This window comes from Musca vetustissima, unplaced genomic scaffold (genome assembly GCF_032173495.1).
Source record: "Musca vetustissima isolate MV318-11 ecotype Yass unplaced genomic scaffold, APGP_CSIRO_Mvet_v1 utg117728, whole genome shotgun sequence".
NCBI lineage: Eukaryota > Metazoa > Arthropoda > Insecta > Diptera > Muscidae > Musca > Musca vetustissima.
This window is the reverse complement of record NW_026889622.1, coordinates 62,347-129,019: the sequence shown is the minus strand read 5'-3', so window position 1 is coordinate 129,019 and position 66,673 is coordinate 62,347. Positions and strand designations below refer to the sequence as shown.

Here is a 66,673-nt window from a genome sequence, read left to right as displayed (position 1 = left end):
GTAGCTATGAGTATAATTTCTTCCGTGTCATCTAATAATCTCTCAAGTTTCAGACTGCGATTCTTCAACATCGACTTAATTGTATTTGAATTGAATGACTTTTCGTGGTCACAGTAAATAGTCGTTGTATTAGAATACAAATTTGGTATCTGGAGGAGTAGAGGCTGTACGTCTACTATAGTTCTCCATCTTAGTGGCTGAACTACAGTAACTTTAGAGAATTTGTCAATGCATGTGAGAAAGTGTTTAAAATCCGTGTCAATGTGGAGGATTTCTCCACACTTTGTTGGAATGGGAGTTTGAGCTATCTGATATTTGGTAGGTTGTCGATTATATTTTGATTGCAAACAAATTCGCCAGTTTCTTACGAATTCTTTGGCTTTTGTACTCATTTTTGGAAAAAAAATAATCCTCTAAAATGTGTTTAATATTTTCTTGCGCGGCTCTGTTGTGTTCTGCCGCAATAATTTCCTTTTGATCATTCGGGTTCGTGATATCGGTGACAAATGATTTCGAATATCTGAATTTAACACCTGGGAAAAGCTCAATTAACTTATGTTGAATTCTTGCCAACGTTGGTAGATCGCAATGAATTGCGTTTACAACATCTGGCTTCACAACTTGTTGTAACATCTCAAATAAGTCTCTGTCACTTTGAAAAGTAATAAAATATCGAGTTTTCTTCCCAAACATGATATAATATTTCACACCTTTTACAGTCCCTTCCTCAATTATGATTTGATTCCGAAAACAATTTACAGGTTTGTCTATCGATAATATTGTGTTTGTAAATGAAGCTTCACTGTGAACTGTTGCTTAGGTTATAACAATGGAATTGTCGCTCAAGGTGTTAACTTGCTGCCTGGAAAGAGCGTCCGCTGCAACATTATCTTTGCCTGGCTTATAAAAGGCCTTGGCATTGCATTTATCCACGAAAGCCTTCAAATGCCTAATCCTATTGTTAGGATTTTTATTGGATAAAGGTTTGTGAATGTCTTCAACGCCATACAAGTAGTTCCCGAGAGTTTTTAAAGCTCAATCTATTGCAAGAAGTTCACGTTCGTAATCGATATCATTGTAACCGTTTTCTACCCTGGGATAAAACAGCTCCGATAGCGTGCGAAGAAGCGTCAGTTGTCAAGTTTAACATCTTCCGATATCAAAATATTTTTTAATGCATTAAACGCGTGGATTTGTTCATCGTTCAGAGTAATTTTTATTTCCTCTAGCTGAGACGCAGAGACATTGCCAAATTCTCCTCTTAGAATACTACTCAAAGGTCTTGCTATTTTTTTCAAAATCCTTAAAAAAACATCTGTAGTACCCTGCTAAACCTAAAAAAGATCGAACCCCACGTAACGTTGTGGAAAATTTTTCATAGCATTTACTTTATCAGCACAGGTTGTTATGCCATTTGTTGTTACCATAAATCCGATATATTCTGTTTCTTGTCTGAAAAATTTCAATTTTTTAGCTGAAACTTTCATATTTGCCTCTAAAAGACATTTTAGAACTGATTCCACATCCCGAATATGATTTTCCTCGGACGTCGAAAAGATAATTACATGATCAATCTATACGAAACAACCCTTCCCGATTTGTTCTCGTAGAACATCATCAATGGCACGCTGAAGAATACTAGGTGCCTTTTTTAAGCCAAATGGCAAACGACAAAACTCGTATTTTCTATTTCTTACGGAGAATGCTGTTTTTTCTCTCTCCCGTTCAGCTAGCTCTATTTGATAGGAACAGGATTTTAGGTCTAGGTTTGTAAAATACTTGGCCCCAACTAAATTACACAAAATCTCGGTTATGTCTGGTATAGGATATTTGTCGCTAATGGTTTTGTCATTTAGTTTACGAAAGTCAATAACGAGACGTTTGTTTGGGCAACCAAATTCGTTTATTCCTTTTTTATCAACCACCCATATTGGGTTGTTGTAAGGGGATCGTGACGGTCTCATAATACCGTTGGCTAATAAATTCTCAACTTCGTTTTTGACGAAATCTCTTACACACAATGGGTAGGGATAAAACCTCGAGTAAACCGGCTCTTCGTCAGCAGTTCTAATATTAGCAATTACATTAGTATTATAAGCAAGTGCTTCGTCAGGATCCACAAATGCTTTGATATTTCTTTGAATCATATCATCAAATTTTCCTCTAATACCCAATGGAACTGCTAAAAAATTTAATTCTAAATAATTAACATCTTTACATGTATCATAGTAAAGTGGCTCGACATTATTTGCATAAAAAATTTTCGATTTACACAGGTCTATTGATGCGTTCAAACTTTTAAAAATGTCGAGTCCGATTATCCCATCAAAAGTCTCCAAACTAGACTAAGAACAAAAAAATCTGTAAATATTCCAAATATGTTTGTTCGGACTTTCTCCTTAATTCTGTTTGTATTATGAATTGATTTTACCCAAAAATGGTCGATTAACTGATGTCACTCCCCGGAGTCCGTTGAATGACTTAATTAAGCTCTTCGATGTCTTCGACAGCCTCACATGCCACCACCTTATAAGTGTCCTCGTCTAGTTGCCTATTCTCATCTGCGAAAACTTCATTATTTCTATCGCAAGTTTCATTATTGCAACGAGTTTCCTCAATATGGATCAATCTCTGCCATTTTTGAACATTGTCATTAGAAAATCTACCAGAGTCTAGATAACGGTTTTCAGCGTTTGGTGTTAAGTAATTAACGTTTCTTGACTCATGACCTCCTTGTTAGAACTTGTTAGAACTAACAGGTTTCGGTGTCACATAAAGGGCTTGAGAGTTTGAACGTTGGCTGTATCTAAATTTTGATGAAGATGGATCTATATCCATGGGTTCTGATTTTTGCTGATTATTCATCGTACCTTGAATTTTCGAAGAAAGTCTATACGGTTGAGTCTTACTATCCTTCATCTCATTTCTTTTGGCGAAGCTATTTGCAAAGACATATCGTTGATGATTTGCCTCAACATACTGTGCGAGGGCCAATGCTGTGGCCATGTCCTCGGGACGAGACGAAAACAGAATGTCACAAAGTGTTTTTTTAATCCCGAAATAAAAACGCGCAGACCATCTTGTCTGTATTTTGTATTAAGGTTAATAGTCAGTTGCGTATTGTCCCCGTATGTCATTGTAGTTTTATTCACTAACATAGCCACTCTTTTTTCTACTTCACTATAAAATTCTGAAATTGACAATTCCCCCTGTCTTAAAGTGGAAAGTTCTTGTTCGATTAAATATATGGGTCTTTTATCAGCGTAAGTAAAATCAAGACTTGCAATTATTGCTTTAAAATTTAAAACTGTGTTGAATGATGCTAAGACGTCATTAGCATTGCCAACCATTTTATTTCTTATTATTAGAACAGCCTGATAATACCTTGCCGTACACACGGTATTTTCATGAATCTTACGTGCAGCTTTTGCTGCGGCCCGCCATGATACGTACTTTTCCCTTGTTCCATCAAACTCAGGAAGAGATTTCACAGCATCGAGGTTTTCCGAACCGATTGAGCTGGTGATTTTAATTTCTTCGTACATCTCTACGGATGACGACGGAGTTTGCATAGAACATATTTTGCTCGTCAGTTCACTAATTTGATCTTTTATTATTTTCTATGTTTTTGAGGAATGTGATGCTGCTACTCAGGTTCAGCTTTACTTGTTGGTGCTGCTACTCAGGTTCAGCTTTTGTTATGTTGTTGAATGTTTGAGTTTCGATTGAAGACTGAAGAGTTTATGTCTTGTCTTTCATTATGTTGGTGGTGAATTTTCAAAACATGTCAACGATGCACTTCCAATCATTTATTGTGGGAAAATTGTAACTAAGCATTTCTCAGCGACAAATGTTTATTTCGGTAACTTATACAAGTAAGATATATGATCAAAATAAAATCATTATATTAATTGGGCGACAAAACCCTGCTCCATCGCTTTCATCAGCATCATTATCCACAGAGTGGTCGACATCATCCGCCTCTTCATGCTCTTTCTTTCTTTTGGACAAAATTGAATTAATCTCTTATTATAATAGGCTTTGATTTGTCACGTTTCTTGGTGAAATTCTACTTCTTTGTACATAAACGAATTTAAAACCCGCGAACTTAAGCGATTTGGCATAACGCAATACTCTAGATTGTCCTTGGTAAGCAAATCGCTTATGTAAACGCCCTTCACGTTATCAACGTATTCAATCTTCTTTTTCCATACTTCAATGCAGACATGGATTTTTTATTTAAAAATTTAACAACACGTCATGCTTTGTTTTTATATTGCGACGAGAGAAATGGCATCATCTATATCCGACTCATGAAATACGCAACCAGTTGTTTCCGCAACATTTAAAACCATTTCATGAGGTTTAGAATTGTCATTAATGACAAAATCATGCCTCACCCTTTCTCCATTCAAAAACGTAACTGTCCATTATAAACGTTCAACGTCTTCAAGCAATGTTTTATTTTTTTCAATATTTGGGTGCTGGATAGACGGAAGGCATTCATCCAGTGTGTAAGACGTTCGGTCGACCACTACCTCGTTGCAACCAAGGTTCGCATCTCGTCTTAATGTAGCAGCAAAGGTTCGATCAAACACAGCACGGAAACTCAACGTCGAAAAGCTGCATAAAAAGGAGACAAGACAATATGTGCCAACTATAAAGGAATTAGTGTTCTTCCCATCGCATATAATGTACTATCCAGCGTGTTGTGTGAACGATTGCAGCCAATGGTAAATTACATTATTGGCAAAATTCATACCTGGCACATCTACTATTGACCAGATTTTCACTCTGCGCATAATCCTGGAAAAGACCCACGAGAAACACATCGACACATTCCACCTATTCGTCGACTATAAACCGCATTCGTCAGCCCTATCCGTTCAGAGGTATTTAAAGCCATGTCTGTGTTCGGCATTCCTGCAAAATTAATACGACTATGCAGGATAACTTTAAGTGACACAAGGTCAGCGACAAAGTCGGAAAGGACCTATCGGAGCCTAAGAGGCAGCTCTTGGGTTATTAACCGTTTTTCCCCTATCTTTTTCTGCGAGTTCAATTTGATGAAACCCCGATTTCAGATCTAAAGTGGTAAAGTACTTTGCTTTACCTAAATTTGATGATATCATTGTCACGTTCTATAACAAGTCGTTTGTTTCGGTAGCCTAGATTGTCGACTACCCATACTGACCTCGAAGGTCGAATTATAGCATCTGCCAACAATTTTTTTTTATTTCTGAGTTTTCGAATTTAGATACCCCCATCGGGTATGGATATAGCTTAGAGTACATAGGTTCTTCGTTCTCCATGTTAATGGTAGCAACGATATTTGTGTTGCAAGGTAGTGCTTCTTTAGGATCAGCAACAAACCTTAATTCGTTTTTTAACATTTTCTGAAAATCCGCCTTAACTATGAAACGCACATCAATTCAATTAGTTCAGAGCCAGAATTATGTAGGATGACTCTTTTATTTAAATCAATGTTTGCATTGATTTGTTTCAATAGGTCTAAGCCCACAATAAATGCTGTTAAAATTGGCAAAGTAAAGAATGCCGAATAAATTTAGGAAACACTTTTGTTTAATGGGTGTTTGTCCATTGAAAGAGTGAACCGAGAAAGGAGTACTTACGGGAATTATGTGTTTCAGTTCATGGAGAGGTTTTATATAAGTTTTTGTTGTTGGTTATTGTTATAACTATTATCAAACGGGTTTCTTAACTGAAATTTTTTTGAAGTTTCAGACCTACTCTTTTTTAGCTACCATCATATTTTTCAAAAGCATTATGCGCGTTATGTGCCGCTTGTCTCCGCGACACATACTTTTCTATTTTCCCATCAAATTAATAACATCTAGCGACTCATCGCATGTTATCGTTGACATCTGTTTTGTGTGTCAGAATTGCTGGACGTACAGGGAATTCTATCAATTTCGTCAGCGTTCATATTCTCCTTTTTATGGAAAAGTTGGCACGAGTATAACATGATCTTATAGCCTAGACAGACGACAGCCTTAATTTGCATTAACAGCCTTAATTCAAATTAAGTTGTACATTATCCTCATTTTTATGTGTTGTTAATGCACAAAATCAAACTGAATTTATACTGAATTTAGCAATTTCAATATGGCAATGCTATAGAAAATAAATTGATTGTTGTCAAATTTGTTTACGTTTACGAAAATAAAAATTAGAAATAAAGACAAAATTCAACATTTCTTCAAATTTGGAGCTGTTTTATCTTCATTATAGCTGTTAGTTTTCCTTCCTGCCATGTATCAATTTCAAAAAGATGTAATCCTAAAAAATATTGTAAACAAATGTCAATATTTTCTTCCTACACACAGACAAACAATAGTTTTGAAACAAAAAACTGGTTCATAAATGCAGAAACTCTCGTCTGTCAGGGGTAAATTTTAATTCAAATTAAGAACTTCTTAATGCAAATTAAGGCTGTCGTCTGTCTATGGTATTAATCACTGCGTTTTTTTGCACAAAATTTTAAATGTTTCAAATGCGCACTAGACTATGTAAAAATCTCTTAATATGTTCACCATTTTTGGACATAATTTGTTAATTTCAATAAGTAATACACTTACATGACTTTGTTTTATGTTATATTATATTAGTAGAGCTTCTTCTTAGAATAACAGATCCTTGAGTCGTCTTTTTCCAGAGTGTAGGGCTTATCCCGATTGAGTGAGTTGGATAACTTCTCAAGAAATAGATCCTTCTTAATTTACTTCGTTGGGCAATATTCGTGTTTGTTTTTATCTTTGTGCTGGGTTAGAAGATAACTTTTTACAAAGTAAATCCCTTAAATTAACTCGACCAGTTAACGATAAAAGACTTGACAAAGGTATTTGAAAACGTTTCATATAAGAAAATACTTAAGATTTTTGGCCGCACTGAATATATTTAAATATTGTTAGTCAAACTATGAACTGATTTTAATTTTATTATACTTGTTTATTTAAATTTTTATTTTTTAATATACTGAATTTTTTCTCGCCAAACTATAATTTAATTTCGTAACTTTGTATTTTTATATACTGAATTGTATTATTAATAAAATATTGTTCTTTAAAACATGCTTTTCATTTAAAGGTTTTATTAAAAAAAAAGATTCGTATAAGAAATAGATTTCTTATATCCGATAATTCCATATAATAAAAACGCATATAAGAATGAAATCTCTGACTTTTTTGAATTTCTTATATCCGATATCTACGTATACATATCGACTTGAATAAACATGCAATTTAATTTGTTATTAGTGTTATTTGAGGAATGAGCGTCAACATTTAAATCAAAATATTTTTTTTAACTAAGAATTTAAAACGATCTGTATATGGGAAATTACAAAAATCTTTTAAATTCCTTGAAAATGAGGTTTGCAAGCTCATAACTCGCGAAATATGAACATATTGCATATAAATTAAATTCATTTCTATAAAATGAAGCGTTCTTGTCAGAATCTTAATATATTGGTAATAAATAATAAGTTGGGTGGAAGCTGTGATGGTAATAATGTAGAAAAATGGGTGAAAAAGGGTTGAACCCAACGAGTTTTTTGTTTGTTCGTTCCTGAGTTGTGGCTAAACTATACAAGGCACGCATATGTGATCAGTGACTAAGTTTCAGAATACCCCATGGACAATATGGTTCTAATGTATGAATTTTCGATATAATTACTGCATCCACCCAAAACAGATGCTGACATTTTGAAGACGGATTTTCGATGTTTTTTGATTATAAGATGGTAGAACTCGTGATTTTGCTTCGTTTAGTGTATATCTCATGAATCGTAGCTTCTTTGCAATTGGATTCCAAAGACGAAAATTTGGTGCGTAATTTTTTATAAAAAAACCTTCATTTTGAGTCTAAATTTAAGAAGGTCCACTTAAATGTCGTTGAACCCCGCGTGATTTTAGTTTTTTTACTTGTCGAATCTAATGAGCCCAGCCATGTTCAATTCCACCCCATAAAACGGCGAATATATTTACCTAGAATTTAGGAAAAACTGCAAAAACTTATTTTGACTAATTCGCGTATATAATCGCGTTTTTCTTCGAATTGATTTTACATACATTCATGTTTGTATTATCATATTCGCGAATCTGTGTGAAAATAGGTCAAAAATATATCGATACGCGAATAATATGCCTATTTTATCCAAAATTGATTGTGGTGGCACATCCGCGGTTTTTAACAAATCCTTTTAAAATTAGTGTATTTTTGTGTATTTTCATTGGAGATTACTGAATCCTGATGCGCATAAAAATCTTATGCACACTGCGTCATTTTAGCCATTTTTATGGTTTTTGCATAGTGAAGTGCATCGAGCGGCACACTTTGGCCGCTAAATGAAACATCGAAAAATTCATAATTATTGTGTTGATAAATTTTATGTGTTGAAAGTGCAATATATTTAGTCATTTTAACGTGGAAACTCTTTTTATATGAATCTACCGATATTTAACAATCACCTAAAGGAATTTGAAGAAGAAAGCTTCCCATATTTTAGAAGATTAAGGCAAAACCGTATTCCCTTAACCACAAAAAAAATCGAAAATTCAAAAACGTTTCGTTTTAATTAACAAAATTATTTATTTTCAGATATGTTCATGCTTCTATTTGTTTTTCGCGACTATTAAACCGTATTTCAAAGTGATTTGACAAGTATTCAAAGAAAACAAATGTGTTTATCCATTTGTGAAAAAAATCGCGGATTTTAACAAATAAGAATTCATTTAACTTATATTTGAAATACAAGATTTAAAACCGCTATAACTTTTGTGCGCAGCATCCGAATTTGTGAACGCGAACAGATTTTGAATCAGCATATTTTTCTTAACCTATGTACCAAAAATCATGAATGTGCTCGCCAAAAATTTTTTCAAATTTTTTTTAATGCAATTTTAAAAACGTCATCAATTTGTACATCCAAAAATATAAAATAACGATAAGTTTTGAGTAGAAAACCATGTTTCTTGTACGGTACCTATATCTGATTGAAGATTTTACTTATTTCGCCTTTAAAACGACTAAACTTATTCCAATATTCCAAGAAATAGTCACGTCATGCTTTGTTTTTATATTGCGACGAGAGAAATGGCATCATCTATATCCGACTCATGAAATACGCAACCAGTTGTTTCCGCAACATTTAAAACCATTTCATGAGGTTTAGAATTGTCATTAATGACAAAATCATGCCTCACCCTTTCTCCATTCAAAAACGTAACTGTCCATTATAAACGTTCAACGTCTTCAAGCAATGTTTTATTTTTTTCAATATTTGGGTGCTGGATAGACGGAAGGCATTCATCCAGTGTGTAAGACGTTCGGTCGACCACTACCTCGTTGCAACCAAGGTTCGCATCTCGTCTTAATGTAGCAGCAAAGGTTCGATCAAACACAGCACGGAAACTCAACGTCGAAAAGCTGCATAAAAAGGAGACAAGACAATATGTGCCAACTATAAAGGAATTAGTGTTCTTCCCATCGCATATAATGTACTATCCAGCGTGTTGTGTGAACGATTGCAGCCAATGGTAAATTACATTATTGGCAAAATTCATACCTGGCACATCTACTATTGACCAGATTTTCACTCTGCGCATAATCCTGGAAAAGACCCACGAGAAACACATCGACACATTCCACCTATTCGTCGACTATAAACCGCATTCGTCAGCCCTATCCGTTCAGAGGTATTTAAAGCCATGTCTGTGTTCGGCATTCCTGCAAAATTAATACGACTATGCAGGATAACTTTAAGTGACACAAGGTCAGCGACAAAGTCGGAAAGGACCTATCGGAGCCTAAGAGGCAGCTCTTGGGTTATTTGCCGTTTTTCCCCTATCTTTTTCTGCGAGTTCAATTTGATGAAACCCCGATTTCAGATCTAAAGTGGTAAAGTACTTTGCTTTACCTAAATTTGATGATATCATTGTCACGTTCTATAACAAGTCGTTTGTTTCGGTTGCCTAGATTGTCGACTACCCATACTGACCTCGAAGGTCGAATTATAGCATCTGCCAACAATTTTTTTTATTTCTGAGTTTTCGAATTTAGATACCCCCATCGGGTATGGATATAGCTTAGAGTACATAGGTTCTTCGTTCTCCATGTTAATGGTAGCAACGATATTTGTGTTGCAAGGTAGTGCTTCTTTAGGATCAGCAACAAACCTTAATTCGTTTTTTAACATTTTCTGAAAATCCGCCTTAACTATGAAACGCACATCAATTCAATTAGTTCAGAGCCAGAATTATGTAGGATGACTCTTTTATTTAAATCAATGTTTGCATTGATTTGTTTCAATAGGTCTAAGCCCACAATAAATGCTGTTAAAATTGGCAAAGTAAAGAATGCCGAATAAATTTAGGAAACACTTTTGTTTAATGGGTGTTTGTCCATTGAAAGAGTGAACCGAGAAAGGAGTACTTACGGGAATTAGGTGTTTCAGTTCATGGAGAGGTTTTATATAATTTTTTGTTGTTGGTTATTGTTATAACTATTATCAAACGGGTTTCTTAACTGAAATTTTTTTGAAGTTTCAGACCTACTCTTTTTTAGCTACCATCATATTTTTCAAAAGCATTATGCGCGTTATGTGCCGCTTGTCTCCGCGACACATACTTTTCTATTTTCCCATCAAATTAATAACATCTAGCGACTCATCGCATGTTATCGTTGACTTCTGTTTTGTGTGTCAGAATTGCTGGACGTACAGGGAATTCTATCAATTTCGTCAGCGTTCATATTCTCCTTTTTATGGAAAAGTTGGCACGAGTATAACATGATCTTAATCACTGCGTTTTTTTGCACAAAATTTTAAATGTTTCAAATGCGCACTAGACTATGTAAAAATCTCTTAATATGTTCACCATTTCTGGACATAATTTGTTAATTTCAATAAGTAATACGCTTACATGACTTTGTTTTATGTTATATTATATTAGTAGAGCTTCTTCTTAGAATAACAGATCCTTGAGTCGTCTTTTTCCAGAGTGTAGGGCTTATCCCGATTGAGTGAGTTGGATAACTTCTCAAGAAATAGATCCTTTTTAATTTACTTCGTTGGGCAATATTCGTGTTTGTTTTTATCTTTGTGCTGGGTTAGAAGATAACTTTTTACAAAGTAAATCCCTTAAATTAACTCGACCAGTTAACGATAAAAGACTTGACAAAGGTATTTGAAAACGTTTCATATAAGAAAATACTTAAGATTTTTGGCCGCACTGAATATATTTAAATATTGTTAGTCAAACTATGAACTGATTTTAATTTTATTATTCTTGTTTATTTAAATTTTTATTTTTTAATATACTGAATTTTTTCTCGCCAAACTATAATTTAATTTCGTAACTTTGTATTTTTATATACTGAATTGTATTATTAATAAAATATTGTTCTTTAAAACATGCTTTTCATTTAAAGGTTTTATTAAAAAAAAAAAGATTCGTATAAGAAATAGATTTCTTATTCCATATAATAAAAACGCATAAAAGAATGAAATCTCTGACTTTTTTGAATTTCTTATATCCGATATCTACGTATACATATCGACTTGATTAAACATGTAATTTAATTTGTTATTAGTGTTATTTGAGGAATGAGCGTCAACATTTAAATCAAAATATTTTTTTTAACTAAGAATTTAAAACGATCTGTATATGGGAAATTACAAAAATCTTTTAAATTCCTTGAAAATGAGGTTTGCAAGCTCATAACTCGCGAAATATGAACATATTGCATATAAATTAAATTCATTTCTATAAAATGAAGCGTTCTTGTCAGAATCTTAATATATTGGTAATAAATAATAAGTTGGGTGGAAGCTGTGATGGTAATAATGTAGAAAAATGGGTGAAAAAGGGTTGAACCCAACGAGTTTTTTGTTTGTTCGTTCCTGAGTTGTGGCTAAACTATACAAGGCACGCATATGTGATCAGTGACTAAGTTGCAGAATACCCCATGGACAATATGGTTCTAATGTATGAATTTTCGATATAATTACTGCATCCACCCAAAACAGATGCTGACATTTTGAAGACGGATTTTCGGTGTTTTTTGATTATAAGATGGTAGAACTCGTGATTTTGCTTCGTTTAGTGTATATCTCATGAATCGTAGCTTCTTTGCAATTGGATTCCAAAGACGAAAATTTGGTGCGTAATTTTTTATAAAAAAACCTTCATTTTGAGTCTAAATTTAAGAAGGTCCACTTAAATGTCGTTGAACCCCGCGTGATTTTAGTTTTTTTACTTGTCGAATCTAATGAGCCCAGCCATGTTCAATTCCACCCCATAAAACGGCGAATATATTTACCTAGAATTTAGGAAAAACTGCAAAAACTTATTTTGACTAATTCGCGTATATAATCGCGTTTTTCTTCGAATTGATTTTACATACATTCATGTTTGTATTATCATATTCGCGAATCTGTGTGAAAATAGGTCAAAAATATATCGATACGCGAATAATATGCCTATTTTATCCAAAATTGATTGTGGTGGCACATCCGCGGTTTTTAACAAATCCTTTTAAAATTAGTGTATTTTTGTGTATTTTCATTGGAGATTACTGAATCCTGATGCGCATAAAAATCTTATGCACACTGCGTCATTTTAGCCATTTTTATGGTTTTTGCATAGTGAAGTGCATCGAGCGGCACACTTTGGCCGCTAAATGAAACATCGAAAAATTCATAATTATTGTGTTGATAAATTTTATGTGTTGAAAGTGCAATATATTTAGTCATTTTAACGTGGAAACTCTTTTTATATGAATCTACCGATATTTAACAATCACCTAAAGGAATTTGAAGAAGAAAGCTTCCCATATTTTAGAAGATTAAGGCAAAACCGTATTCCCTTAACCACAAAAAAAATCGAAAATTCAAAAACGTTTCGTTTTAATTAACAAAATTATTTATTTTCAGATATGTTCATGCTTCTATTTGTTTTTCGCGACTATTAAACCGTATTTCAAAGTGATTTGACAAGTATTCAAAGAAAACAAATGTGTTTATCCATTTGTGAAAAAAATCGCGGATTTTAACAAATAAGAATTCATTTAACTTATATTTGAAATACAAGATTTAAAACCGCTATAACTTTTGTGCGCAGCATCCGAATTTGTGAACGCGAACAGATTTTGAATCAGCATATTTTTCTTAACCTATGTACCAAAAATCATGAATGTGCTCGCCAAAAATTTTTTCAAATTTTTTTTAATGCAATTTTAAAAACGTCATCAATTTGTACATCCAAAAATATAAAATAACGATAAGTTTTGAGTAGAAAACCATGTTTCTTGTACGGTACCTATATCTGATTGAAGATTTTACTTATTTCGCCTTTAAAACGACTAAACTTATTCCAAGAAATAGTCACGTCATGCTTTGTTTTTATATTGCGACGAGAGAAATGGCATCATCTATATCCGACTCATGAAATACGCAACCAGTTGTTTCCGCAACATTTAAAACCATTTCATGAGGTTTAGAATTGTCATTAATGACAAAATCATGCCTCACCCTTTCTCCATTCAAAAACGTAACTGTCCATTATAAACGTTCAACGTCTTCAAGCAATGTTTTATTTTTTTCAATATTTGGGTGCTGGATAGACGGAAGGCATTCATCCAGTGTGTAAGACGTTCGGTCGACCACTACCTCGTTGCAACCAAGGTTCGCATCTCGTCTTAATGTAGCAGCAAAGGTTCGATCAAACACAGCACGGAAACTCAACGTCGAAAAGCTGCATAAAAAGGAGACAAGACAATATGTGCCAACTATAAAGGAATTAGTGTTCTTCCCATCGCATATAATGTACTATCCAGCGTGTTGTGTGAACGATTGCAGCCAATGGTAAATTACATTATTGGCAGAATTCATACCTGGCACATCTACTATTGACCAGATTTTCACTCTGCGCATAATCCTGGAAAAGACCCACGAGAAACACATCGACACATTCCACCTATTCGTCGACTATAAACCGCATTCGTCAGCCCTATCCGTTCAGAGGTATTTAAAGCCATGTCTGTGTTCGGCATTCCTGCAAAATTAATACGACTATGCAGGATAACTTTAAGTGACACAAGGTCAGCGACAAAGTCGGAAAGGACCTATCGGAGCCTAAGAGGCAGCTCTTGGGTTATTTGCCGTTTTTTCCCTATCTTTTTCTGCGAGTTCAATTTGATGAGTTTCTATAACAAGTCGTTTGTTTCGGTTGCCTAGATTGTCGACTACCCATACTGAGTTTATAGCATCTGCCAACAATTTCTTTTATTTCAGATACCCCCATCGGGTATGGATATATCTTAGAGTACATAGGTTCTTCGTTCTCCATGTTAATGGTAGCAACGATATTTGTGTTGCAAGGTAGTGCTTCTTTAGGATCAGCAACAAACCTTCATTCGTTTTTTAACATTTTCTGAAAATCCGCCTTAACTATGAAACGCACATCAATTCAATTAGTTCAGAGCCAGAATTATGTAGGATGACTCTTTTATTTAAATCAATGCTTGCATTGATTTGTTTTAATAGGTCTAAGCCCACAGTAAATGCTGTTAAAATTGGCAAAGTAAAGAATGCCGAATAAATTTAGGAAACACTTTTGTTTAATGGGTGTTTGTCCATTGAAAGAGTGAACCGAGAAAGGAGTACTTACGGGAATTATGTGTTTCAGTTCATGGAGAGGTTTTATATAAGTTTTTGTTGTTGGTTATTGTTATAACTATTATCAAACGGGTTTCTTAACTGAAATTTTTTTGAAGTTTCAGACCTACTCTTTTTTAGCTACCATCATATTTTTCAAAAGCATTATGCGCGTTATGTGCCGCTTGTCTCCGCGACACATACTTTTCTATTTTCCCATCAAATTAATAACATCTAGCGACTCATCGCATGTTATCGTTGACTTCTGTTTTGTGTGTCAGAATTGCTGGACGTACAGGGAATTCTATCAATTTCGTCAGCGTTCATATTCTCCTTTTTATGGAAAAGTTGGCACGAGTATAACATGATCTTAATCACTGCGTTTTTTTGCACAAAATTTTAAATGTTTCAAATGCTCACTAGACTATGTAAAAATCTCTTAATATGTTCACCAGTTTTGGACATAATTTGTTAATTTCAATAAGTAATACACTTACATGACTTTGTTTTATGTTATATTATATTAGTAGAGCTTCTTCTTAGAATAACAGATCCTTGAGTCGTCTTTTTCCAGAGTGTAGGGCTTATCCCGATTGAGTGAGTTGGATAACTTCTCAAGAAATGGATCCTTTTTAATTTACTTCGTTGGGCAATATTCGTGTTTGTTTTTATCTTTGTGCTGGGTTAGAAGATAACTTTTTACAAAGTAAATCCCTTAAATTAACTCGACCAGTTAACGATAAAAGACTTGTTTGACTATTGGTGAGTTTGAATGAACTGCCTTCTTTATTAAAATTAAAAACTTATTCTACTTAACGTACTTAAATCATATAAAGTCAAAATTGCTGACACTATGCTTCCCATGATCACGCCACCAGACGTAACATTACTCCAAGCTAAGCACACAACAGTCAATATCAATACAGCCAAGCAAAGCTCACAACAGGCAACATTGTTGCCGAGCCCTTTTACATCTTTTCACTGTAAAAATTGCTTCATATAAGAAAAACGCGAATAAGAAAAACACTTATATAAGAAATGTTTGTCAAACGCCAAAGTTGACAAAGGTATTTGAAAACGTTTCATATAAGAAAATACTTAAGATTTTTGGCCGCACTGACTATATTTAAATATTGTTAGTCAAACTATGAACTGATTTTAATTTTATTATTCTTGTTTATTTAAATTTTTATTTTTTAATATACTGAATTTTTTTTCGCTAAACTATAATTTAATTTCGTAACTTTGTATTTTTATATACTGAATTGTATTATTAATAAAATATTGTTCTTTACAACATGCTTTTCATTTAAAGGTTTTATTAAAAAAAAAATAGATTCGTATAAGAAATAGATTTCTTAAATGCGTATGTACTCTTATAAGAAACAAATTTCTTATATCTGATAATTCCATATAATAAAAAACGCATATAAGATTGAAATCTCTGACTTTTTTGGGGTTTTTATATCCGATATCTACTGTATACATATCAACTTAATTAAACAGGCAAATTAATTTGTTATTAGTGTTATTTGAGGAAATGGAGTCAACATTTAAATCGCCAACTAGTAATTTGGCGACTGGTGTCATATCATTCAAAATATTTTCCATTTTGTTAACTAGGGATTTAAAACGATCTGTATATATAGGTAATTAGGAGATTAATGCAATCAATTTGTATATCCAAAAATATAATATAACGATAAGTTTTGAGTAGAAAACCATGTTTCTTGCACGGTACTTATATCGGCTTGAAGAATTTACTTATTTCACCTTTAAAACGACTAAACTTATTCCAATATTACCTGATGAAATATTAAAAAAAGTTTGAATAGATACTGTTTGTGTGGGGGGTTTAATGCAAAACAAAAATAATGGAAAATAAATGAGAACACAAGGTGATTAGTTTTGTATTAAAAAATAATTGGGAGGTTTATTGAATATATTTCTTTTCAAATTACAACAACAAATAATTTACCTTAGTAAATTGGAGTGGCGTCAGAGGCCTTGGTGTTTTCGCTTTCAAATCTAAACGACAAGTGAACGCTGGGGCTCAGTGCAATCGCAGAGGATCGCGGTGATCGCTGAGGATCGTTGTCGTATATTACTACACTACTTCCAATGAGAGCAAGAATCTCTCATGTACCAAGGTGAGAAAAACCAACAACAACCACCGCCCGGTGGCATCTGAACTCTGCGGTCTCCGCTGAGGGAACTTGCTGAGTAGATGCCCGTTGTGTCAACCAGCAAACGTGATTGACTGAGTTCGGGAAGTTGAAGGTCAACATATCTAACTTATACATTGTCTCTCACCTTGATACATCTATATGTATCAACAAATATATATTATAGAATGTATGGATAAAAAAGAATACTTAATAAATAAGGAAAATAGGGACGCAAGTTCAGTTTTTGTGAGCATTTAATTCATTTCAAATTCATTGCCAATTCAATTATATTCTACAATAGAGTTACAAAAACGGGTTGTTTAAAGTGGTACTGGACCCGAAATTATCCAACCGAACGTTGTATATTGGGCCGTAGGAAGACCCGGCTGGGATATTACGCGTGGGGAAATGATCTTGGCGTAAATTTCTGGTCCTAAAACCTTTGCAATAGGTCCAGCTCTGTCAAAATTAGGATCGGCAAGTTCTAACCCTACAAACGATTCGCGCACGGAAGGTGGAGCCGACATGGAAGGGGTTACACCCCGGGTGATATTGGCTAGACTGGCCGTAACAAATTGTCTCTGTGCCGAATCAAATCGCGAGACTATCAAAAAATCGGCGAATTCTGATTGGTTAATCTTAGTGGTTGGCCATCGAAGTTGTCGGACTAGAGAAGCGCAAACTTGGCTTACTTGACAACATGGGTCAAGCAACGCACGGACCGGTACGGTAGAACGTGGCAGGCAAATTCGTATCAACAAAGTGGGGGACAAAGACAAAGATCGCGTAATGGGCAGTACGGTAGTCGGCAAAACATGAGGGGGTGGCACAGGGAAAATACCTCGAGGCACAACTGGGGTAGACGTTCTTTGCACGGCGCGAACTGAATTTTTAGACCTACGTTCCTTGTGCAATAACGTGTGGTGACTATCGTTGCAATGCCTACACGACTGACGGACAGGACAATTTTTAGAAATGTGGTCAGGGGTTAAGCAGTTGAAACAATACCGATAATAAGCTACTGCCCGTACACGTTTTTCCAGTGTCATCCTTTTAAACGTATGACATTTATATAAATGATGTTGGTGGGTGCATATTCTGCAAGTTACCGGGGACCTTTTTGCCGCATTCGAGACAGGAACTACCGCCAAGGAACTGGTAGCCTGCGGATTCGGCATTGAGTGGTCGTCTTCCTTCTTAACTTTGGATCTTCGGGGTTCGCTTGGATTCCCGGACTGGTAGCCAACATTTCCGCTTCCAATTCCCGATCCGACATCATCACCTCGTCGTAATCGGACAAAATGACCTCTGGGGATAATTCTTGTTGAGAGGACATTCTAACACACCAAAAAATGACAACACGAAAGAGAAAGAGAGTAAAAGAAAACGGCTTAGTTATGCAAGACGACTAATTTAACGACTGGTCGCCTAACTGTTCCCTGAGCAGTTTTGACGTCAACAACTCGAACTTTCCCGTCAATACCTGGATAAGTCTGGACAACACGCCCTAACTTCCATGAAGTAGGTGGCAGATTTTCGTGGCGAATCACAACTAAATCATCTATTTCAAAATTTCTCTGGGGGTATTTCCACTTATATCGCTTATGGAGACTGACTAAATATTCTTCTTTCCACCGAAGACAAAATTGATGTGTTAAGGCTTTCAACTTTCGATATCGATTAATCAAGCTCAATGCTAATTCTTCTACAAGGGGTTCGGGTGGAGAAAGGAGGGGAGCACCTATAAGAAAGTGTCCAGGAGTAAGTGCAACTAAATCATTTGTATCATCTGTCATCGGGCACAAGGGTCTAGAATTCAGACAAGCCTCTATTCGAGTCAAAATGGTAGAGAATTCTTCAAAGTTGTAAGATAAGGGCTTTGCATGTCGATAAAAATGTTTCTTAAAGCTTTTTACCGCTCCCTCCCATAAACCACCCATGTGGGGAGCACCAGCTGGTATAAACTGCCAAGTAAGTTCCTGAAATCCTAAGGCGGAGCAAACTTTATCACGACTTTCATGAATAAATATCCTAAACTCATTTTCAAGTTCTCGAGAAGCACCAACAAAGTTGGTACCATTGTCTGAAAATATTGTTTTTGGACAGCCACGACGACCTATAAAACGATGGAATGTGGCAAGAAACGTGGCGGAGGACAAATCAGATGCTGCATCTAGATGAACAGCTTTGGTAGCGAAGCAGACGAACACGCAGACATATCCTTTCGTTATACGACAGGCTCGACCAGTGAATGACTTAATGTCAAAAGGACCTGCAAAGTCGACTCCCGTGTTCGTGAAGGCTCTAGTAACCGAAGTTCTTTCGGGGGGGAGAGCACCCATTATTTGATTACATGGTCGATGCATCTCTAATAAACAGACTTTACAGCGGCTAATTGCGGTGCGGATCAGAACTTTCACCCGAGGTATCCAATACTCCATACGAATAAGACGCAACATTAGTTGGTTTCCGCCATGAACGGACTTTGCATGTACATATTCAACAAGGAGACGAGTGAAACGACACGAATACGGCAAAATTATGGGGTATTTTTCGGCAAGAGTTAAAGTGTCAGATTTGACCAAACGACCATTCAATCTCATGACACCGAATTCATCCAACACTGGGTTAAGCGACAGAAGGGAGCTACTAGAGGACACAGGGCGTTTATCGATAAGGGTCTTATATTCTGAGGGGTAATAAACTTTTTGTGCTATGATGGCAAGGCGACGTTTAACTTTTCCAATTTCCTCTGAAGTTATAACCGTACTGGTAAAAGAATTTTGTGAACGATAACGTGGATGAGTTTGATGTATAAATCGGAACATATAAGATAAAACTCGCAACGCTCTATCCAAGGATGAAAAATTATCTAAAATATCTTCATAATGGGTAAAAAACGAAAAATGTGATTTCACGCTTCGAACCTCTAAATTGGTTTCAAGAAGACTTAATTCATTCGTATTCCAATGTGAACTATCAAGACTTGAGGGACCGTTCCACCAAAGTGTGGACTTAGCAAGTTCTGCAGGTGAAAGACCACGACTTCCCAAGTCAGCTGGGTTGTCCTCAGATCTAACGTGAAACCAATTGGCACTTCCTACGTTTTGTTGAATTCGACAAACCCGATTTGCTACAAATGTCGTCCAAGTAGTAGGCGTTTTTCGCAACCATGCTAACACAATTGTTGAATCCGACCAACAGTATAACTTTTGAATAGGAATGTCTATTTCATTCAAAATGGGTTTTAAAAGCTCCGACGCTAAAACGGCCCCACACAACTCTAAGCGAGGAAGAGAAACGGACTTTATGGGTGCAACTCTCGTCTTGGATGATAACAAATTTACCTTAATATTACCAGAAGAGTCCTTTATACGAATATATATTACCCCCGCATATGCTTTCTCTGAAGCATCAGAAAACACGTGCAATTCCGCTACGGAGCTTGGCTCGTATTGAACCCAACGCGGAATCTTAATTAAATTGACCTGGGGATAATTCTCAACAAATTCTTGCCAGGAGGTTTGAGTTGAAGAAAGAAGTGACTCGTCCCATCCAATATTATCTAACCACACTTTTTGCATTATAATCTTTGCAACGACAATAACGGGAGCTAACCAACCTACAGGATCAAATAATTTGGCTATATGTGAAAGGACTTCCCGCTTTGAGTAATTAGATTTTTTAGGAATTGGATTTACAGCAAAATAGAAGGAGTCTAGACTGGCATTCCATCTTATGCCCAAAGGTTTGGAACTGCTCGCTTCTACGAATGATAGAACTTGAGCATCGACTAAGTGACTAGGGGGTAAACGTTCAAGAATAGATTTTTCGTTTGAGGTCCATTTTCGTAACTCAAATCTAGCTGTGGACAAGGAAGTGATAAGTTGGTCACGCGCAAGTAATGTGGAATTTATATCGTGACCACCAGCAAGAACGTCATCGACATACATACTTTTACGTAATATTTTAGCAGCCAAAGGATATTCTGATTCACAATCATCAGCAAGTTGAAATAAAGTGCGTATAGCAAGATAAGGGGCACAGTTTACGCCAAATGTGACCGTTTGCAATTCGTAGTCTTTAATGGGGTCACTAGGGGAGTCTCTAAATAAAATCCTTTGGAAAGGCGTATGTTTTGGGTGGACTCGAATCTGACGATACATTTGGGTGATATCACAATTAAAAACAAATCGATATAAGCGCCATCTCAGAATTAATAGGACTAAGTCAGCTTGGAGTGTTGGTCCCACGTGCAGAATATCGTTAAGACTTGTACCAGTGGAAGTCTTATTCGATGCATTGAAAACTACTCGCAATTTTGAGGTCTGTTTTTCTAAATTGACAACGGGGTGATGGGGTAAATAACAAAAATCTGGCGCTTGAGAAGGAGAGACAAGTTTCATATGATCTAAATCAAGGTATTCGCGAACAACTGCATCGTACATATCTTTAAGGGAGGGTTTGCATAAAAGGGACTTTTCATTTCGAAGATATTGACTCAAGACATTCTGACGTGACTCACCAAGTTTCAAATATTGTGGGAACTCAGCTCGCAAAGGGAGGGTGACAACATATCGACCATCTGAATTCCTCGTGGTGGTGGACCTATAATTCTCCTCGCAAAACTTGTCAGATGGCGAGAGCAATTTGCGCTTGGGAGCCTCCTCAAGTTCCCAAAAACGCAGAAGACTTTTATTTAGACTGTCTTCTTCACCAAATTCTAATGTGGTCGTAAAGACACGAACTGGTGAACATGAAATTGGACCAGAAATAATCCAACCGAAGACAGAATTTTGCGCCAAAAGAGAACCTAAAATGTTTTGTTGTACCCCAGGCAACAGAATTTGAGGATATAAATCAGCACCCAATAACATATCGACAGGACGACAATCAAAGAGATGTGGGTCAGCTAAACGAATTTGAGGCAAGGCACACGATACAGCAGGATCGATAGAAAAGGAGGGTAGATTGCCAGAAATTTTGGGCAGAACAAAGGCATCGGTTTCTAATGAAATTGAAGAATCTAAACGAGAGCTTATCCTTATGCGACAATTTTTCCTTGAAGTGACCGAAAGGGAACCATTTACACCAGAAATGTTTGCAAGGGTGGATTGAGAAGACAATTTAATTCTATTTTGCAAGTGCTCAGTTATAAAGGTAGCCTCAGACGCAGGGTCAATGAGGGCTCGCACTGGATATGAAGCACCTTGGTGCACAAGGGTGACAATAGCTGTTCCGAGAAGAACTTTAGAATTGTGAGAAGTGTGATAAACTTGTCGATTAACTATGGTAGGGTTCGCCCCAGAAGACGTAGAAGCGACATTAGCTAAATTAGAATCCGATTGGGCAGTGGAGGGAACGGGCGTTGCATTTGATGAAATATTATTATTGTGTGCCACTCTATTAGGTTTGTGCAAAAGGGTATGATGACGTCCTTGACATATATTGCAATTATGGGGACTTGGACATTTACTGACCGAATGACCTTTAGAAAGACAATTGAAACACAACTCTTGTTTTTTGACAGAAGACAGTTTTTGATCAAAAGTTAACTTTTTGAATCGAGGGCAGGAATACAAAGTGTGGCTTTCGTTGGAGCAAAAGAAGCAACGAGGTTTGGAGTGGAATTTTACTTGTTCAGAAGTTTTCACCAAATGTGCCTTAACGTTGCGTGAATTTGAATTAGACGAATCAATACCTTTTATATCACGCAAACAAGCCAGCGTCTGAATTCTCTCAGTAAGGAAAGAATCGAGCTCAGACCATAACGGTAAGGAAGACTTATCTTTGAGACTCTGTTCCCAGAGTGTCACTGTAAGTTTTGGTAGACGCTGAATGCAAATAAAAACCAGAATAGGATCCCAATGATCCGTTTTAATGTCGTAAACTGACATTGCAGACAGACAACCGTTGATGCCCCGTTGTAAAGTTTTTAGCCCCGAACTATTTTCATTGTTAAGCGAAGGAAGATCAAACAGAATTTTTAAATGACTATTAACAAGAATGCGCTTATTGTCATAAGTATCGTACAAAGATTTCCAAGCAAGAGTGAAACTTTTATGTGTTAGTGGAAATTTAGAAACTATGTCCCTAGCTTCACCTTTAGTTTTTTGCACCAAGTGACATAATCTCTCGATGTCACTTAACCGAGAATTATTTATATACATGGCAGAAAAGAGATCTCTAAAAGTAGGCCACGACAAAAAGTCTCCATGGAAATCATCAATATCACACGGAGGTAAATTGAGACTATGCATATTGATATTTGCAACATTCGGTGGCAAACTCCAATTGGAAATTGAAATATCCGCTGGATTCTGAATATCTGGGTGAACAGTATTAGATAGAGATGGCAAACGTATACTATGAATCGACACATTTCCATCGTTAGAATGTCCTGGTTGAACAACAGTAGACGGATTAGGCACATTAACAATTTGTTGAGGACGAGGGGAATTGTGCGGGGTACTAACATTAATGACGCTAGGCGTTATAGGAGAAGTTTTTTCCGCTTTAAAACTGTTCAAATGCTCTTTTATTTCGGACAAGCAATCTATGTAACTTTGACGTGATGACTGGTATTTTGAGTCGGTAGAAGAAATTTGATCCGACGTCGTACCTTCTAATGTCATTAAATAGTCAATACACCTATCATAAGTGTCTTTGACTTTGCCCCATAAATCTTGAAGTTCCGTACATTGAATTTCAAGATTGAAGACCGTATAGCTTTCAGGCTTTAGTAAGTGAAAAGCGGCAACAAATTTAAATACATTATCGGAAGCTCGAATGAACTGGGTTAATGGAGTAACGGACATTTTGACGAAATAATAGAAAAATGCAAATTTGTACTCAAAAACCTTGTTGTAAAATGCAACGATAAAAATATTTAAGGATGAAAAAGCTCGAAATATGTCAGGAGTCACAAAAATCGCAAAATATGCAAAAGAATTTAAGAAAAATCTAAATTTCAATGAAAATTCCTAAATTGGTGGAAAGAAGAATCGACAATTCTATCAACTGTAATAAAAATATTTGATATTGCTAAATATACAGCAGCGCTAACCCAAGAAGAAAATAAATTCTGGAGAAAATCTGGTAACCAAACCAATCTTCTGTAAAATGTATTTTTTTTTTTTTTTTTTTTTTTTTTGAAAAATCTCGCACAAATACCACTAAAAATTTATAAAATTGGTGAATAGTGTCATAAAATTCGAAAAAGATTTAATTCTTTTAAAGAAATTGACCAAAACTATTAATAGATATACGTATTTTCGCAAAAATTCGAAAAAGAAATATTAAAATCAAGAATATTTCGGTATGTACCGACGGTAGGGTGAAGGACTTATTGGCCAAATTCTCGAAAATGTTTAAAAAATCAATTCCAAAATTCAAAAATTGAATCAAATTTCAAAAGAATTTAAAAATATATAAATATTTATAAAGATTATTACCAAATATTAATATGGCGAATATTTCGGTATGTACCGACTGTAGGGTGCAAATTAGAAATATACCCTAGATTGGTATGCGAGTGTATAGGCGGATTATATATTTTTTATTTCCAAAAAATAGCCCAAAATCAAATGACAACTTGTCAAAAAATTATTAATTGACTCGAAAAATACTAGTGAAAACTGCTCATTAATTGCCGAAAGTAGGGTGAATTTTTATAAAAGTCCAAAAAACTACTACGCAGCAACGAAAATAATCAATTTATTTTTATAAAAATATTCAAAAAAAATATTATTGAAAAATCACAATTTTTTCCACACGGTCCCACTGTGCGTTGCTGAATACCGAATACCGCACAAAAGGGAATAAAACACAAGCAGCGTTGGGTGAGCGACTATCACAATACAAACAAACCAACACTAACGAACCAACAGTGATAGGTGGAGAGAATAATAAATTGTTGGTAGGTTTGTTGTTAGTCGAATGACGCTAGAAAAAGGCGCGTGGAATATGAGAATATTAGTTGTTTTAGTTGTTGATGATCACAACACAAACGAATCAACGAAACAGTGAGAGTTAGGGAGATAGAATAATTTGTTGGTGTGATTACCCACAAGCAAACCAACGACAACGAACCAACAGTGATAGGTGGGGAGAAAAGAAATAAATTGTTGGTATGCTTGCTGGTTAGTAAACCGGTTTTGAGTTCTATTGTGTTGTTATTGTTGAGAATTATGACAAATATAAAAAGAAAAATATCTCTCAACAAGGCAGAAGAAGAGGTGAACAATTTAAAAAAGCCAACACAATAGATGTACGCTACAATGGCAGATTATTTCGATGAACACTAACACTTGGTTGGTAAATATTATTTAAACAACCGCATATATTAGGAAAAAATTTATATTTTTTTTCACATTAATTTAATATTAGGGGACGGAAATAAAATGCCAATAAATTATTTACACTTTCTCGTTAGTATTTAAATTGAGTGGACTGTAAAAGGCTCAATATCAATAAATAGGGTGTAACACAGGCGACCAGTACCGCGAAATATTTAAACAAAAACACTTTTTCACTGCGGTATTTATTTATTTTTTTTTATGCTCACAATAAAAACACTGAACTTACGTACCTTGTTTTTGTTGAGTATGGATGAGTAGGTGATGGTGATAAATTCAGTTGATGAAGGTATGAGGGGGGATGCGTTTTGTTGGTGATTCCTTCGTAAAAAGAGAAAAAACTTCAATTAGTTCTCGGTAATTTTCCAAATCCGGCTCGATGCGACCAAATGTTTGTATGGGGGTGTGATGCAAACAATGGAAAATAAATGAGAACACAAGGTGATTAGTTTTGTATTAAAAAATAATTGGGAGGTTTATTGAATATATTCTTTTCAAAATTACAACAAATAATTTACCTTAGTAAATTGGTGTGGCGTCAGAGGCCTTGGTGTTTTCGCTTTCAAATCTAAACGACAAGTGAACGCTGGGGCTCAGTGCAATCGCAGAGGATCGCGGTGATCGCTGAGGATCGTTGTCGTATATTACTACTACTACACTACTTCCAATGAGAGCAAGAATCTCTCATGTACCAAGGTGAGAAAAACCAACAACAACCACCGCCCGGTGGCATCTGAACTCTGCGGTCTCCGCTGAGGGAACTTGCTGAGTAGATGCCCGTTGTGTCAACCAGCAAACGTGATTGACTGAGCTCGGGAAGTTGAAGGTCAACATATCTAACTTATACACCATAATTGGTACCTGTAAAAACAAAATAAAATATAAACATACTGAAAATTAGACATTGATTTCATGACTTACATATGAAGTGAAGTTCTCTCCAATTTGTTTGTCTATATTTTAAAGATCAGATTCGTTTTAAATAGGATTTTTTAACCTTGGGAAAGAAGGAAGTCCAGTTTTGTTTCGATTCTAAGTAGAATGTTTGAGAATGTGTCAACTTTATCTGCAAAAAAGAAAATATGATTATTTCTGAACTAAAAAATATTTAATTTAAAATAAATACGTATATGTTTTTTTGCATATTATTGTATCGGAAAAAACGTACTATTTATAATCGTTATTTCCTTCTTTAAATCGTTGTATGGACGAGTTTCTGTAATAAAAGAAATACATTACTTTTGTAATTTGCCATAATTATATCAATAATTTTACTTTGAATTGCGTTCTCCTGCACTTCTTAGGAATTTAATTTCTGTTTATGAAGAGTTTAAAAAACGAACTTGTTTTAATAAGGAGACGCATTAATTTATTAGAAATATCTTCACATTTAAAAGTTTCTAATGTTGTGCAAGTGGATCCGTCACTTAAAACTATACCCGTATCAATGGATTGCATAGGTTTTTCAAAAGTTTGTGCAGTTCAAAATGCCCTTCCCTACTATATAGCACATATTATTTCTTAGAGAACTGTTTTACTGTGATTTTACATAACAAAATTTGTCTGCTTTTTTAGGCTTTAATACAAATCTGGAAGATTAAGTGATAAAATAGACCCATTTCTATTATATTTTACTGTATTTACATCTATGTGATCGTCTCCAAATATTATGATATATGCTTCAACATAGTACTGATTTTTCTCTGACATTAAAAGCCTATAGGCGCAATGTAATAAACTAAAATGATAATCGAAATCTTCATCCAATACGTCAGCTAAACTGCCGGAATTCTGTCGCTTTCGAACGATAGAGCTCTTCAATTCCTCTCTGCTTTCTGCAAAACTCGTTTGTAATATATGGGGTAATGGATAACAATCATGAAGAGGTTTCTTCTTTTTGGATTTGATTCAACTTTTTTTTTTGTTTTCTCATTTAGGAGTAACATCAAAGTTTTTTTTGTGACACCCAAATCACTGGCTTATCATGCCAACTGTTTATCAACATCCAATGATTTTTTGTGGAAATTTACACTTTTTCTTTCATTAAAATCTTCATCTGTGCGCAAAACTCCACACGATGTGCTGAAAGCCATTCTATTAACACGATGTGTTAAAACCATTCTATTATTTAAACGGCGTCCTTACTGCGTACATTTACTACATCCCTCGAATGCATTATGGCCAAATGTTTGGCAAATAAAAGCACGCGCAGGTGTTTCACAAACAAAACTTCTTATCTTTATGGTTATAGTCATATCCCCAAGTTGAAGTTCAATTTTCATGTACAGTATTTTTCGGTTAATTGACGGTTAATTGGTTTCCCCGCTTAATTGAACCACATGATTGGACAAACAAATATTGCATACGAAAACACATGTACATTTCCTCGGATAAATGAAACCTGTTAACTGATTTTCCCGTTTAATTCATTCAAAATTCATGTCATCAAAAATAAATTTCCTCTTATTTTTCACCGGTTATTGCATTATTATTGAAAAATAATTGTCATTTTCATAGATCTATGGTTGCTTTTGAGAATTTGCAAAGTATCACTTTCTGAGTCTGTTCATAAAAATATGAACATAATTTACAATGTAGATCATAAAATACTTAAGAGCCTATCATAAAAATATATTTAGATTGATAAGTGCGTGTAAGTGACAATGCTTGTGTGCGATGCTGGGGTGCATGAATAATAAGGGCAATGCCCAATTGATAATGCACTCAGCAAGGGACAAACAAGCATTTCTAGTGATAAGTACACATAATAAGATAGCCTAAGATTTCTATGATGGGCTAGCTCTTAAGTGAATTTATATTTTAAATAAAATCAGAAGCGAATTAACATCTAAACTCAACACTTCTCAAACAGTGGTCCTTCGAGAGAAAAGAAGCAGCGACCGTAAACATCAAAAAAAAGAAAATATAAAATAATAATATTAAAAACAAAAAAAATATTATAAATCCTAAAGGAAGCCTAAAAGGCTCATAAAAAATAAAAGAAGCCAAAAAGGCTCAATAAAATAAAAAGCCAAAGAAAAAATAAGGAAAAAGCCAAAAAAGGCACATCAAAAATCCAAAAAAAGGCACAAAAACAAGCAAAAAACCCAAAAAAGCCAATATAGGCAAAATATTAAAAAAGTAAAAAAAAACAAAGTAAGGCAAAAACAATCCAAAAAAAAAAAAAACAAAAAAAAATGTCGGCAGATAGACATAATTTGTACAAGGTACAAAATCAGATTCTCAAAGAAATGATTGAGATTAAGTCCCCCGCAGTCAAATAGTGGAAGGAAAAATGCAGTGCTGTCACAATTTCGCAGAAGGATTATAAAGCTCTCCGATGCCATGGAAGTAGATGTTACTGGATTCTCTAGATATGATCTGGAGAATGCCAAGTCTACGTGGGAGAAACAATTCGAAGACATCAAGCGACTACATTTGGAATTGACTACAGACCATGGCATGGAAGAAGCCGATGAAGAATTGGAGGAGATTGAAGAAAGGATGAATACGAAAATCCAAGCAATGATTGGGAAATTATGTGGCGCAAAAGAAGAAGCGCATGCGGTGGAATTGAAAAGCATAGAGATTCCAAGTTTTAATGGAAATGTGGAGGAATGGAGTTCCTTTCACGATCTATTTAAAAAAATGATAGATGGTAATATGCAACTATCGGACGTGGAAAAGTTGTATTACCTGACAACGAACTTGAAAGGAGAAGCTTTACGATTAGTGCAGCATCTGCAAATAACTGACGCAAACTATAAGGCAGCATGGGAGTTGCTGGAAAAGCGATACAGGAGAATTTTATTCACGAGGCTAGTGGATAAGATTTTGGATCACCCCAATATAAATAGTCAATCGGCATTCAGCTTAAGGAAATTACTTGATAGCGTGAATGAGAGTGTTCACGCATTGAAGGCGATGGTAATACCGTTAGACCTTGCTGATACGATTTTAGACAGGATTATTATAAGGAAACTGGACAAAGAGGGACTTATTCAGTACGAGCAAAATGTGAAAAAGTCTAAGGACATTCAAAAACTTGCAGACTTGCTGGACTTCCTGGAACAGCAATATCAAGCATTGGAAGCAGCAGCAGACAGAAGACAATACGTTCCAGGAGTGTTCAACCAGCAAGACAGATCCGAAAATGCGGAGAAGAGGTTATGCAGATTTTGCAAGCTGGTTGGTCATGACATTGTGGCGTGTAGGAAATTTGCGGCTCAATCATCGAACGAGCGATATAGTTGGGTAAAGTCAGCCCAGTTATGCCTAAAGTGCCTGAAGCACGGAAAAGAGAAGAGGTGTCTGGGCGATGGTAAATGTCGGAAATGTGGATTGAGTCATAACACACTGATCCATTTGGATAAAGTAAGCAACTCTAAGCCAATGACAACCAACACAGCAGCAAATGTTCTCCTGGCAACAGCCCAAGTCCGAGTAAGGTCTTTACATGGCGAGTACATAACATTAAGGGCTTTAATGGACCAAGTATCACAAATAACGTCGGTATCAGAGGATGCAGCGCAGCTACTGCAACTACCAAAGAGGAAGGCCGATATGAAGCTAGGAGGTCTCGGAGAGACTATTGTGGGAGTGGCAAAATCAAAAGTATTGCTCGAAATAAGACCGTGATTTTTCAGCAGTACTAAAATCAATGTCGAAGCCCTAGTTCTGCCGAAATTAGCATCAGCTCATCCTGATAGCAGCTTCCAGTACAACATTCAACGATGGAGAAACGTAAATCTGGCCGATCCAAATTTCAACAAGTCAGAAAGGATCGAGCTGGTGATTGGGGCTGACATATTCCCGCAAATATTGGAAGAAGGAGTTCGGGATGATGCAGCGATCGTGGGCCAGAACACGAAATTGGGCTGGATTCTTTCGGGAACTATACGAACGAAGCCTTTGAAGAACAACATAAGGTCCGTTGCGACAACAACTATTGAGAGGTTTTGAGAAATGGAGGAGATAGAAAACGACGAAGTTATCCCGGAAGACGAGTATTGTTTAAAACTCTACGAGGAGACAACGCGAGTAGACGACTCGGGAAGATTTGTGGTCAGATTGCCGTTTATTGACGATAAGGAGTTGGGAGAATCACATAAACGAGCAATGGCGAGATTTTTATGTTTGGAGAAAAGACTGGAACAATGTGTACAGAGTTGAGAGCGGAATATGAGAAAACAATACATGAGCTAATATCAATGGGACATATTGTAAAAGCCGATCAGAAAAAACAGGGGAAGTATTATATGCCACATCAAGCGGTTGTACGCGAAACACGCCGTACCACAAAAGTTAGAGTCGTGTTCGATGCATCATCGAAAACATCGAATGGAAGGCCGTTAAACGATATACTTCATACGGGTCCAAAGCTACAGAAAGACATATTCGACATAATCACCAAATGGAGATTGTGGAAGTTTGTTATATCAGCCGATGTGGAAAAGATGTTCCGACAGATTAGAGTTGAAGAGGAAGACCAGGACTACCAATATGTACTCTGGAGAGATGGAAAGTCCGAGCCCGTACAACAATATAAACTCACCACAGTCACATATGACACAGCGCACCTTTTTTGGCAATAAGGACGCTCATTGAAATTGGAAAGAGAAGTACGAATGGGGACATTGGCAAAAGAATAATCGAAGATTTCTACATGGACGATCTTCTGACTGGAGCACACTCAAAGAAAGAATGTCAGAATATCCAAAAACAAATAGCGAAAGAGCTGGAGACTTATGGATTTCATCTAAGGAAGTGGATCGCAAATACCCCAGATGTTTTGTGTGCGATAAATAGAAGAGAGGAAAATGAAGTTCTGCAGATACAAGAAGATGAGTGTCTGAAAACATTAGGGCTACAATGGAACCCAACCATGGATTGCTTCACATTCAACATTAAAATAGGTGATGAAGACAAAATAACAAAGAGGTTGGCATTGTCAAGCCTGGCAAAGATTTTTGATCCGTTGGGTTGGCTAACCCCAGTCACAGTAACAGCCAAGTTATTCATTCAACATTTATGGACACAACATATTGAATGGGACTCACCATTAGATGAAGATTTGAGTATGGAATGGAGTAAATTTCAACAAAGTCTCCACAACTTGCAGAATTTGCAGATACCAAGATGGTTTCAAGTAACACCTTCCAGTGGATTACAACTGCATGGATTTGCAGATGCATCAGAAAAGGCTTACGCAGCAGTAGTGTACCTGAAGGTGGGGTCCAAGGTAACAATAGTGGCCGCTAAAAGCAAGGTCAATCCAATAAAAAATGCCAAAACTCTCCCAAAGTTGGAATTAAGTGCTGCACACCTGCTGGCAAAGCTGCTCCAAAAAATTAGAAAAAACTTTAACTTCAACGGCAAAGATATACGCATGGAGCGATTCAATGATCACGCTAGCATGGATAAGCAACTCAAAAAATAAAGACAAATTTATTAGAAATAGAGTGGTGGATATTTTGGAAAGAATACCAGATGCAAACTGGGGATATATTTTAAATCTAAGGAAAATCCAGCAGATATAGGATCAAGAGGCGTTCCCCCCGAGATTTTAGTTACCAATGAGATATGGTGGAATGGACCTGCATGGCTAATAAAGGATGAACGCGATTGGCCCAAAACGGACGCAAAGACAGCAGTGGTAGCCACAACGAGGATTGCTACGATATAAAATAGTGTGTATGAAAAACTTATGAAATTTTCATCATACAAAAAGCAAGAGAGAGTTATGGTGTACATATTGCGGTTTATTAAAGCATCAAGAGGAATTAAAGCAGAAAAGGAGTATTTAACAGCGATGGAACTAGAAGAAGCTGAAATTGAAGAGCTAGAATGGCCAGCTGAAATGAAACAACTAAAATCATCAGGAGTCGTGGACCATCGGAGTAAATTAGCTTCATTACACCCGCAGTTGGACACATTTGGAGTGATGAGAGTTGGAGGAAGACTTCAGTATTCATCGTTGCCGTATAGCCAGAAGCATCCAATAATTATTCAAAAATCAAAATTAGCGGAAAACATCATTCAACAGGCCCATTCAGAAACATTGCATGGAGGAGTTCGAGTGATGGAAAACATGATCCGAAGGAAGTACTGGATTATCGGAGCAAAAAGCAGAATAAAGTTATGTTTAAGACGCTGCCCAAAACTCAACACTTCTCAAACAGAGTCGATTTATGCATGTCCGTCCGTCTGTTGAAGATAAATTGTAAACAACGTGCAGGTCGCATTTATAATCCGATTTAGATGCAATTTGGTACACATAATTTATTCGGCCCAAGGGCGAACTCTATTGAAATTGAGAAAAATCGGTTCAAATTAGATATAGCTCCCATATATATTTTCGTCCGATTTTATCTAAATGGTGCACCGAAGTCCATATACATTTTTTTAAATGGTGCAGAAAAGCCACTATATATTTTTCGTCTGTTAGGATACATATGTAGAATACATCAAAGTGGGGAAGGGTATCATATAGTCGGCCCAGTCCGACTTTATTATATTGCGGTTTATTAAAGCATCAAGAGGAATTAAAGCAGAAAAGGAGTATTTTACAGCGATGGAACTAGAAGAAGCTGAAATTAGAATTATTAACCTTCATCAAGAGCTAGAATGGCCAGCTGAAATGAAACAACTAAAATCATCAGGAGTCGTGGACCATCGGAGTAAATTAGCTTCATTACACCCGCAGTTGGACACATTTGGGGTGATGAGAGTTGGAGGAAGACTTCAGTATTCATCGTTGCCGTATAGCCAGAAGCATCCAATAATTATTCAAAAATCAAAATTAGCGGAAAACATCATTCAACAGGCCCATTCAGAAACATTGCATGGAGGAGTTCGAGTGATGGAAAACATGATCCGAAGGAAGTACTGGATTATCGGAGCAAAAAGCAGAATAAAGTTATGTTTAAGACGCTGCCCAAAATGTATCCGATATCGAGCCGAAGTAAGGAATCAGCTGAAGGGTGATCTTCCGGCATGTAGAGTGAATATAAACAATCCCTTTCAGCATTGTGGAGTTGATTATGCAGGACCGATTCAAATGAAATGCTCCAGAACTAGGGGAACAAAAACCATGAAAGGCAGTTCATTTAGAGGCAGTGAGTGAGCTGACGACGGATGCATTCCTGGCAGCGCTGAGAAGATTATTTGCAAGAAGAGGCAAGGCAAGCGATATCTATTCGGATAACGGGACGAACTTGGTAGGGGCTTCAAAGCAGTTGGACAAAGATTATGCCGATGCTATCAGAAATAATACCAAATTAGCACCTATTTTGGAAAATGAACAAATAAAGGGGCACTTTATTCCCCCGGCAGCTCCTCACTTTGGAGGAATATGGGAGGCAGCTGTGAAGTCAATGAAACATCACCTTAAAAGAATTATTGGGGAAACGAAGTTGACGTATGAAGAAATTAGCACAGTGCTATCACAAATTGAAGCAGTCCTAAATTCTAGACCGTTACATGAACTCGGTGGCAGTATAGAAGAGATCGATACGATAACACCAGGACATTTTTAATAGGGCGACCATTATTAGAGGCTCCAGCGAAAATTGATGAAGGGAACTTGGGATGCGTTAACAGGGGGAAACTACTGCAAAAAATAAAAAACATTTTTGGAAAAAGTGGAAAGAAGAATATTTGACATCACTGCAAGCTAGAATGAAATGGAGAAGAAAAGATCGGAATCTGGAGGTGGGGCAAGTGGCGATAGTGCGAAACGAAGAAACGCACCCAGCTCGCTGGCCATTAGCAAAGGTCAACGATATACATAAGGGCAAAGATGGAGTGGTAAGAGTGGTGACAGTTAAGACAGAGAACGGAGAATTGAAGAGACCTGTCCACAAATTATGTCCGTTAGAGCACGTAGAGGAATCCCCATCATCCCTGGATGATGATGACTATGGTGATGAACATGTGCATGCTGATGTCGACTAAAGCAGCAATCGTACAAGAATTGAATAGTACCTCAGCAATGTATTTGGATCCTATATCCCAAATTCATATGGCCTCATCTTCATGGAACATGGTAATTCATTTCGAAATGAAACCCTACTTGGATACGTTAGAGCTTGCAGCAAGATTGTTAAGCACGTCAAAAGAGATATGCCCAAAAGAGATATGTACAAAATACGTAAAATCAAGGCAAATAACCGTTTATTTGTGAGAGAAGATAGACGTCAAAGAAGAGGAGCTCCATTGAAGTTTGTAGGCGCTTTTCAGCATTGGACTTTCGGAGTAATGGACGACGAAGATCGATTGGCGATGGAGAATAATATGAAGAACCTATTGGCCAACCAACATGACTTAAAAGAATTAGCAACAAAGCAGACATCAGTAGTTGATTCTACGATCAATCTGCTAAAAATGACAACGGATGAAGTCAATTCACACTTTACGGAAATAAAGTGCAAAATTGAAAATATCAGCGCAACAATGAACGGGAAACATTTTGTTTATAGGGAATCCATTCGGTTCTTTATAATCACAAAGGAGATACGCGAGCGCATAGCTGAATGTGACGAAGTGCAGAAAGAGGTCATTGACGTACTGCTGGACGTTAATAGTGGTCAAGTACACCCCGTACTCCTTAGCCCCAGTCAACTGTATTCAGAAATAATGCAGATTCGCAATTCGCTGCCCGAAAAGTATGTTTTACCCGGTAAAAGTACAGGAACAGAACTGAAGGAGGTTCTGCACTTAATGAGAGGCCATGGAATGTTCGTGGACACTCAGTTAGTAGTCAACCTGAAAATACCACTCTTTAATCGACGGTCGTCTCAATTGTATAAGGTAATTCCGATCCCGTTTGAACAAAATTACACGACTATGATAGCGAGAATTAAGGCGCCATATATAGTGTACAATTTCGAGTTAGACTCATTCCACTACTTGACGCAGGCCAGGTTGAACGAGTGTAAAAGTACCTTAAGCGAGGAAATTGTGTGCGAGGAGAATCATCCATGGAGAGATGCTTCCACAAATAATTTCGAGCAAGCACCTCTGAGGCCACACATCGAGCTAAAGTGTACCTATGATGAAGTGAAGAACAGCCCATATTTTATACAGCTAAGACGCAAAGAAAACTGGTTGTTCAAGATATTCGCTAACACAACGGTTCATCTGCAATGTTCGGACAGGCAGCAAACACTATTGGAGCTGCTACAGCAAGGCATTTTACAGCTAGAGCCAGACTGCACGGCGAGGATAGATATGACAACATTGGTGGCGGGGCATAAACAAAGGAAGGAATTAGTGTCTCAATTTCACTCGGTTCTTTTGAAAGATGTGAGCCCAACGGAAAAGGAGAGCATAAAACCACTGGGAAGTACATTTCCCAGTGCAGAAATCAAGCAACTGAAGAAGGTCGTGGATAGCCTAAAAGAGGAAAACATAAAATTAAGAGGCTTGGGGTTCCATTATTGGTCTGGCCACTTAGCATTTATATTAGTTTTAATATTGTCATTAATTCTTGTAATAATAGTTTTAAGAAAAATTATAAAGAAAAACCGAATCGCAGCGATTCCGTTCCCAATGGTGCCGAATGTATAAGCAGTCTATTTGCCGGCCGGGAGAATGTTCATAAAAATATGAACATAATTTACAATGTAGATCATAAAATACTTAAGTGCCTATCATAAAAATATATTTAGATTGATAAGTGCGTGTAAGTGATAATGCTTGTGTGCGACGCTGGTGTACATGAATAATAAAGGCAATGCCCAACTGATAATGCACTTAGCAAGGGACAAACAAGCATTTCTAGTGATAAGTACACATAATAAGATATCCTAAGATTTCTATGACGGGCTAGCTCTTAAGTGAATTTATATTTTAAATAAAATCAGAAGCGAATTAACATCTAAACTCAACACTTCTCAAACAGAGTCGATTTATGCATGTCCGTCCGTCTGTTGAAGATAAATTGTAAACAACGTGCAGGTCGCATTTATAATCCGATTTAGATGCAATTTGGTACACATAATTTATTCGGCCCAAGGGCGAACTCTATTGAAATTGAGAAAAATCGGTTCAAATTAGATATAGCTCCCATATATATTTTCGTCCGATTTTATCTAAATGATGCACCGAAGTCCACTATATATTTTTCGTCTGTTAGGATACATATGTAGAATACATCAAAGTGGGGAAGGGTATCATATAGTCGGCCCAGTCCGACTTTATTACCTTCCTTTTACATACATATGTGACATCATTTATGAAAAACATTTGGGAACATCTCTACTAATTGAAAACATATGTTTATTGCTACGGAAAAATCACGAGAAATCGTAAGTTTTTAATTTGTATTTGATAATAACACTGGAAATTAATTTCACCCAATTATGAATGATTTCTGTAAATGAACCAACAGTTCAATTAAGCGGGTATCGGATAATTGGTTTCTGGGTTAATTGAACAACAAATTGTGCAAATTTTGATGTGTAATTAACCGAAAAATACTGTATATGTTTGAACTCGTTTATGAAATCGTGTAAATAGCAATTTACACTAAATGGTTTATTATTTCCTACATAAATTCCTATAGGAAAAACTTTTGCATTGCCAATTATTTTTACCAAAATTGGCCACAATATCGTACTGGAGGATTTATACAGAGGTAGACCATCTACATTTATATCTAAATATAAAATTTCGCAATATTTTATTATACTTTGTAGTTTTAAAAGTTGATTTTTACTCCTACATGGAGGTATGAACCTGTTGATACAGTTCTAATTGTACAAGAATGTATTTTTTAGTGTCTTACATGGTACTGGAAAACTAATATTTTCAGAAGAAATAACGTCAAAACTCTGCCTAGAAATATTATGTTTAATTGCCCAATGTTTTAGTTTACTATCTAAATTTGATTGGGTTTGCACCAAGTATTCTTTATGAAAACTAAGATCTGCACTAAGATTATTATTTTGTCCAATTGCACAAAGGTTTTTTCTTTTGCTAATATTCTTCTCCAATGTCTTTTAGAATACACTCTAGAAACGTATGTCTTTACTGATCCCAGACACAAACAAAACTTAAAAATGTATGCTGCCACACGAGGGCGTCGGCAGATAACGGGACTTGAAAAATAAAAATCAAGAAAAAAGTGAAACATTCCATTACTTTACCGCATCAATTGGGAAACGAGTAGGTAACTAGTATGATTTTTGTCAATTGAAATTACCCTCTCGTTACCTAGGGATATATTATATAATGTATCTTCTATAATGTATTTAATGATATAACTTTTTGTTCAATTATATTATTTTTCTGTATTCTTACGGGTACATTATATAATGTAATTATTATAATGCATTACTAAATCGATTCTCAATGTAATACGTTCTCACTGGGGTGGTAAGGCAGAAAAGTGTGGAAGAATTTTAGAAGACTTCTTCTAAACATACTGAGCCACCACACGTGTTATTTAGAATATTGTGATGAATTGAAAATGATATATTTTTCTAGAACTGAACTTTACATTCATGTACAATATTTAGAGAGTTCTACCCACATTTTCTCCCAATTGACCGAAGTTTACCATTTTGGATTATTGATGGATAGAACATTTTGTCGCACAAAACATAAATATTTGTTTTCAAACAGGTATAAAAAAATAATTGAAAAGTTCAGACATTTTACAAAGAAAACCTTGGTACAGATTTTACCAAGTTTTCCTTGTAAAATGCCGGTCATATAGAGGTCATACCATAATTTCACAAAACGATCCCGGATATAAGCACATCTCATATAAGAAAAAATCGCCAAAAAGAAAGATGATCAAAAACGCCAAACCTCTTTACATCTCCTCAGAGTAAGAATTGCTTCATTTAAGAAAAACGATATAAAAATGTTTGTCAAACACCAAAGCTGACAAAGGTATTTGAAAACGTTTCATATAAGCAAAGATGTAAGATAATTGACCAATTTATTATTTCGTTTGTTTAATAAAATGTTTCTCTTTAAAACACGCTTTTCATTTAAACATTATACGTTAAGAGAATATACTCATAAGAAAGATTTCTTATATGCGTATGCACGCTTATATGAAACAACTTTCTTATATCCGTTAATTCCATATAAGAAAAAACGCATATATCCGATATTTACTTTGTCTAACGTGTCCTTAGAGTAAATTAGATTAATATTAGGTCCATCCGTTGATTCATATTAGGTAAATCTGTTGACAAATTCAATGGATGCGGATTGTAGTGAACATTTTATATCCCCGCCTCACTATCTTTATTCACACAATATCAGTTTTCCCCCGGAGAGAATAAAAGGTGCATATTTAGCTGGTCCGATAGAGATTCAATCAAACACTGATAGGTACTGTAAGATAACTTAGAGTTGTGTAAGAGATTATCCCACGAGAAGAAAAGTCGTTTTGTGGTTTCACAACACTTGAATTTAACGCTATCTTTTGTATGTTCTACTATTTCTGTTTTATATTGGGAATAATTTTATGACAAAATATGTACGAGTGTTCGTACATACATTATAAACAAGTGCGATTACACAGCAGCGATCGTTCATTGCGTTGATGATTGAAATGCTCGCGAAGACACAAAACAACAAACGTTCGAGAATGCAATAGTAGTTGGACATGTGTGGAATAATAATTTGCACACTCATTCATTCGAGGTGTGTTTACTTTTTTGTTTATTGTTGTTTTTATAGACGCTCGCGTCTGTTCTCGAACATTAGATTTTTATCGACGACGTTTGCAGTTTTTGCAGATCGCAAGTCATTCTAAATGCTTGTGCACCCTTTGTAACTTTATCATTCACAATAAATTAAAAACAATCTAAATTTCGCCGTGAGCGTATCAATCACCCTGAAATCAATCAAAAGTAGAAAATTGTTCCGCCTGATAATTGAAAATCTTAACATAATTAAATATTTTTTTAATGGAAAATACGCGCAAAAATTATGCAAATTGAGATTGAAACTAAGAACTAACGATACAACAACCACATGAAAATTTGTTGTTGTAAGTTATACTAGTGTCAACGTCATTTGACAGAAAAATGCAAACAAACAAACAAATTATATTTATTTTGAAAATGAAATATTTTCAAACTTCCCCAGCAGGCAGATTGAGTAAATTGAGTTCCTTTCCTCCAACTCTATTAAAACATAATTTTTCAAATTCATATTGACACTAGTATTACGTTGGAATCATTAGGCCTTGTGGTAGAAGTATGACGCTTATATCAATTAATAATATATGAAAAAAATCCATGCGAAATTAATGTTATAGGTGGTAGAGCAATGTCTTGTAAAAATGAATAACATTCTGTAACGTTATATTGGGTTTAATTTAGTTATTGGGGCAGGAATTAGATGGGTATTTACCTTCAAATGGTTCCAATAAAGGGTTCAAATCTAATCTCAAAATTAAAGCTTTTATTTCTCGTGGCACACAATTCTATTGACTACAATCCACGTGTTCTTGACCTTGTTTTTATTTAATCAGCTTACAGAGTTAGCATTACAAGATTCGACAGTTTTTCAAAAATATTATACTGCAGCTTCTGGTATTAAATTGCTGGTGGCTGTTTTTATATTAATATATATTTTATTTCTTTGGAAATTGGTCCCACATCAGAAATTTACTCCTCTTTATAATCACAATTCAACAAATTGCTAGTACGTTGTTCCAACTGTACTCTTAGAAGTCTTTTCCTGCGAAATTCCGTCTGAACACAATTTCACCTTCAGAAAACTTGGTAGGTCTACTTAGATTGTAATTATTTTTACTAATTTGATAGGCATGTTCTAAATTTTGGATTACCTGTTTCTTTATTAATCTAACATTATCGATACTGTCGGAACCTTCCTATAGTAAATCCAATTTCTTCAACAGTTCATAGTTTTTACCATGCGCTACCATCTACTGACCAAAGGTAGTAAGTTGAAAATCTTATGCAACGAGAAATCTTATGGTACGAACTCATCAAAAGCAACACCAATCTCAATTATGGTACATTTTCAATTTCATTGATCGTTGTTAGCTTGAGGTGAGTATATGGCGGTGAGTGTATGATTTATTCCATACTTCGTTAGAAATTCTGCAAAATGGATCGATCGAGATTCAGGTCAATTGTCAGTTAAAGTGGTCTATGGTACAAAATAAATGGAAAACACTATTTGCATATTTTTTTTTTTAATAATGAAGATATCGAAATTCTGATTGGACACAAATTCGTTTCAAAGGATTTAGAATTATTTGAAGGGTTCATATTTTTTAATTTTTTGCATATTTGCATATTTTGCATATGCACGAGATATGCAAAAAATATGCAAAATATGCAAAAAATATGCAAAATATGCAAAAAATATGCAAAATATGCAAAATATATGCAAAATATGCAAAAAATATGCAAAATATGCAAAATATATGCAAAATATGCAAAAAATATGCAAAATATGCTAGGTCGATATGCAATAAATATGCAAAATATATGCATAAAATATGCAAAATATATGCTAAAATATGCAATAATATGCACGGTATGCTAGGTCGATATGCTATAAATATGCAAAAATATGCAAAATATGCAAAAATATGCAGAATATGCAAAATATGGAAAAACATGCAAATATATGCAAAATATGGAAAATATGCAAAAATATGCAAAAATATGCAAAATATGCAAAAATATGCAGAATATGCAAAACTATGCAAAATATGGAAAAACATGCAAATATATGCAAAATATGGAAAAATATGCAAAATATGCAAAAATATGCAAAATATATGCAAAAAATGCAAAATATGCAAAATATGCAAACATATGCAAAATATGCAAAAATATGCAAAATATGCAAAAATATGCAAAATATGCAAAAATATGCAGAATATGCAAAACCATGCAAAATATGGAAAAACATGCAAATATATGCAAAATATGGAAAAATATGCAAAATATGCAAAAATATGCAAAATATGCAAACATATGCAAAATATGCAAAAATATGCAAAAATATGCAAAATATATGCAAAGTATGCAAAATATATGCAAAGTATGCAAAATATGCAAACATATGCAAAATATGCAAAAATATTCAAAAATATGCAAAATATGCAAAATATATGCAAAATATGCAAAATATGCAAAATATATGCAAAATATATGCAAAATATGCAAAATATATGCAAAATATGCAAAATATATGCAAAATATGCAAAAATATGCAAAATATATGCAAAATATAAAATATATGCAAAATATGCAAACATATGCAAAATATATGCAAAATATATATATTCAAAAATATGCAAAATATATGCAAAATATACATATGCAAAATATGCAAACATATGCAAAATATGCAAACATATGCAAAATATGCAAACATATGCAAAATATGCAAACATATGCAAAAATATGCAAAATATACAAAAAAATATGCACGGTATGCTAGGTCGATATGCGAGAAATATGCAAAAAATATGAAAAATATAGGCAAAAATATGCAAAATATGTGCAAATATGAGCAACATATTTCACATATGCAATCATTTTAATCAAAAAAAAAAAAAAAACAGGTTAGTTTTCGAATTTGTGTGCTTTCTTTATTTTTAACCTATAGAAATCTAATTGTGTATGTATGCGTTTCATGGTTCAACTGTTAGATTTTTGGGGCATTATGAAAAATTTGCTAAATATATGTATTAAACATGCAAACATATATAACTATTATATGGCGATATACTAAAACGTGGACCGATATATCCCATTTCCAATACCAAACATCCTAGGAGTAATAATAATATATGTGCAAAATTTCAAAGTTCTATCTTTAATATTGCGACCTAGCATACCGTGCATATATTTTGCATATTTTTGCATATTTTGCATATGTTTGCATATTTTGCATATATTTTGCACATTTCTGCATATTTTGCATATATTTTGCATTTTTTGCATATTTTTGCATATGTTTGCATATTTTTGCATATTTTTGCATATTTTGCATATGTTTGCATATATTTTGCATATTTTTGCATATGTTTGCATATTTTGCATATTTTTGCATATTTTGCATATTTTTGCATATTTCTGCATATTTTGCATATATTTTGCATTTTTTGCATATTTTTGCATATGTTTGCATATTTTGCATATTTTTGCATATTTTGCATATTTTTGCATATTTTGCATATTTTGCATATTTTGCATATATTTTGCATATTTTTGCATATTTTGCATATTTTGCATATATTTTGCATATTTCTGCATATTTTGCATATATTTTGCATTTTTTGCATATTTTGCATATTTTTGCATATGTTTGCATATTTTGCATATATTTTGCATATTTTTTGCATTTTTTGCATATTTTGCTTATTTTTGCATATGTTTGCATATTTTGCATATTTTGCATATTTTTGCATATTTTGCATATATTTTGCATATTTTGCATATTTTTGCATATTTTGCATATTTTTGCATATATTTTGAATATTTTTGCATATTTTGCATATGTTTGCATATTTTGCATATTTTTGCATATTTTACATATGTTTGCATATATTTTGCATATTTTTGCATATTTTGCATATATTTTGCATATTTTTGCATATTTTGCATATTTTTGCATATTTTGCATATTTTGCATATATTTTGCATATTTTTGCATATTTTTGCATATTTTGCATATCGACAATGCATATTTTGTATATTTTTTGCATATATTTATCGCATATCGACCTAGAATACCGTGCATATTTTTTGCATATTTTGCATATTTTTGCATATTTTTTGCATATTTTGCATATTTTTTGCATATTTTGCATATTTTGCATATTTTTTGCATATTTTGCATATTTTTGCATATTTTTTGCATATATTTTGCATATTTTTTGCATATATTTTTGCATATTTTTTGCCCCAAATTTTTAAAGCATGAAACGCCTAAATACAAAATTTGAGTCCAATCGGATAAATAGCTGGATGTAGCTGAAGTGGACATTTTTCGCAATGTCTTAAACAACGGATACTTGAGGTCGGGAAAATTATTTTGATTAGAATCAATAGTTTTTATTAATTGCCAATATTCGCCGATGAAAAATGAGCATACGTTAAATCTATATCTGGTTCTGTCATATCTAAAGAAATATCGAACTTCCTTCATCATATTTACATTTAAAAATATTCAAAGTCAAACCAGCTTTTATACCCTCAACCACAGTATCGAGGGTATATTAATTTTATTTTTCCGTTTGTAACTCATCGAAATAATCATTTCCGACCCTATAAAGTAAATATATTCATGATCAGCGTGAAATTCTATGACGAAATAGCCATGTCCGCACTATTAAAATTGTAGAGTAAGTGGATTTCTCGAAATCAGATGTTAAATTGTTTTTATAATATATAATCCCTTACAGCCCTACGTTGGGCGCCATTTTGTAATGGTATGCCTGTTGTTTTGGAAAATGTTGTTTTAGCAATAAACGTCACAGAATATTCAACGACCAGCACGTGCTTCCAATATATGTAGGAATAAACTCAAAGTGATATAAAGTGATAGGTGTCCCTAACTCTTCCCATCCTTTGTTAGGAAATTTCAAAATTTTAATATTGGTTGGGGAAAAAGAAATCTTTTATTGTTTCGGCAAATGGCTGTACTGATAGATTTTACGTAAAATATCGGTCAAAAAATTTATGGTCGTTGGAAGGGTAATATTTCGCAATAAAAAAAATATGTTTTTGGTTTTTGTTTGGTGCATTCAGTTGTGAGTTACAGGGTGTTAAAAATGGAAATTCGGTACATTTTACAAAATTGTGAATGGTGTTTATGGTTACGATTCTGTAATAGCCAATTATGTGCAATTTTGGTTTCGTAGATTCCGTTCAGGAATTTTTGATGTTATAGATACACCTCGCAAAATTAGACCGGTCGTCGAAAATGTCGATAAAATCGAAGAAATTCCTTTAAAATGGCAACAAATCATACAGCAAAACAGTGTATATTTGGCCCAAATCGGATAATGGATTTCTTTTTTCCCATCCTAATATAACCCCGAAAATGCAAAGGTTACTTTAAGGTTTATTAATAACTAATTTTTTTAAAATAATTTAATTTTATGAAAATATATTAAATCGAAATTAATTATAATCTGCTTAACCACTAATAATAATATTATTTCATCAGACCTGGTGGTAGAAGTATGCCGCTTATATCAATTAATAATTTGTAAAAAATGCATGCGAAACTAATGTTAAATATATATAAGTTATAATATAGGTGGCAGAACTTGTCTTGAAAAAATTAATAACATTCTGGAACGTTATATTGGGTTTAATTTAGTTATTGGAACAGTAGGCCCATTCTGTAACCTTTTATTTATTTTATATTGTTTTTTTTTTACAACAATTTCATTTGTTTGTTTTTTTTTTTGTTTTTACAATAACAAAAGAAGTTTAAACAATATCGATAGTTGTTAAAAGTTACAGAATAAGCCCACAGGAATTATTTATTAGGCCTTCCTACAAAGGGTTCCAATAAACTATTTTATAAATTTCTCAAGGCTAATATCAAAAAAAAAAAAAAAAAAAATAAATAAATTGTGCCTTTATTTTTCCTGGCGTTGTGGAACACAATTCTATTGATTTCAATCCACGTGATCTTGATCTCGCCTTTATTTCTCCAGCTTACAGAGTAAGCATTACAGGATTCGGCAGTTTTTTTAATAATAGCTCTCTCTGTTTACTCGATATTTGGTAACAATTGTTAGCAAATGTTACTAAATGTTGTCTGTTTACCCAAAAATCCAGTAAAAGAGAGTCAAGTGAGAGAGCAAGTTTGACAGTTCAACAACAACAAACTTGCTGGAGTTTACTGAAAGAATTGTATGCAGTAAGTAAGATTTTGCAAACTCAGCCATTTTTGGATCAGCTGTTTTATGACCAAACACAACAATTTTTCAATACATTTTTTTTTTTAGTTTTCAAAGTTCATATAAAATGATTTCTTGAATCAGCTGCTTATTTGCTGAATCTTACTAAATGTTGTCTGTTTACTTTTCTCAGTATTATCGCAAAAAAGAGTAAAAATGGCTTACTCTCTGAACTAGAACTTACTGAGTAAATGTTACTGGAAAAGTAACCAGACACACCTAATATTATACTGCAGCTTCTGGTTGGCTGTTTCTATAATTATATATATTTTATTCATAATTCAACAAATTATAGTACGGCAATTGTACTCCTAGAAGTCTTTTCCAACAATCCGCATTTCTTTCTTTAGCAGTTCTCGCCAAACCTGTCATATTGCAACAACTTATATGGAAGAAGCATTAACAAAGCATGGAGAACAATATAGTGATTTGATCAGAGAGGAAGAGTTTATTGCATGTTCGAAAATGAGAGAACAATAATGATTTAGTAGTAATCCAGTGGGAAAATGTAATCGATGGTAAAAGAACCGGTAATTTACAGCCACTATGATTTGTTGATTACAATATGCATTAGTCGTAACACGCTGCATGTCCTACGAAGATAATATATTCCTCTATACTATGCAAATAATGCATAATGTAATCGATGAGTGATTATATATTCGTTTATAGGTCCTTAGTGATATGTTAAATAATTTATTCTCGAAATGTCATTAAATAATTTGTTGATTTTAAATGAAAAACAGTTTTATTCAAATATTTTATAATTACAAATACAACGATTTTACATTAAGTTTTAAATGGAACATTTTTGGGCACAGGCAATACAAATATGTTCATAATTCGATGCCACCGAAGAATAGTATGCTAAGTCTGAAAAGTGAGTTTTTCAAGAGAATCTCTCAAAGTTTACGGGCGTTATCTCGGGAGCGGTGTGAGATAAAACATTGAGTGCTTTACTGATTTTAACGAAATTTAAATATAACTTTGGTAGCACGTCTAAATTTAACATTTTTCTAGCAGATTATAACTAAAAACGACTTGGAATACTTTAGCATGGACAAACATTTTATAAGAAGTCGGCTAAGTCGACTTAGCATGTTTTGTTATGGACCTTTCTATTCTGATTACTCGTCTATGTATACTTAATATGTTCTGGTTTGGAACAAAATGGTGATACATTTTATTGCCATTATACTTAGACGAACTAAGATTATAATATATAATTAAAACAAGTGAAAAAGCGTTAAGTTCGGCCGGGCCGAATTTTGGTTATCCTCCACCATAGATATACTGACAGGTAATATAGGGGAAATATCAAAAAGTGGACCTATACCGACATTTTTACAAACCGATTATGTAAACCATAATACAAATTTCAGAAATTTTTTAATGGATAATTATTCCCTCAGCCTTATGTCTGATAAGGGTGTATACACTTTGACGCGGTGAAAATGTGCCTCATGGAAATATTGTTTCTAGACTCCATGTTTCTTTGGACCAAATTAGTTTCAGAAAATTTTGTTTTCATCCAAACATTGCCCATCTTATTATTCTTCCAAACTTAGTTCAAGTTCGAAGATAGGGAATATCGGTCCACTCCTTCTGGTACCTCTCACACAGGGGCAAGGCCTCAATGCGGGTTATAGTTCATATATAGTTCATTATCGAACCTTACATTCTAGCTTTTTATCTCAACTTTATCTCCCCAGGTGAAATGATTACGACAGACTCTTAAAACCAAACCCAAAACGCGGAACAAATTAGATAACTATTTCACTGTAAACCAGTTAGGAAAGCAGTAAAGTCGGACGGGCCGACTTCGTGCAAATGGAAAGATATATATGGATTTTGGTGTACAATTTACATAAAATGGGACCAAACTCCTCCGCAGGTGAAATGATTACGACAGACTCTTAAAACCAAACCCAAAACGCGGAACAAATAAGATAACTATTTTACTGTAAACCAGTAAGGAAAGCAGTAAAGTCGGACGGGCCGACTTCGTGCAAATGGAGAGATATATAGGGATTTTGGAGTACCATTTACATAAAATCGGACCAAACTATATATGGGAGCTATATCTAAATCTGGACCGATTTTCACGAAACTTAGCATACATCACTCTAGACTTAATTCAATACGTTATGCCAAATTTCGTGCAAAACGAAAGATATATAGGAACTTTGGTGTATCATTCGGTCCAAAATATATATCGGAGCTATATCTAAATCTGAACCGATTTTTCCCAATTTCAATAGGGTTCGTCTTTGGGCCCAATAAATGAGATGTGCCAAATTTCATCTAAATCGGATTATAAATGCGACCTGTACTTTGTTTACAATTGAACAACAACAGACGGAGCACAGATGGATGGACGGACATGCATAAATCGACCCAGAAAGTGATTCTATGCATATTCTCAAAAGGAACTATGGGTCTATTTCGTTTCCTTTTGTCTGTTACGAACATATGCACAAAGACATAATACACTGTACCACAGTGTGGTGAAGGGTATAAAATTTATATTTTTTCTCATCTTTATTTTTCTCTTTGTTACTTAGCATAGTCTCTGTAGTTATTACTTCTCCTTTTTAGAAGCAAAATCAGATTAATAACATAATATAAAACTAAATATAAGTAACTATAACCTTTTGACATAATTTGTGCCAATTTCAGCTTTTTCCGCGCAATCATTTGTAAATTAATTAAATTAAATTGTCATGCTGACATTAAATTAAATTGTCATTCTGACAAATAGGTTTTGACAAAAGTAAATAAAAACAATTATACATTTCTTCAGGTCGAATAATTTTGAAAAGTGTCCCACATGTGAGCCTTGGTTCCTTGGGGATTTTGTTTATATTTTAAATTACAATATAATTTTCGAAGAAGTGGCTTCTTGGTAGAAAAATTGTAGGACATAAATCCCCTGTCAAACACCACAAACGCAACAGAATCTCATTTTAAATTCTAAAAAAAATTGTATTTAGCCAGGCGTTTGTAGAAAACTAATGGACAAATTCTAATACAAGCTATATAACACCATTTCCTTGATTTTGAGGGAAACAGGGGATTTAGGGGCAGATTTCCTTTTCCTTAACAACCTCCTTTTGGTATTAAATCGATCATAAGAACACACATATACATATGTATATTTGCAATCTGGAACCCAAGTTGTACTTGCGGCAAATATGTGGAACAAATTAGCGGCCGGATTTAGAACTGATTTAAGGGGACCCCCCCCCCCATTCTCGGGGTCAAAATTTTTGTTAATATAATTCGAATCTACACTGATTAAAGAATGTCTCTGCAAAGTTTCAAGTGAAAATCTTAAGAACTTTTTAAGATATATTGTGTCAGCATCAAGTGACGGCTGAAGGGCTTCTCAAACTTTAAACGCGTTTTTCTCTAAACATTTTTTTGCTAATGGCGGGCACTATAACTCAAAACCTAATAATCCAATCGGTTCCAAATTTTGCAATATAGCTCTGGTATGAACTAGGATAAAGCCAATCGGTGAAGATCTTCCTTTTTTTAACTTGGTTTTTGGTAAAAAATCGGCGATTTTCCAAAAATATTTTTTCAAAGGTCCACCATTTTGTTAATTTAACACCGTTGGAATTTTCGGATTCCGATGTTCCAGTGAGGAGTTATCATGCCCGCCATCAAAAATAAGGACTTTTCTTTAATTACAAAAAACAACAACAAAACAATAACAAAAATTTTTTGTAAATTATTTTTCTTCTCTTTTAAATCTTCAATTATATATGTGCAAAGTTACAAACCCGAACAAGCATTTGTATTCATTTACCAGCCCATTGAAAATCTTGAAAAATTAAAATCGAGAATGGGTGGAGTTCCCTTAAGCTCACGCTTCCTTGTCGTCACTTGGGGCATTAACAAATATTCCGTCCCTATAAATTCATTATTATTGCACTTTTATTAATAAAAAAATAAGAATCGAGAACAAAAGACAATATTTTAAATCGAAATGAAACGTTGACAAATATTTTTGACAATTTGCTTTACGAACAATAAAGTAAAAAGTTTAAAACCATATGATTGCCACTAACACAAACTACTGTTTGAAGTTCGAGGAAAAGCATGTTAAGTGGACTTAGAAACACTAAAAATAAAAAAAAACGACAATGCCAAGTATACATAGCGAACTCGTCATAAAAAAGTCCGTGATGTAGTATGCTAAGCTAAGGTCACACTACGCAAATATTTGACTCAAATGTCTATTTTTTGTTTGCTCCAAAAAATGTCAAAATTGCACACTCTTGATTTTGACACATTTTGTTTGCTCAAACAGTGAGCAAATAGTGTCAAATAATGAAATGGGAAAACATGTTTGACGTGTGGTCACATTGCACCATGAAACAGTTTGATCAAACTGTCAGAAAGCATAAATTTTTTTGCCAGCAAATATTGAGAGAAATTATGGCCAACTTTGATTATTTTTTAAATCCTGTCGTATATTTATAAGTTATTAATAAGGTATTTTATGCAATTGTTCTAAATAGTACAATATACATCATACCCTTACGGAATCAGCTTTTATATTAAATCGGATGTAACGTATATATGGAGGCTGTAGTTAGATCTTGCCGGGATTTGAAACAATTTGCGATTAAATTCAGCCGTGCCGAACACCAAATTAGATCCCCTTTGGTAATAAAATTCTGATTGTATCGTTTTAATGTTTGTGTAGACATATATACAAGTACAAATTTGTATGAAAATATGTTTAAAACCTACAACATAACGAAAATCGGACATTGCCATTATATCGTAGCTACATATATACAAGTATTGACCTATGTTGAACATTGCGAGGCGGTGTCTTCCCCAAAAAGAATTCGAATTCGGTTTGAAAGCGTACCTAGGGCCTGAAATTATGTTTTCCACTCATAAAAAATGCCATATTTGATTGGATAAAGTGACAAAAATGTTTTGTTTTCAAATAAAATGACGAAATTCCAACAATATTAATGCCAACGCAATGAGTTCATCAGTTTTTATTTTCCATTGTTTGGCCGTACAAGAATATTGTAAGGGCAAATAAGTACCAAAATTTACGAGAATTTAAATTAAGGACCGTAGAATCTAAAAACGTAAAGAACTTTTAAACATGCTTAGCATACTATGGTTCGGAGGCGTCGAATTGCTTTATGAAATGCAATAATAAAAAATTGAAATAAGAATATTTTTTTTATGATTTCATTACTTACACTTTTTGAAGATCAGAATCATAATTTGTGGGAATGCTGCCAAAGTAGGGTATCCAGTTTTATTGCAGTTATGTAAAGAATCAATAATTTCATTATTCGTATTTTCGACTTTGTTGAATTTGTTTTCATTTATTCAGTCATTATTGCCCATATGATAGTTGTGTATTTCTTCTTTCTGACAAAAGCTACCCTACCTTGTATAATTGTACCATGATATAATGCATCTTCTACAAGGCTAGTACTCTAAATCCACTCGATCTCAAATGTCAATTCCATTGCGTATACGTCACGTTAATCCTGTTCACAAAATCCAGTGGATTATATTTGACAATGGAATTGACATTTGAGATCGATTGGATTTCGTAAATATAAACATACCTAAATGCCTTTTACTATAATAAAAATAAGAAAAAAATTAAATATTTCATTACCTTGTCGTATTCTTTGGGAAATGAGTAGGTAATTAGTATGTATTTTTTGTCAATTGAAATTACCCTCTTGCTACCTTTGGGATATACTATATAATGTATCTAGAATAATGTCTTTAATAAAAAAAAAAACAAACAAATAAATAAATAGTGCCTTTATTTTTCCTGGCGTTGTGGAACACAATTCTATTGACTTCAATCCACGTGATCTTGATCTCGCCTTTATTTCTCCAGCTTACAGTGTCAGCATTACAGGATTCGGCAGTTTTTTAATAATAGCTTTCTCTGTTTACTCGATATTTGGTAACAATTGTTAGCAAGTGTTACTAAATTTTGTCTGTTTACCCAAAAATCCAGTAAAAGAGAGTCAAGTGAGAGAGCAAGTTTGACAGTTCAACAACAACAAACTTGCTGGAGTTTACTGAAAGAATTGTATGCAGTAAGTAAGATTTTGCAAACTCAGCCATTTTTGGATCAGCTGTTTTATGACCAAACACAACAATTTTTCAATACATTTATTTTAGTTTTCAAAGTTCATATAAAATGATTTCTTGAATCAGCAGCATATTTGCTGAATCTTACTAAATGTTGTCTGTTTACTTTTCTCAGTATTATCGCAAAAGAGAGTAAAAATGGCTTACTCTCTGAACTAGAACTTACTGAGTAAATGTTACTGGAAAAGTAACCAGACACACCTAATATTATACTGCAGCTTCTGGTTGGCTGTTTCTATAATTATATATATTTTATTCATAATTCAACAAATTATAGTACCGCAATTGTACTCCTAGAAGTCTTTTCCAACAATCCGCATTTCTTTCTTTACCAGTTCTCGCCAAACCTGTCATATTGCAACAACTTATATGGTCCTATTTCATTGTTCCTACCAAGAAGCATTAACAAAGCATGGAGAACAATATAGTGATTTGATCAGAGAGGAAGAGTCTATTGCATGTTCGAAAATGAGAGAACAATAATGATTTAGTAGTAATCCAGTGGGAAAATGTAATCGATGGTAAACGAACCGGTAATGTACAGCCACTATGATTTGTTGATTACAATATGCATTAGTCGTAACACGCTGCATGTCCTACGAAGATAATATATTCCTCTATACTATGAAAATAATACATAATGTAATCGATGAGTGATTATATATTCGTTTATAGGTCCTTAGTGATATGTTAAAAGTATCTGTAGAATGTTCCTTTTGGGCCAAATAAATTGCGCTACGCTAATTGCTTTACGCAAATTGATTTATGCTAATTGCTTTCCACAAATGACGTAATAGGTCTTTATTGATGACTCATCCTTCTCTTTTCCTCTTTGTGTGTTGTGTGATCATATTGTGTTCTATCTCTATCCCTCTTATTGTTTTGTGCCGTCCGTCTGTTCAATATTTTCTTTCGTCTTTGCCCAATGTGGTCCATTTATATGACCTTGATGACCCTGAAAATCGCCCTACGCAATTTGATTTATGTTAATTGCTTTACGCAAATGACGTAATTGGTCTGTATTGATGATTCATCCTTCTCTTTTCCTCATGGTGTCTTGTGTGATCATACGCAAATGACGTAATTGGTCTGTATTGATGACTCATCCTTCTCTTTTCCTCTTGGTGTGTTGTATGATCATATTGTGTTCTATCTCTTTCCATCTTATTGTTTTATGCCGTCCGTCTGTTCAATATTTTCTTTCGTCTTCCCCAATGTGGTCCGTTTGTATGACCTTGATGACCCTGAAAATCGCTCTACGCAAATTGATTTATGTTAATTGCTTTACGCAAATGACGTAATTGGTCTGTATTGATGACTCATCCTTCTCTTTTCCTCTTGGTGTGTTGTATGATCATATTGTGTTCTATCTCTTTCCCTCTTATTGTTTTATGCCGTCCTTCTGTTCAATATTTTCTTTCGTCTTTGCCCAATGTGGGACCTTTTGACCCCTTTTGACCTTGATGACCCTGAAAGTTTATTGGGCCCTGAAATCAATAGCGCGTGTGTCCCATATTTTTCTTTCACCCTTTGTTCCGTATATTTCCCGTAAGCTTATGTGTGTTTCCCCCTTTCCATATATTTGTTCTTCCCCTTTTGTTCCGTATATTTCCCGTAAGCTTATGTGTGTTTCCCCCTTTCCCTATCCACTTGTTTTCTTTTTTGTCTTGTCCAATGTGGTCCATTCGTATGAACTTTATGAGCCTAAATCAATACCGCTTGTGTCCCATATTTGTTCTTCCCCCCTTTCTTCCGTATTTTTTCGGTAAGCTTATATGTGTCCCCCCTTCCCTATTCACTTATTTTCGTGATGCAGTGTCGCAGTGCGCCCACCGCTCTTGCCTACATTTATCCCCCTTCTCTACCCACTTGCTTTTTTTCTTGGTTGCACAATATTGTGAAATACATGAAGCAGTGTTTCATATGATTGTCTATTGGAACAAGAATCGATCTGATCATGGGTCTTATCAGAAAGAATTTGTTTCTGTACATGAGTTCATTGATCTGTTGTTGTTGTTTCCAATATGAATCCACTGTTTGTAGTTTGTTAGAATTTACAAGATGTAATGTCTGTCCCTTGAGCCAATTTGAATCTTAAGGGAACCCCCCACCCCCCATTCTCGATTTTATTTTTTAAAGATTTTCAATGGGCTGGTAAATCAATACCAATGCTTGTTAAGGTTTGTAACTTTGCACATATATAATTGAAGATTTAAAAGAGAAGAAAAATAATTTACAAAAAAATTTTGTTATTGTTTTTTGTAATTAAAGAAAAGTCCTTATTTTTGATGGCGGGCATGATAACTCCTCACTGGAACATCGGAATCCGAAAATTCCAACGGTGTTAGAAAGAGTACATGTCTGGCTCTCGTATGAACTAGGATTATTGACTTCGCTCTAAAATTAACAAAATGGTGGACCTTTGAAAAAATATTTTTGGAAAATCGCCGATTTTTTACCAAAAACCAAGTTAAAAAAAGGAAGATCTTCACCGATTGGCTTTATCCTAGTTCATACCAGAGCTATACACTCCCAGAGAAACGTTGCAAAATTTGGAACCGATTGGATTATTAGGTTTTGAGTTATAGTGCCCGCCATTAGCAAAAAAATGTTTAGAGAAAAACGCGTTTAAAGTTTGAGAAGCCCTTCAGCCGTCACTTGATGCTGACACAATAAATCGGATATATCTTCAACAGTTCTTGAGATTTTCACTTGAAATTTTGTAGAGACATTCTTTAATCAGTGTAGATTCGAATTATATCAACAAAAATTTTGACCCCGAGAATGGGGGGGTCCCCTTAAGTCTCTTATCAAGTGTTTGTTGCTATGATTGGAGAGGCGCCCATCGTTCTATAGATTCTACCAAGACCATATGTCTGTCCCACCATTGATAATCTGTCATATTAGTATTATCAATGTTTCTAATATTTGAAGTACGTCTGTCTGTTGAAACTATTGGTCATGTGTTGGATGCACAAGTGATAGTTTGTTGTTTTACTCTAATTATTGAGTTGAATGCATTTATGTTGTTTTGTTGTTTCTAACATGAATGTAAGAACAACATTTACAATATCATTATTCCATGACATTTTTATTTTCTTCAGTTTAATTTATTTTTATAGTTGTCAATGCATTTCATTTGAAAACTCTACATTTTCCAGCATAGATAGTGAATAAATATATTTATGCGTATTGAGAAAATATAATAGGTGAAATGTTAATACACAATTTCTCTTTCTTACTAATACTTTGTTCTATGATAATCATGCTGCAATTACATTTCTATGATCGAAAAATACTAGATTTTGGGGAGCATTATATGATTGATCCTTATCAATCAGTTATTTAATGTAAACAAATGTAATGATTAAAAGCGGAGGAAAATTCGAAAAATGCATTCAGTTTAACAAAATCGCCAAGATGAGTGAAATTGACAAAAAAAAAAAAAAAAAAAAAATGGAGCCGAACAACCAATATTTGAAAGTTTTCATTGAGGAGGAAAACGAAAATTTCGAAGCATTCGACAGAGCAATGAAAGAGTATAAACAAAAAATGGTTAAGAAAATGGAGCCGAATAACCAATATTTGAACGTTTTCATTGAGGAGGAAAACGAAAATTTCGAAGCATTCGATAGAGTTATGAAAGAGTATGAACAAAAACAACAACTCAAGAGAGCGAAACAAGGAGATGTGGAATCCATCACAAAAATAAGATTGAAGGAGGGAGCAGGACCAACATGCAGGAAACGGAGTCCAAAACACTAGATGAGGACATAGTGAATGAGGAGGACATCGAAGAAATTCGATTCGAAGAAGGGACCAGCAGCAGCGATGAGTACACGCAGGAAACGGAGTCCACTTCATTAGAGGATGAGAAGGACATCGGGAATGAGGAGGACATTAGGAATGAGGAAGAAAGTTACCCACTCATACCTGAAGGACAATCCCTATGGACATTGGATCCTAATGATCCTTGGTTTGAAGATTAGGAATATTATTATAAAAAATAAAGAAGTAGTTATTGATATAATATTTTCTTCTCTAGATATAAGTTAGAGTTATGCTAAGTTTAAGCTATAGTTATGCAGATTCGATTAATTTGTATTAACAATAAAATAGAGAAATAAAATAATCGAAATAAATGTTCTATAGTATTGCACAAACTCAATATACTGAATTAGAATTCTAAATCATCAATTCTGTCTATTGAACATGGAACATAAAGAACAAACAACTATGAAAATTTAAATACATAATATATTAATCGTTTTTAAAGTGATCTAAAGTAATTTTTTCTTATTGGGATATATTGAAAGGTATGGTTTGGGCTTGATTTGTTTCAAAAATATAGTTAATTGGTATTATTTTGTTTGTGTCTTTGTATCATTAAACATGATAGAAATATAGAATGTAATATATTTTTAAAAACTTTTCTAGAAAACCAGGATTTGTATCAGAATCTAAAATGGAATTAAACCCATTTCAATATATATAGTCACTATTTCTGAGTGTGCTACAATTATGATCATAATATAATCATATATGTTAACTAGAGTTAAAATAGCACAAAACTACAAAAACATAATAAAAATGTATTTAAAACATAAGACTTTTTCCATACCTATGCAAGTACAATGGCTAAATTGATAACTAGTAATATTAATAAGATTTTTTATTTATAAATTTAAATATCAAATATGTATAAAAACATATATAAAAAGTCAGCTGAAATATAAAAAATTATCAATAATTAAAAATTAAGTACTACTAACGTAAAATTTTCAAAACTAGATGGCGTAGTTTGAGTTCAATGGGTTCTGGTTGGTTGTTATAACGATAAACTGGGGTTCATTTGGGTTCGGGTTGGGTTTCGTTTAGGTTGGGTATGTTGATTTTTAGTATATTGGATATAAATTTGTTATAGGTTCCTTTGGTTGCATCATAAATTACCCATTTACCCTTTGGCTTGCATTTGATTAAACAAGTATCATGTTATTTTTGTGTATATTTATTAAATATATTTAATTAGTATAGTTTGCAATAATAAAAAAGTAACTTGTTAATAGTAATGCTAATATTTTGTGATGATATGCACTTTTACCCTTTTTATACCCTCCACCACACTGTGGTGGAGGGTATTATGTCTTTGTGCATATGTTTGTAACAGGCAAAAGGAAACGAGATAGACACATGGTTCCTTTTGAGAATATGCATAGAATCACTTTCTAAGTCGATTTATGCATGTCCGTCCGTCTGTCTGTGCATGTTAAATTGTAATCAAGGTACAGGTCGTATTTATGATCCGAATTGGATGAAATTTGGCATAGGTCACTTATTCGGCCCAAGGACGAACCCTATTGAAATTGGGAAAAATCGGTTCAGATTTAGATATAGCTCCCATATATATATTTAACTGATTTAATGTAAACGGTCCCTATATATCTTTCGATTTGCACGAAATTTGGTACAGCCTAATCATTTAGGTCTAGAATTATGTCTGCCAAGTTTCGTGAAAATCGATCCAGATTTAGATATAGCTCCCATATATAGTTTCGTCCGATTTCATCTAAATGGTGCACCAAAGTCCCTATGTATCCTTCGATTTGCACGAAATTTGGCATAACGTACTGAAATGAGCCTAGAGAGATGTCTGCCAAGTTTCGAGAAAATCGGTCCAGATTTCTATATAGCTCCCATATATAGTTTCGTCCGATTTCATGTAAATGGTGCCCCAAAGTGCCAATATATCTTTCGATTTGCACGAAATTTGGCATAACGTACTGAATTAAGCCTAGAGTGATGTCTGCCAAGTTTCGAGAAAATCGGTCCAGATTTAGATATAGCTCCCGTATATAGTTTCGTCCGATTTCATGTAAATGGTGCACCAAAGTCTCTATATATCCTTCGATTTGCACGAAATTTGGCATAACGTACTGAAATGAGCCTAGAGAGATGTCTGCCAAGTTTCGAGAAAATCGGTCCAGATTTCTATATAGCTCCCATGTATAGTTTCGTCCGATATCATGTAAATGGTGCCCCAAAGTCCCAATATATCTTTCAATTTGCACGAAATTTGGCATAACGTACTGAATTAAGCTTAGAGTGATGTCTGCCAAGTTTCGAGAAAATCAGTCCGGATTTAGATATAGCTCCCATATATAGTTTCGTCCGATTTCATGTAAATGATGCACCAAATTCGCTATAATTAATTGAGCCTAGAGTGATGTCTGCCTTGTTTCGTGAAAATCGGTCCAGATTTAGATATAGCTCCCATATATAGTTTCGTCCGATTTCATGTAAATGGTGCACCAAAGTCCCTATGTATCCTTCGATTTGCACGAAATTTGGCATAACGTACTGAAATGAGCCTAGCGAGATGTCTGCCAAGTTTCGAGAAAATCGGTCCAGATTTCTATATAGCTCCCATATATAGTTTCGTCCGATTTCATGTAAATGGTGCCCCAAAGTCCCAATATATCTTTCGATTTGCACGAAATGTGGCATAACGTACTGAATTAGGCCTAGAGTGATGTCTGCCAAGTTTCGAGAAAATCGGTCCAGATTTAGATATAGCTCCCATATATAGTTTCGTCCAATTTCATGTAAATGGTGCACCAAAGTCGCTATATATCTTTCGATTTGCGCGAAATTTGGCATAACGTACTGAATTGAGCCTAGAGTGATGTCTGCCTTGTTTCGTGAAAATCGGTCCCTTTTATTATAGATTGATTTTAAGTAATTGACGCACCAAGGAACCAATAGACTGATATGAACAAAACGTTCTGAAATTACTATAACCTAACCTGTGACATGTTTGTTTGAAATCGCTTAATATTTGGATAGAGCTTCCATATATATTTTCGCCCGATTTCAAGTAAATTGGGCATCAAACTCCTCATGTAGTCAGATTGGCATCAAATTTTGCACAATTTACAAAATTTAGCATAGAATTACGTAGTTGCGTTTTCTAGAAGTACAGACATAGCCCAACGGATGACCTATTTATATTTGTTTGAAGTCGATTTACATAATTTTATATACCCATAGTGGTGAAGGGTATCATATAGTCGGCCCGTCCGACTTTACTTCTTTACTGGTTTATGCATACATTAATATATAAATAAAACAGGTATTTCTAGGAGAAGAGTATTTTATACCAATAGTAGGAATCGAAAATATAACACGCGAATAAGAAAAACACTGATAAAAGAAATGTTTGTCAAACACCAAAGGTGACAAAGGTATTTGACACGTTTCATATAAGAAAATATTTAAGATTGATGGCCACACTGAAGATGTTTACATATTGTTAGTCAAACAATGAACTGATTTTAACTTTTTTATTTTTGTTTATTTAAATTTTTAGTTTTTAAGATACTGAATTTATTCTTGCCAAACTGTTACTTAATTTAGTAACTTTGTATTTTTCTATACTGAATTGTTTTATTTTATAAAATATTGTTCTTTAAAACATGCTTTTCATTTCAACATTTTATTTTAAGAAAATATATTCGTATAAGAAATAGATTTCTTATATGCGTATGTACTCTTATAAGAAACAACTTTCTTATATATATCAATTCCATGTCTGCCTTGTTTCGTGAAAATCGGTCCAGATTTAGATATAGCTCCCATATATAGTTTCGTCCGATTTCATGTAAATGGTGCACCAAAGTCCCTATGTATCCTTCGATTTGCACGAAATTTGGCATAACGTACTGAAATGAGCCTAGAGAGATGTCTGCCAAGTTTCGAGAAAATCGGTCCAGATTTCTATATAGCTCCCATATATAGTTTCGTCCGATTTCATGTAAATGGTGCCCCAAAGTCCCAATATATCTTTCGATTTGCACGAAATGTGGCATAACGTACTGAATTAGGCCTAGAGTGATGTCTGCCAAGTTTCGAGAAAATCGGTCCAGATTTAGATATAGCTCCCATATATAGTTTCGTCCAATTTCATGTAAATGGTGCACCAAAGTCGCTATATATCTTTCGATTTGCGCGAAATTTGGCATAACGTACTGAATTGAGCCTAGAGTGATGTGTGCCTTGTTTCGTGAAAATCGGTCCCTTTTATTATAGATTGATTTTAAGTAATTGACGCACCAAGGAACCAATAGACTGATATGAACAAAACGTTCTGAAATTACTATAACCTAACCTGTGACATGTTTGTTTGAAATCGCTTAATATTTGGATAGAGCTTCCATATATATTTTCGCCCGATTTCAAGTAAATTGGGCATCAAACTCCTCATGTAGTCAGATTGGCATCAAATTTTGCACAATTTACAAAATTTAGCATAGAATTACGTAGTTGCGTTTTCTAGAAGTACAGACATAACCCAACGGATGACCTATTTATATTTGTTTGAAGTCGATTTACATACTTTTATATACCCATAGTGGTGAAGGGTATCATATAGTCGGCCCGTCCGACTTTACTTCTTTACTGGTTTATGCATACATTAATATATAAATAAAACAGGTATTTCTAGGAGAAGAGTATTTTATACCAATAGTAGGAATCGAAAATATAACACGCGAATAAGAAAAACACTGATAAAAGAAATGTTTGTCAAACACCAAAGGTGACAAAGGTATTTGACACGTTTCATATAAGAAAATATTTAAGATTGATGGCCACACTGAAGATGTTTACCTATTGTTAGTCAAACAATGAACTGATTTTAACTTTTTTATTTTTGTTTATTTAAATTTTTAGTTTTTAAGATACTGAATTTATTCTTGCCAAACTGTTACTTAATTTAGTAACTTTGTATTTTTCTATACTGAATTGTTTTATTTTATAAAATATTGTTCTTTAAAACATACTTTTCTTTTAAACATTTTATTTTAAGAAAATATATTCGTATAAGAAATAGATTTCTTATATGCGTATGTACTCTTATAAGAAACAACTTTCTTATATATATCAATTCCATATATGAAAAGAACTCATATAAGAAAGGAATCTCTGACTTTTTTGAAGTTTCTTATATCCGATATCTACTGTATATTTACAGTAAGCAACAAATAGGTTTGGAATTTTTATATATTTTATAAGACTTTTTCCGTATCTAAGCAAGTACAATGCCTAGAAGTATAGAATTTAAAAACTTGGCAGCTAGTAATAGTAATAAGATTTTTTATTTATAAATTTATATATCAAATATGTATAAAAACATGTAAAGAAAGTCAACAGAAATATAAAAAACAATAAAAATTTATCAATAGTTAAACTTCTTAATATTAGTGCCGTAGTGGAATTTATCATTTCGTTGGGGTGATTTTGATCTCTAATAGTAATATGATGTGCTCCACATATATCAACATTATTTTCAGGTAAAAATCTATTTAGTTCCCCAGAATTTATTGCTGTATTGTTGGTTAAATTTCTTCTCATCAGATCACAGCTACTTGACAAACGTGCATGTTCGACAACTGGGGAATCCCTTCCTTTCCAACAGCAAATTTGAACTCCACAAAAATAGTATACTACCCTATCTCTTTCTCCAGTATAATAAAATCCAATCATAGCCAGCTCTTTGGGTTCCAGAGTTTTCAAGGGCCAGGAATTAAACGTTTTCAATCGTTCGTCTTCATTTTCAAGATTTGCTTCAAGGAAGTTGAATGGTTTTAAATTTGAAAAATTCATCTTTACTGTAAAACTTAAGATTGAACACTAAATAATAATTTCAAAAAATCAGTTCCATTTTTATAGAAATAAGAAACAACATATGTTTATGTATTCATTATATTTTTGATTTTATTATTTTTCTAATGTACTTAGCACTCTTCTTCATATTGAACATAGAATGTTTTAATTAGAATTGGTATTTATTATATTGACCCCATGTATGTATTATTTCCTTTGTATATATTATCATTTCATAGTAATAGAATAGAGGTATGTATCTGAGTATGGTATAATTATAGAAGGGCATGACATAATTATACATTTAGACATATGATTCCATTTTTAGAAATTCAGCTTTCAAAATGTACACGTGATTGTAATAACTAAAAAATAATTTATTTTCTGTCACATTTTAAAGTTTCTCTCCTTTATAATATATAATATAAATATAAGTTTTAAAATATATAGTCAAATCTTGAGGACAATGTGCATAAAAAATTGTGATATGAATTTTATTGATTACAAGTTCATATTAAAAAAATATATTTATACATAGCATGTGTAATTATAAAAACAATTGCCCATACAAATTTAAAAGCTTTAGAAAATAAATATTTTTTATTTTGTAACATGCATATAGTATTATAGAATTTATTTTTCATATTATTTGAAATTTACTACCTTCTACATGTCATGATATAATGATAAGACTAGACGCATTGTATTCATAATTAATATATTATGTCTGCTTCCCGTAGTTCTTCAATAATAGAAACTATCTGATTAGTGTAATCATCATTTCCTGATTGATGCAACTCTAATAACAACTTTAGTCTTTCAATTAATACGTTTGGATCATGCCAGTATACATATTCCGGTTCTGCAAGGTTAACTCTCATTAGACCATCCCCACTATGTGTACCGCCAATCAATTTTTTTATAATATTCTTATATTTGTAGCCTTTGTTTGACTTTACTCGTTCATTAGGATTATAATCCACTTTGTATGCATTTGAATCCAATAAAATTTTCTTATAAATCTCTAGTTCGGAAGCATCGTAATTTTTTGGCTTTTGATTAAATAGAAGTTCAAACAAGCCTGGCGTAAGTGCCCAATGTTGGTTTCCAACGATAATTTTTTCATTCTTCATTTTTAATGGTTTATCTCAAAATTTCCACTCTCCGTTTATATCTTTATGTGGACCATATACAGTATCTAGTTTATTAATTTGTTTCAAATATGAAATATTCATGTTTTCTACATCTTCATCATCATTTTCAGAATAGAATGTTTCGTCTCGTGTTTCATCATAGTTATGAGGTTGGTATTGTGTATAATCTAATTTGAAATCATCCTCTTCTGGTGTATTTGGTTTTATTTTATCTTCTTTTATTTCATGTATATAGCTCTTGTTAGGAGTACTAGTATGTGGATGTTCCTTGAACCCATCCACATTTTCAGCATTGTGTATCAAATACTTAGGAACATTTTCACTATTTATTTGAACTAATTTTTGTAGTTCTTCTGTTATGGGTTTAAATGTTCTATTCAGTTCTGCCGTTTTTACATCCTCTCCCATTTTGATGCTTTGGAATTTTTTCTTCAGTTCATTTCGGGAACGAACAAGTTTTTTTAACAAATGTTCGTTTTCCATGGTCTCTGTTATACTATTAACCCATGACTTATATATACTTTATAAATATTGATTCCTTTGATTATTTATTAATATAAATAATATTGATATAATTAATTTAATGTTGTCATATTGTTCCGTTCATAGATTAGTGGAGATATAGAGTATAAAATTGGCAAGAGAAAACGAGACTACGAATAATTTTTACAAGCCTATTTGTTGCTAACTGTAAATATACTTAAATAAAACATCTATTGTATCAAATTTTCGTAATTGATTTAAGTATTCTATTTTCGATCCCTGTTTTATTTAAAAATTTATTTATGCATGAAAAGGGTAAAAGGGCATACCAACGTGCACAAAGTTTTATCATGACAATTAACATGTTACATTTATATTATTGTTACTAATATTAATTAAATATATTTAATAAATATTCACAAAAAATAACATGATACTTGTTTAATCAAATGCAAGCCAAAGGGCAAATGGACAGTTTATGATGCAAGCAAAGGAACCTATAACAAACCTGTACCCAATGTACCATAAATCAACATACCCAACCTAAACGATACCTATATGAACCCAGTTTAACGTTATAACAACCAACCAGAACCCATGGACAATTTTACGTTAATAATGGTAACTTCAACTAATGGAATGGGTTTGATATTTGTTTCCTTATTATTGAAGGCAATACAAAGTAAAATCTTATAATATAGTTTTTATTAAAATAAAACTATGAAAGCAATACATATTAGATACAATTTTGCTATTCATTACCTTTAATGTACGTCTCATTTGCATTCAATGTCTACACAACATTTGTTATATTTTTTTATATTTTCATGCGAAGATAAAATATATAAAAAGTCTATAGTCTATTTGTTGCTAACATTAAATATACCACCTATTACTTCATTCAAAGATGGGAATGTTCAAACAAAACAACTATTGCATCAAATCTTCATAATTGATTTAAAGCGTTGTATTTTCGATCCCTACTATTCATTACTGTTTTTAATTAAATTAATTTGCACATAAAAAGGGTAAAAGTGCAGCATTACTATTAACATGTTACATTAATATTATTGTTATCAATATAAATTAAATATATTTAATAAATATACACAAAATAATAACATGATACTTGTTTAATCAAATGCAAGTCAAAAAGGAACTGTGTAATTTATTATGGAATCAAAGGAAACTATATCAAATCTGTACCCAATGTACTATAAATCCATATACCCAACCTAAACGAAACCCAACCCGAACCCAAATGAACCGAGTTTAACGTTAAAACAACAAACCAGAGTCATATAGTTTTGAAAATTATACGTTAATAATACTAACATTTAACTATTGATATTTTTTATATTTCAGTTGACTTTTTTACATGTTTTTATACATATTTTATATAAAAATTTATAAATAAAAAATCTTATTATTAGTATTAATAGTTGTAAATTTTTAAATTCTATATTTCTTTAACTCATAACTAGACATTGTACTTCCATAGTCTTATATTTTTAATGCTTTTTATGTTTGTTGTGGTTTTGTGTTACTTTTACTCATCTAGAAGTTGGTGGAAAATATATAAAATTACCTGGAAAATCTGTTACAACATTTTTCCATAATACAAAATTTACTCAAATCGCACGAGGCAACGAAATAGATGACGTTTTAAAGGATCAGTTTGAAAAAAAAAAACAAAATGTCAGAGTTTCAAGAACATGGTTCTGTCTTGGCTCTTTTAAACAATATTAGTTTGAAAATCAATATTAATAAATTTGCTCCAATATGAGGATCGCAATATATACCCACTCAATATGAGCTGAATGTTAGACACACTTGTATAAATATTCCAAATAATGATATATATTGTTTCAAGTGGTGAATGATAGCTGATTTAGAATCAACACTACCTCAACATCATATAAGAACTTCATCATTTAATGTAATTTACATTAGTTCGCGAATTATTATATTAGGGATTGGAAAAAAACGGAAAAAGCAAGAAAAAAATATTTTTACAAAAATATATCAATTCTAAATTCATAACTGCTCTCTACATTCAGCCTTTGAGTTTAAGTACGCTATGAATAACTTATTTAGAATATTTGAGTTTATTGGAAAAATTGGGATAATATTGATAATATATTATATGATCATGTAACAATAAAAAGATCTAAAATACGCTGATCTTCTGTTTCATTTTTTCAAAATTTTATTTATAGAGTTTAAGGTGACAAATGTGAATACTAAAATAAATATGCTTGAAAATATGTTAATGCTTTTCACAACGCAAACATCTACCCCTATTTTAGGAACCATAACATCCAATATGTTTGAATTAATAGGTTTATTGTTTGTAATACATCTTCTCATCAAAGGACAGTTATTTGACCATCGTAAATGTTCTGCAATAGGACAATCAGCTTGTTTCCAATTCATAATCTCAATGTGACAGAAAAAGCATTTGGTTAAATCTCCTTCTCCAGTATAAAATAGTCCAACAGCTGCCATTAGTTTAGGATCAGGATATGGTAAGGCCCAACAATCAAATGTGTTCCATCGTTCATTTTCATTATTAAGGAGAGACATCTTTATTGTAAAAGCTTCATTAACCAAATGTAATGTTGAAAAAATAATTTTCCCTAATTTTTGAAAATAAAACATCAGTTTTATTTTATATTTTTTTATTTATTTTATTGTGTTAAATATGGTTGGTAAACGAAATTTGATTCAGTTTGCTTTAATTGTAATCTATATAAATTATTTTCTTTGTCGCTTAATGACAACTTCGATATGCTATATCCACTAGAACCCAATTCCTTTACATTATCATCCTTTAGTGTAAGAAACCGGGGTGGTAAATATAATATAGCATCTTCCAACTTCAGCACAATTCTATCTCCGTACTTAGTTTGGGTCCTATATGCATCATTGATTATATATTCCTTATTTTCATCCAATTCCTTAATTCTTATAATTCTCTTATAATGAAAGGAATTGAATAAATTGATTAAGTTCGCGTTAGAAGTCGTCGCTTTCCCTATCTATTTCACACTGATTTATATAAAAGTTTATTAACTTATTTATATTAAATCTAAGGGTTCTATTGATGTTATTTACATGCAATTTTTTATATATTTTTTTCCTTATTGTGTGATTAAACAAGCGAGCTGATTTATTTTTTCACCTCTGGATTTATTCCATCCCAATTAAAAAATTTATTTGTTTATTTTGTTTTTATATTGCTTTAAAAAATATTTAAGAATTATTTGTATGCAAGAGGCAAATATAAGGCAAAAAAACTCTTTTGACTACAGGCGACAAATATTGAAAAACAACAACAACATGTAGACATCAAAAGATCGATTAAGATGACCACAGAATTCTGGTTACGCACGCATGTTTAGAGATGGGCAGTGGGTAAATACCCAAAGGGTTAATCCCCGGTAAATTGGGTAAATACCCGGTAAATTGGGTAAATACCCATTTGTGGGTATTTATTTGGGTATTTACTATATTGAATCGGTAGTACAACATCTTGCACCCTATTTCCGGGTTTCTGTTATCAAATCGATTTAGAATGAATAGTTTTACGATACTTTAAAGACGTGGGTAAAAACTTGGGTAAATACCCGAGTTTTTACCCAAAAATTGGGTATAAACTCATTAACTGCCGAATCACTTGACATAGGCGGCCAATATTTTGCACACATGTTTCTAATGTCAAAGCAAATATAGAAATCCAACATGGGGTCCCTGGGTCCAAGTTTTGATATAGCCCCCATATAACCGTATCTCCCGATTTAAGGTATTTTTAGCCTATTAGACACATTTTACAACCAAATTGGCTGTAATTTGGCACAGAGTGTTCTTGTTGGGTACCAAATGTCCATGCAAAATTTTATGTATTTAGGTCCACGTTTACTGGTAGCCCCCTTACAAAGGTACCCCTATTTTGAGTATTTACCCAAAAATTGGGTATAAACTCACTAACTGCCGAACCACTTGACATAAGCGGCCAAAATTTTGCACACATGTTTCTAATGACAAAGCAAATATAGAAATCCAACATGGGGTCCCTGGGTCCA

At 33.7% G+C, this 66,673-nt stretch overlaps 2 protein-coding genes across 2 annotated transcripts; both read left to right on the top strand.

The window, feature by feature from the left end:
- The first annotated feature begins 28,544 nt into the window (after positions 1 to 28,544).
- Positions 28,545 to 29,837, top strand: LOC133337309 (uncharacterized). The gene has a single exon (XM_061545545.1). It carries the CDS (start codon positions 28,545 to 28,547, stop codon positions 29,835 to 29,837), a length of 1,293 nt encoding a protein of 430 aa, XP_061401529.1.
- Positions 29,838 to 30,355: 518 nt separating this feature from the next.
- LOC133337308 (uncharacterized) lies at positions 30,356 to 30,793 on the top strand. Its single transcript, XM_061545544.1, has one exon. It carries the CDS (start codon positions 30,356 to 30,358, stop codon positions 30,791 to 30,793), a length of 438 nt encoding a protein of 145 aa, XP_061401528.1.
- The last annotated feature ends 35,880 nt before the right edge of the window (positions 30,794 to 66,673 follow it).

Bases quoted from the DNA above. Each gene is read 5' to 3' on its own strand.
- LOC133337309 (XM_061545545.1), top strand. From the start codon at position 28,545: ATGGAAGTAGATGTTACTGGATTCTCTAGATATGATCTGGAGAATGCC.
- LOC133337308 (XM_061545544.1), top strand. From the start codon at position 30,356: ATGTGTACAGAGTTGAGAGCGGAATATGAGAAAACAATACATGAGCTA.